Raw genomic sequence first — 72089 nt, 5'->3', positions numbered from 1 at the left:
TTCCTCCAGCTAAAACATGCATGTGAAACCCACAGTATGGTCCACCGTGTTATGGGGAAATGATTTAAAATGCATCTCAGTTTTCGTATCCTGGTCCTCGGGTTCACCATTCCAGATGATTTACTAACAGTCTCCCTGCTTGGAGAGTCAGTGCCTTTAACCTCCTGTTTGGCACAGCTTGCAATTTCTGTGCAAGATGAACAGGAATAGGGAGAACCAATGAGAGACTAGCTGTAGGTGTCTGCACGGGCAAATGTAACGCTCATTTCCCACCAGGAAGAGGAATTTACCAAAGGCTCAGCATGCCCTGCCCGAAACAGATTAGGGCCTGAAGCAATCCTGCGGTTTTGTGCCCAGATCACAAGAAAGCGAGTTGAAGAAAGGAGCTCAGGGGCACTGTAATTCACAAACCTGCAGAGTTATAAATGACAGCTATCCTCCAAAAATATATTGAAGTAAGCCTGCGAAGGGGACTTGAAAGCGGGGCAGAATTTCTGGAAAACGATTGCAGGGGGTAGACTGGAATTGCCCTGAAAGCATAGGAAAAGAGGCAGAACGTCGACAATGATGCACTTGGCCAAAAAGGGCGTATGCGTTTTTTCCTGAATATATTCAGGAAAAAACGCATACGCCCTTTTTGGCCAACCAAGCAAGCCTGTAAAGGAAATCTGCACTACAATGAAGTCTCACTGCCCCCCGGGCAAGAGGGCCATCTGAAAAAAGTGTAAAATCCAGAAAGGTAGGACAGGATATGGAGAACAGGGAGCCTTGTTATGCTGATTGGCAGGATGTAAATTGCCAGCAGCCAGCCTGGAGAAGTGTATGGTGTTTCCTGAAACACATAAGAAACAAAGCAACACAGTCTATGGCACTTCCACTTATGGTCCTATAGCTTACGGAAATTAAAATCAAAAACAGACAGCCACCCCAATATTTGGGACGGCTGTGTTCACAAGAAGCTCGTCTACAGTAACAGGTAAATATCCCAGAAAGCAAAATATGGATAAAGAAGTTGTGGCACGTACGTACAATGCAATATCACTCAGCAATGAAATCTGTGTCATCAGGCCCGTAGCGGCATAGTGAGTGGATGCAGGTACGGTGATTCTACGTGAACTACGTCACACAGAAAAAGAAACATCATAAGATATCACTAATACACGGAATGTAAACTTGACTACACATGAACTGAATTACAAAACAGAACAGGGTCTCAAATTTAGAAAACCAACTAGTGCTTGCTTATGGGGAAAGGTGCCTTGGGGTGCTTCATAAAACCAGAGACTGAAATTAGCACAGATAACTTTCCATAAGCCAAATATGTAATAGAGAAGACCTACTCCTTGCTCAACGAAATGGACCCAACACCACATATTCAACGCCTAGGAATATACCTGACTAGGAAGAATCTTAAAACCCATGGATATATATGTCTCCGTAAGAGAATCAAGGGTGTGTACAGCGGCCGAAAGGCAGCAGTGAAAATCCGATAAATCCCATTATCAAAATAAATTTCGAAAACAAAACACAAAGACAGTGAAATAGAGAGCAATTCTTAAATAATTCACTCAGGGCATGTGATGCAACCGGGATTGACCACATCTACACCCAGAGCTGGTTGAGACATAAGGCTGGACACTTCAGGCTGATAGCATTGGTGAGTTTAGGTGAGCAAATGCACACCCTTTGAAGTCATACTGTATGGTACCTATTCCATGGGTCCCAACTCTTCAGGTTCAAGGGATTCTTCCTCCAGCTAAAACATGCATGTGAAACCCACAGTATGGTCCACCGTGTTATGGGGAAATGATTTAAAATGCATCTCAGTTTTCGTATCCTGGTCCTCGGGTTCACCATTCCAGATGATTTACTAACAGTCTCCCTGCTTGGAGAGTCAGTGCCTTTAACCTCCTCTTTGGCACAGCTTGCAATTTCTGTGCAAGATGAACAGGAATAGGGAGAACCAATGAGAGACTAGCTGTAGGTGTCTGCACGGGCAAATGTAACGCTCATTTCCCACCAGGAAGAGGAATTTACCAAAGGCTCAGCATGCCCTGCCCGAAACAGATTAGGGCCTGAAGCAATCCTGCGGTTTTGTGCCCAGCTCACAAGAAAGCGAGTTGAAGAAAGGAGCTCAGGGGCACTGTAATTCACAAACCTGCAGAGTTATAAATGACAGCTATCCTCCAAAAATATATTGAAGTAAGCCTGCGAAGGGGACTTGAAAGCGGGGCAGAATTTCTGGAAAACCATTGCAGGGGGTAGACTGGAATTGCCCTGAAAGCATAGGAAAAGAGGCAGAACGTCGACAATGATGCACTTGGCCAAAAAGGGCGTATGCGTTTTTTCCTGAATATATTCAGGAAAAAACGCATACGCCCTTTTTGGCCAACCAAGCAAGCCTGTAAAGGAAATCTGCACTACAATGAAGTCTCACTGCCCCCCGGGCAAGAGGGCCATCTGAAAAAAGTGTAAAATCCAGAAAGGTAGGACAGGATATGGAGAACAGGGAGCCTTTTAATGCTGATTGGCAGGATGTAAATTGTGAAGAGCCACCCTGGAGCAGTGTATGGTGTTTCCTGAAACACATAAGAAATAAAGCAACACAGCCTATGGCAATTGCACTTGTGGTCCTATTGCTTAGGGAAATTAAAATCAAAAACAGAGAGCCACCCCAATATTTGGGACGGCTGTGTTCACAAGAAGCTCGTCTACAGTAACAGGTAAATATCCCAGAAAGCAAAATATGGATAAAGAAGTTGTGGCACGTACGTACAATGCAATATCACTCAGCAATGAAATCTGTGTCATCAGGCCCGTAGCGGCATAGTGAGTGGATGCAGGTACGGTGATTCTACGTGAACTACGTCACACAGAAAAAGAAACATCATAAGATATCACTAATACACGGAATGTAAACTTGACTACACATGAACTGAATTACAAAACAGAACAGGGTCTCAAATTTAGAAAACCAACTAGTGCTTGCTTATGGGGAAAGGTGCGTTGGGGTGCTTCATAAAACCAGAGACTGAAATTAGCACAGATAACTTTCCATAAGCCAAATATGTAATAGACAAGACCTACTCCTTGCTCAACGAAATGGACCCAACACCACATATTCAACGCCTAGGAATATACCTGACTAGGAAGAATCTTAAAACCCATGGATATATATGTCTCCGTAAGAGAATCAAGCGTGTGTACAGCGGCATAAACGCAGCAGTGAAAATCCGATAAATCCCATTATCAAAATAAATTTCAAAAAAAAATCATAAAGACAGTGAAATAGAGAGCAATTCTTAAATAATTCACTCAGGGCATGTGATGCAACCGGGATTTAACACATCTACACCCAGAGCTGGTTGAGACATAAGGCTGGACACTTCAGGCTGATAGCATTGGTGAGTTTCGGTGAGCAAATGCAGACCCTTTGAAGTCATACTGCATGGTACCCATTCCATGGGTCCCAACTCTCCAGGTTCAAGGGATTCTTCCTCCAGCTAAAACATGCATGGGAAACCAAGAGTATCGTCCACCATGTGATTGGGAAATGATTTAAAATGCATCTCAGTTTTCGTATCCTGGTCCTCGGGTTCACAATTCCAGATGCTTTACTAACACTCTCCCCGCTTGGAGAGTCAGTGCCTTTAACCTCCTCTTTGGCACAGCTTGCAATTTCTGTGCAAAATGAACAGGAATAGGGAGAACCAATGAGAGACTAGCTGTAGGTGTCTGCACGGGCAAATGTAACGCTCATTGCCCACCAGGAAGAGGAATTAAACAAAGGCTCAGTGTGCCCTGCTGGAAACAGATTAGGGCCTGAAGCAATCCTGCGGTTTTGTGCCCAGCTCACAAGAAAGCGAGTTGAAGAAAGGAGCTCAGGGGCACTGTAATTCACAAACCTGCAGAGTTATAAATGACAGCTTTCCTCCAAAAATATATTGAAGTAAGCCTGCGAAGGGGACTTGAAAGCGGGGCAGAATTTCAGGAAAACGATTGCAGGGGGTAGACTGGAATTGCCCTGAAAGCATAGGAAAAGAGGCAGAACGTCGACAATGATGCACTTGGCCAAAAAGGGCGTATGCGTTTTTTCCTGAATATATTCAGGAAAAAACGCATACGCCCTTTTTGGCCAACCAAGCAAGCCTGTAAATGAAATCTGCACTACAATGAAGTCTCACTGCCCCCCTGGCAAAAGGGCCATCTGAAAAAAGTGTAAAATCCAGAAAGGTAGGACAGGATATGGAGAACAGGGAGCCTTGTTATGCTGATTGGCAGGATGTAAATTGCCAGCAGCCACCCTGGAGAAGTGTATGGTGTTTCCTGAAACACGAAAGAAACAAAGCAACACAGCCTATGGCACTTCCACTTATGGTCCTATAGCTTACGGAAATTAAAATCAAAAACAGACAGCCACCCCAATATTTGAGACGGCTGTGTTCACAAGAAGCTCGTCTACAGTATCAGGTAAATATCCCAGAAAGCAAAAAATGGATAAAGAACTTGTGGCACGTACGTACAATGCAATATCACTCAGCAATGAAATCTGTGTCATCAGGCCCATAGCGGCATAGTGAGTGGATGCAGGTACGGTGATTCTACGTGAACTACGTCACACAGAAAAAGAAACATCATAAGATATCACGAATACACGGAATGTAAACTTGACTACACATGAACTGAATTACAAAATAGAAAAGGGTCTCAAATTTAGAAAACCAACTAGTGCTTGCTTATGGGGAAAGGTGCCTTGGGGTGCTGCATAAAACCAGAGACTGAAATTAGCACAGATAACTTTCCATAAGCCCAATATGTAATAGACAAGACCTACTCCTTGCTCAACGAAATGGACCCAACACCACATATTCAACGCCTAGGAATATACCTGACTAGGAAGAATCTTAAAACCCATGGATATATATGTCTCCGTAAGAGAATCAAGGGTGTGTACAGCGGCCGAAAGGCAGCAGTGAAAATCCGATAAATCCCATTATCAAAATAAATTTCGAAAACAAAACACAAAGACAGTGAAATAGAGAGCAATTCTTAAATAATTCACTCAGGGCATGTGATGCAACCGGGATTGACCACATCTACACCCAGAGCTGGTTGAGACATAAGGCTGGACACTTCAGGCTGATAGCATTGGTGAGTTTAGGTGAGCAAATGCACACCCTTTGAAGTCATACTGTATGGTACCTATTCCATGGGTCCCAACTCTTCAGGTTCAAGGGATTCTTCCTCCAGCTAAAACATGCATGTGAAACCCACAGTATGGTCCACCGTGTTATGGGGAAATGATTTAAAATGCATCTCAGTTTTCGTATCCTGGTCCTCGGGTTCACCATTCCAGATGATTTACTAACAGTCTCCCTGCTTGGAGAGTCAGTGCCTTTAACCTCCTGTTTGGCACAGCTTGCAATTTCTGTGCAAGATGAACAGGAATAGGGAGAACCAATGAGAGACTAGCTGTAGGTGTCTGCACGGGCAAATGTAACGCTCATTTCCCACCAGGAAGAGGAATTTACCAAAGGCTCAGCATGCCCTGCCCGAAACAGATTAGGGCCTGAAGCAATCCTGCGGTTTTGTGCCCAGTTCACAAGAAAGCGAGTTGAAGAAAGGAGCTCAGGGGCACTGTAATTCACAAACCTGCAGAGTTATAAATGACAGCTATCCTCCAAAAATATATTGAAGTAAGCCTGCAAAGGGGACTTGAAAGCGGGGCAGAATTTCTGGAAAACGATTGCAGGGGGTAGACTGGAATTGCCCTGAAAGCATAGGAAAAGAGGCAGAACGTCGACAATGATGCACTTGGCCAAAAAGGGCGTATGCGTTTTTTCCTGAATATATTCAGGAAAAAACGCATACGCCCTTTTTGGCCAACCAAGCAAGCCTGTAAAGGAAATCTGCACTACAATGAAGTCTCACTGCCCCCCGGGCAAGAGGGCCATCTGAAAAAAGTGTAAAATCCAGAAAGGTAGGACAGGATATGGAGAACAGGGAGCCTTGTTATGCTGATTGGCAGGATGTAAATTGCCAGCAGCCAGCCTGGAGAAGTGTATGGTGTTTCCTGAAACACATAAGAAACAAAGCAACACAGTCTATGGCACTTCCACTTATGGTCCTATAGCTTACGGAAATTAAAATCAAAAACAGACAGCCACCCCAATATTTGGGACGGCTGTGTTCACAAGAAGCTCGTCTACAGTAACAGGTAAATATCCCAGAAAGCAAAATATGGATAAAGAAGTTGTGGCACGTACGTACAATGCAATATCACTCAGCAATGAAATCTGTGTCATCAGGCCCGTAGCGGCATAGTGAGTGGATGCAGGTACGGTGATTCTACGTGAACTACGTCACACAGAAAAAGAAACATCATAAGATATCACTAATACACGGAATGTAAACTTGACTACACATGAACTGAATTACAAAACAGAACAGGGTCTCAAATTTAGAAAACCAACTAGTGCTTGCTTATGGGGAAAGGTGCGTTGGGGTGCTTCATAAAACCAGAGACTGAAATTAGCACAGATAACTTTCCATAAGCCAAATATGTAATAGACAAGACCTACTCCTTGCTCAACGAAATGGACCCAACACCACATATTCAACGCCTAGGAATATACCTGACTAGGAAGAATCTTAAAACCCATGGATATATATGTCTCCGTAAGAGAATCAAGCGTGTGTACAGCGGCATAAACGCAGCAGTGAAAATCCGATAAATCCCATTATCAAAATAAATTTCAAAAAAAAATCATAAAGACAGTGAAATAGAGAGCAATTCTTAAATAATTCACTCAGGGCATGTGATGCAACCGGGATTTAACACATCTACACCCAGAGCTGGTTGAGACATAAGGCTGGACACTTCAGGCTGATAGCATTGGTGAGTTTCGGTGAGCAAATGCAGACCCTTTGAAGTCATACTGCATGGTACCCATTCCATGGGTCCCAACTCTCCAGGTTCAAGGGATTCTTCCTCCAGCTAAAACATGCATGGGAAACCAAGAGTATCGTCCACCATGTGATTGGGAAATGATTTAAAATGCATCTCAGTTTTCGTATCCTGGTCCTCGGGTTCACCATTCCAGATGCTTTACTAACACTCTCCCCGCTTGGAGAGTCAGTGCCTTTAACCTCCTCTTTGGCACAGCTTGCAATTTCTGTGCAAAATGAACAGGAATAGGGAGAACCAATGAGAGACTAGCTGTAGGTGTCTGCACGGGCAAATGTAACGCTCATTGCCCACCAGGAAGAGGAATTAAACAAAGGCTCAGTGTGCCCTGCTGGAAACAGATTAGGGCCTGAAGCAATCCTGCAGTTTTGTGCCCAGCTCACAAGAAAGCGAGTTGAAGAAAGGAGCTCAGGGGCACTGTAATTCACAAACCTGCAGAGTTATAAATGACAGCTTTCCTCCAAAAATATATTGAAGTAAGCCTGCGAAGGGGACTTGAAAGCGGGGCAGAATTTCAGGAAAACGATTGCAGGGGGTAGACTGGAATTGCCCTGAAAGCATAGGAAAAGAGGCAGAACGTCGACAATGATGCACTTGGCCAAAAAGGGCGTATGCGTTTTTTCCTGAATATATTCAGGAAAAAACGCATACGCCCTTTTTGGCCAACCAAGCAAGCCTGTAAATGAAATCTGCACTACAATGAAGTCTCACTGCCCCCCTGGCAAAAGGGCCATCTGAAAAAAGTGTAAAATCCAGAAAGGTAGGACAGGATATGGAGAACAGGGAGCCTTGTTATGCTGATTGGCAGGATGTAAATTGCCAGCAGCCACCCTGGAGAAGTGTATGGTGTTTCCTGAAACACGAAAGAAACAAAGCAACACAGCCTATGGCACTTCCACTTATGGTCCTATAGCTTACGGAAATTAAAATCAAAAACAGACAGCCACCCCAATATTTGAGACGGCTGTGTTCACAAGAAGCTCGTCTACAGTATCAGGTAAATATCCCAGAAAGCAAAAAATGGATAAAGAACTTGTGGCACGTACGTACAATGCAATATCACTCAGCAATGAAATCTGTGTCATCAGGCCCATAGCGGCATAGTGAGTGGATGCAGGTACGGTGATTCTACGTGAACTACGTCACACAGAAAAAGAAACATCATAAGATATCACGAATACACGGAATGTAAACTTGACTACACATGAACTGAATTACAAAATAGAAAAGGGTCTCAAATTTAGAAAACCAACTAGTGCTTGCTTATGGGGAAAGGTGCCTTGGGGTGCTGCATAAAACCAGAGACTGAAATTAGCACAGATAACTTTCCATAAGCCCAATATGTAATAGACAAGACCTACTCCTTGCTCAACGAAATGGACCCAACACCACATATTCAACGCCTAGGAATATACCTGACTAGGAAGAATCTTAAAACCCATGGATATATATGTCTCCGTAAGAGAATCAAGGGTGTGTACAGCGGCCGAAAGGCAGCAGTGAAAATCCGATAAATCCCATTATCAAAATAAATTTCGAAAACAAAACACAAAGACAGTGAAATAGAGAGCAATTCTTAAATAATTCACTCAGGGCATGTGATGCAACCGGGATTGACCACATCTACACCCAGAGCTGGTTGAGACATAAGGCTGGACACTTCAGGCTGATAGCATTGGTGAGTTTAGGTGAGCAAATGCACACCCTTTGAAGTCATACTGTATGGTACCTATTCCATGGGTCCCAACTCTTCAGGTTCAAGGGATTCTTCCTCCAGCTAAAACATGCATGTGAAACCCACAGTATGGTCCACCGTGTTATGGGGAAATGATTTAAAATGCATCTCAGTTTTCGTATCCTGGTCCTCGGGTTCACCATTCCAGATGATTTACTAACAGTCTCCCTGCTTGGAGAGTCAGTGCCTTTAACCTCCTGTTTGGCACAGCTTGCAATTTCTGTGCAAGATGAACAGGAATAGGGAGAACCAATGAGAGACTAGCTGTAGGTGTCTGCACGGGCAAATGTAACGCTCATTTCCCACCAGGAAGAGGAATTTACCAAAGGCTCAGCATGCCCTGCCCGAAACAGATTAGGGCCTGAAGCAATCCTGCGGTTTTGTGCCCAGTTCACAAGAAAGCGAGTTGAAGAAAGGAGCTCAGGGGCACTGTAATTCACAAACCTGCAGAGTTATAAATGACAGCTATCCTCCAAAAATATATTGAAGTAAGCCTGCGAAGGGGACTTGAAAGCGGGGCAGAATTTCAGGAAAACGATTGCAGGGGGTAGACTGGAATTGCCCTGAAAGCATAGGAAAAGAGGCAGAACGTCGACAATGATGCACTTGGCCAAAAAGGGCGTATGCGTTTTTTCCTGAATATATTCAGGAAAAAACGCATACGCCCTTTTTGGCCAACCAAGCAAGCCTGTAAAGGAAATCTGCACTACAATGAAGTCTCACTGCCCCCCGGGCAAGAGGGCCATCTGAAAAAAGTGTAAAATCCAGAAAGGTAGGACAGGATATGGAGAACAGGGAGCCTTGTTATGCTGATTGGCAGGATGTAAATTGCCAGCAGCCAGCCTGGAGAAGTGTATGGTGTTTCCTGAAACACATAAGAAACAAAGCAACACAGTCTATGGCACTTCCACTTATGGTCCTATAGCTTACGGAAATTAAAATCAAAAACAGACAGCCACCCCAATATTTGGGACGGCTGTGTTCACAAGAAGCTCGTCTACAGTAACAGGTAAATATCCCAGAAAGCAAAATATGGATAAAGAAGTTGTGGCACGTACGTACAATGCAATATCACTCAGCAATGAAATCTGTGTCATCAGGCCCGTAGCGGCATAGTGAGTGGATGCAGGTACGGTGATTCTACGTGAACTACGTCACACAGGAAAAGAAACATCATAAGATATCACTAATACACGGAATGTAAACTTGACTACACATGAACTGAATTAGAAAACAGAACAGGGTCTCAAATTTAGAAAACCAACTAGTGCTTGCTTATGGGGAAAGGTGCGTTGGGGTGCTTCATAAAACCAGAGACTGAAATTAGCACAGATAACTTTCCATAAGTCAAATATGTAATAGACAAGACCTACTCCTTGCTCAACGAAATGGACCCAACACCACATATTCAACGCCTAGGAATATACCTGACTAGGAAGAATCTTAAAACCCATGGATATATATGTCTCCGTAAGAGAATCAAGCGTGTGTACAGCGGCATAAACGCAGCAGTGAAAATCCGATAAATCCCATTATCAAAATAAATTTCAAAAAAAAATCATAAAGACAGTGAAATAGAGAGCAATTCTTAAATAATTCACTCAGGGCATGTGATGCAACCGGGATTTAACACATCTACACCCAGAGCTGGTTGAGACATAAGGCTGGACACTTCAGGCTGATAGCATTGGTGAGTTTCGGTGAGCAAATGCAGACCCTTTGAAGTCATACTGCATGGTACCCATTCCATGGGTCCCAACTCTCCAGGTTCAAGGGATTCTTCCTCCAGCTAAAACATGCATGGGAAACCAAGAGTATCGTCCACCATGTGATTGGGAAATGATTTAAATGCATCTCAGTTTTCGTATCCTGGTCCTCGGGTTCACCATTCCAGATGCTTTACTAACACTCTCCCCGCTTGGAGAGTCAGTGCCTTTAACCTCCTCTTTGGCACAGCTTGCAATTTCTGTGCAAAATGAACAGGAATAGGGAGAACCAATGAGAGACTAGCTGTAGGTGTCTGCACGGGCAAATGTAACGCTCATTGCCCACCAGGAAGAGGAATTAAACAAAGGCCTCAGTGTGCCCTGCTGGAAACAGATTAGGGCCTGAAGCAATCCTGCGGTTTTGTGCCCAGCTCACAAGAAAGCGAGTTGAAGAAAGGAGCTCAGGGGCACTGTAATTCACAAACCTGCAGAGTTATAAATGACAGCTTTCCTCCAAAAATATATTGAAGTAAGCCTGCGAGGGGACTTGAAAGCGGGGCAGAATTTCAGGAAAACGATTGCAGGGGGTAGACTGGAATTGCCCTGAAAGCATAGGAAAAGAGGCAGAACGTCGACAATGATGCACTTGGCCAAAAAGGGCGTATGCGTTTTTTCCTGAATATTCAGGAAAAACGCATACGCCCTTTTTGGCCAACCAAGCAAGCCTGTATAATGAAATCTGCACTACAATGAAGTCTCACTGCCCCCCTGGCAAAAGGGCCATCTGAAAAAAGTGTAAAATCCAGAAAGGTAGGACAGGATATGGAGAACAGGGAGCCTGTTATGCTGATTGGCAGGATGTAAATTGCCAGCAGCCACCCTGGAGAAGTGTATGGTGTTTCCTGAAACACGAAAGAAACAAAAGCAACACAGCCTATGGCACTTCCACTTATGGTCCTATAGCTTACGGAAATAAAATCAAAAACAGACAGCCACCCCAATATTTGAGACGGCTGTGTTCACAAGAAGCTCGTCTACAGTATCAGGTAAATATCCCAGAAAGCAAAAAATGGATAAAGAACTTGTGGCACGTACGTACAATGCAATATCACTCAGCAATGAAATCTGTGTCATCAGGCCCATAGCGGCATAGTGAGTGGATGCAGGTACGGTGATTCTACGTGAACTACGTCACACAGAAAAAGAAACATCATAAGATATCACGAATACACGGAATGTAAACTTGACTACACATGAACTGAATTACAAAATAGAAAAGGGTCTCAAATTTAGAAAACCAACTAGTGCTTGCTTATGGGGAAAGGTGCCTTGGGGTGCTGCATAAAACCAGAGACTGAAATTAGCACAGATAACTTTCCATAAGCCCAATATGTAATAGACAAGACCTACTCCTTGCTCAACGAAATGGACCCAACACCACATATTCAACGCCTAGGAATATACCTGACTAGGAAGAATCTTAAAACCCATGGATATATATGTCTCCGTAAGAGAATCAAGGGTGTGTACAGCGGCCGAAAGGCAGCAGTGAAAATCCGATAAATCCCATTATCAAAATAAATTTCGAAAACAAAACACAAAGACAGTGAAATAGGGAGCAATTCTTAAATAATTCACTCAGGGCATGTGATGCAACCGGGATTGACCACATCTACACCCAGAGCTGGTTGAGACATAAGGCTGGACACTTCAGGCTGATAGCATTGGTGAGTTTAGGTGAGCAAATGCACACCCTTTGAAGTCATACTGTATGGTACCTATTCCATGGGTCCCAACTCTTCAGGTTCAAGGGATTCTTCCTCCAGCTAAAACATGCATGTGAAACCCACAGTATGGTCCCCCGTGTTATGGGGAAATGATTTAAAATGCATCTCAGTTTTCGTATCCTGGTCCTCGGGTTCACCATTCCAGATGATTTACTAACAGTCTCCCTGCTTGGAGAGTCAGTGCCTTTAAACTCCTGTTTGGCACAGCTTGCAATTTCTGTGCAAGATGAACAGGAATAGGGAGAACCAATGAGAGACTAGCTGTAGGTGTCTGCACGGGCAAATGTAACGCTCATTTCCCACCAGGAAGAGGAATTTACCAAAGGATCAGCATGCCCTGCCCGAAACAGATTAGGGCCTGAAGCAATCCTGCGGTTTTGTGCCCAGTTCACAAGAAAGCGAGTTGAAGAAAGGAGCTCAGGGGCACTGTAATTCACAAACCTGCAGAGTTATAAATGACAGCTATCCTCCAAAAATATATTGAAGTAAGCCTGCGAAGGGGACTTGAAAGCGGGGCAGAATTTCAGGAAAACGATTGCAGGGGGTAGACTGGAATTGCCCTGAAAGCATAGGAAAAGAGGCAGAACGTCGACAATGATGCACTTGGCCAAAAAGGGCGTATGCGTTTTTTCCTGAATATATTCAGGAAAAAACGCATACGCCCTTTTTGGCCAACCAAGCAAGCCTGTAAAGGAAATCTGCACTACAATGAAGTCTCACTGCCCCCCGGGCAAGAGGGCCATCTGAAAAAAGTGTAAAATCCAGAAAGGTAGGACAGGATATGGAGAACAGGGAGCCTTGTTATGCTGATTGGCAGGATGTAAATTGCCAGCAGCCAGCCTGGAGAAGTGTATGGTGTTTCCTGAAACACATAAGAAACAAAGCAACACAGTCTATGGCACTTCCACTTATGGTCCTATAGCTTACGGAAATTAAAATCAAAAACAGACAGCCACCCCAATATTTGGGACGGCTGTGTTCACAAGAAGCTCGTCTACAGTAACAGGTAAATATCCCAGAAAGCAAAATATGGATAAAGAAGTTGTGGCACGTACGTACAATGCAATATCACTCAGCAATGAAATCTGTGTCATCAGGCCCGTAGCGGCATAGTGAGTGGATGCAGGTACGGTGATTCTACGTGAACTACGTCACACAGAAAAAGAAACATCATAAGATATCACGAATACACGGAATGTAAACTTGACTACACATGAACTGAATTACAAAACAGAACAGGGTCTCAAATTTAGAAAACCAACTAGTGCTTGCTTATGGGGAAAGGTGCGTTGGGGTGCTTCATAAAACCAGAGACTGAAATTAGCACAGATAACTTTCCATAAGCCCAATATGTAATAGACAAGACCTACTCCTTGCTCAACGAAATGGACCCAACACCACATATTCAACACCTAGGAATATACCTGACTAGGAAGAATCTTAAAACCCATGGATATATATGTCTCCGTAAGAGAATCAAGCGTGTGTACAGCGGCATAAACGCAGCAGTGAAAATCCGATAAATCCCATTATCAAAATAAATTTCAAATAAAAATCATAAAGACAGTGAAATAGAGAGCAATTCTTAAATAATTCACTCAGGGCATGTGATGCAACCGGGATTTAACACATCTACACCCAGAGCTGGTTGAGACATAAGGCTGGACACTTCAGGCTGATAGCATTGGTGAGTTTCGGTGAGCAAATGCAGACCCTTTGAAGTCATACTGCATGGTACCCATTCCATGGGTCCCAACTCTCCAGGTTCAAGGGATTCTTCCTCCAGCTAAAACATGCATGGGAAACCAAGAGTATCGTCCACCATGTGATTGGGAAATGATTTAAAATGCATCTCAGTTTTCGTATCCTGGTCCTCGGGTTCACCATTCCAGATGCTTTACTAACACTCTCCCCGCTTGGAGAGTCAGTGCCTTTAACCTCCTCTTTGGCACAGCTTGCAATTTCTGTGCAAAATGAACAGGAATAGGGAGAACCAATGAGAGACTAGCTGTAGGTGTCTGCACGGGCAAATGTAATGCTCATTTCCAACCAGGAAGAGGAATTAACCAAAGGCTCAGCGTGCCCTGCCGGAAACAGATTAGGGCCTGAAGCAATCCTGCGGTTTTGTGCCCAGCTCACAAGAAAGCGAGTTGAAGAAAGGAGCTCAGGGGCACTGTAATTCACAAACCTGCAGAGTTATAAATGACAGCTATCCTCCAAAAATATATTGAAGTAAGCCTGCGAAGGGGAGTTGAAAGCGGGGCAGAATTTCAGGAAAACGATTGCAGGGGGTAGACTGGAATTGCCCTGAAAGCATAGGAAAAGAGGCAGAACGTCGACAATGATGCACTTGGCCAAAAAGGGCGTATGCGTTTTTTCCTGAATATATTCAGGAAAAAACGCATACGCCCTTTTTGGCCAACCAAGCAAGCCTGTAAATGAAATCTGCACTACAATGAAGTCTCACTGCCCCCCTGGCAAAAGGGCCATCTGAAAAAAGTGTAAAATCCAGAAAGGTAGGACAGGATATGGAGAACAGGGAGCCTTGTTATGCTGATTGGCAGGATGTAAATTGCCAGCAGCCACCCTGGAGAAGTGTATGGTGTTTCCTGAAACACGAAAGAAACAAAGCAACACAGCCTATGGCACTTCCACTTATGGTCCTATAGCTTACGGAAATTAAAATCAAAAACAGACAGCCACCCCAATATTTGAGACGGCTGTGTTCACAAGAAGCTCGTCTACAGTATCAGGTAAATATCCCAGAAAGCAAAAAATGGATAAAGAACTTGTGGCACGTACGTACAATGCAATATCACTCAGCAATGAAATCTGTGTCATCAGGCCCATAGCGGCATAATGAGTGGATGCAGGTACGGTGATTCTACGTGAACTACGTCACACAGAAAAAGAAACATCATAAGATATCACGAATACACGGAATGTAAACTTGACTACACATGAACTGAATTACAAAATAGAAAAGGGTCTCAAATTTAGAAAACCAACTAGTGCTTGCTTATGGGGAAAGGTGCCTTGGGGTGCTGCATAAAACCAGAGACTGAAATTAGCACAGATAACTTTCCATAAGCCCAATATGTAATAGACAAGACCTACTCCTTGCTCAACGAAATGGACCCAACACCACATATTCAACGCCTAGGAATATACCTGACTAGGAAGAATCTTAAAACCCATGGATATATATGTCTCCGTAAGAGAATCAAGGGTGTGTACAGCGGCCGAAAGGCAGCAGTGAAAATCCGATAAATCCCATTATCAAAATAAATTTCGAAAACAAAACACAAAGACAGTGAAATAGAGAGCAATTCTTAAATAATTCACTCAGGGCATGTGATGCAACCGGGATTGACCACATCTACACCCAGAGCTGGTTGAGACATAAGGCTGGACACTTCAGGCTGATAGCATTGGTGAGTTTAGGTGAGCAAATGCACACCCTTTGAAGTCATACTGTATGGTACCTATTCCATGGGTCCCAACTCTTCAGGTTCAAGGGATTCTTCCTCCAGCTAAAACATGCATGTGAAACCCACAGTATGGTCCACCGTGTTATGGGGAAATGATTTAAAATGCATCTCAGTTTTCGTATCCTGGTCCTCGGGTTCACCATTCCAGATGATTTACTAACAGTCTCCCTGCTTGGAGAGTCAGTGCCTTTAACCTCCTGTTTGGCACAGCTTGCAATTTCTGTGCAAGATGAACAGGAATAGGGAGAACCAATGAGAGACTAGCTGTAGGTGTCTGCACGGGCAAATGTAACGCTCATTTCCCACCAGGAAGAGGAATTTACCAAAGGCTCAGCATGCCCTGCCCGAAACAGATTAGGGCCTGAAGCAATCCTGCGGTTTTGTGCCCAGTTCACAAGAAAGCGAGTTGAAGAAAGGAGCTCAGGGGCACTGTAATTCACAAACCTGCAGAGTTATAAATGAAAGCTATCCTCCAAAAATATATTGAAGTAAGCCTGCGAAGGGGACTTGAAAGCGGGGCAGAATTTCAGGAAAACGATTGCAGGGGGTAGACTGGAATTGCCCTGAAAGCATAGGAAAAGAGGCAGAACGTCGACAATGATGCACTTGGCCAAAAAGGGCGTATGTGTTTTTTCCTGAATATATTCAGGAAAAAACGCATACGCCCTTTTTGGCCAACCAAGCAAGCCTGTAAATGAAATCTGCACTACAATGAAGTCTCACTGCCCCCCGGGCAAGAGGGCCATCTGAAAAAAGTGTAAAATCCAGAAAGGTAGGACAGGATATGGAGAACAGGGAGCCTTGTTATGCTGATTGGCAGGATGTAAATTGCCAGCAGCCAGCCTGGAGAAGTGTATGGTGTTTCCTGAAACACATAAGAAACAAAGCAACACAGTCTATGGCACTTCCACTTATGGTCCTATAGCTTACGGAAATTAAAATCAAAAACAGACAGCCACCCCAATATTTGGGACGGCTGTGTTCACAAGAAGCTCGTCTACAGTAACAGGTAAATATCCCAGAAAGCAAAATATGGATAAAGAAGTTGTGGCACGTACGTACAATGCAATATCACTCAGCAATGAAATCTGTGTCATCAGGCCCGTAGCGGCATAGTGAGTGGATGCAGGTACGGTGATTCTACGTGAACTACGTCACACAGAAAAAGAAACATCATAAGATATCACGAATACACGGAATGTAAACTTGACTACACATGAACTGAATTACAAAACAGAACAGGGTCTCAAATTTAGAAAACCAACTAGTGCTTGCTTATGGGGAAAGGTGCGTTGGGGTGCTTCATAAAACCAGAGACTGAAATTAGCACAGATAACTTTCCATAAGCCAAATATGTAATAGAGAAGACCTACTCCTTGCTCAACGAAATGGACCCAACACCACATATTCAACACCTAGGAATATACCTGACTAGGAAGAATCTTAAAACCCATGGATATATATGTCTCCGTAAGAGAATCAAGCGTGTGTACAGCGGCATAAACGCAGCAGTGAAAATCCGATAAATCCCATTATCAAAATAAATTTCAAAAAAAAATCATAAAGACAGTGAAATAGAGAGCAATTCTTAAATAATTCACTCAGGGCATGTGATGCAACCGGGATTTAACACATCTACACCCAGAGCTGGTTGAGACATAAGGCTGGACACTTCAGGCTGATAGCATTGGTGAGATTCGGTGAGCAAATGCAGACCCTTTGAAGTCATACTGCATGGTACCCATTCCATGGGTCCCAACTCTCCAGGTTCAAGGGATTCTTCCTCCAGCTAAAACATGCATGGGAAACCAAGAGTATCGTCCACCATGTGATTGGGAAATGATTTAAAATGCATCTCAGTTTTCGTATCCTGGTCCTCGGGTTCACCATTCCAGATGCTTTACTAACACTCTCCCCGCTTGGAGAGTCAGTGCCTTTAACCTCCTCTTTGGCACAGCTTGCAATTTCTGTGCAAAATGAACAGGAATAGGGAGAACCAATGAGAGACTAGCTGTAGGTGTCTGCACGGGCAAATGTAACGCTCATTGCCCACCAGGAAGAGGAATTAAACAAAGGCTCAGTGTGCCCTGCTGGAAACAGATTAGGGCCTGAAGCAATCCTGCGGTTTTGTGCCCAGCTCACAAGAAAGCGAGTTGAAGAAAGGAGCTCAGGGGCACTGTAATTCACAAACCTGCAGAGTTATAAATGACAGCTTTCCTCCAAAAATATATTGAAGTAAGCCTGCGAAGGGGACTTGAAAGCGGGGCAGAATTTTAGGAAAACGATTGCAGGGGGTAGACTGGAATTGCCCTGAAAGCATAGGAAAAGAGGCAGAACGTCGACAATGATGCACTTGGCCAAAAAGGGCGTATGCGTTTTTTCCTGAATATATTCAGGAAAAAACGCATACGCCCTTTTTGGCCAACCAAGCAAGCCTGTAAATGAAATCTGCACTACAATGAAGTCTCACTGCCCCCCTGGCAAAAGGGCCATCTGAAAAAAGTGTAAAATCCAGAAAGGTAGGACAGGATATGGAGAACAGGGAGCCTTGTTATGCTGATTGGCAGGATGTAAATTGCCAGCAGCCACCCTGGAGAAGTGTATGGTGTTTCCTGAAACACGAAAGAAACAAAGCAACACAGCCTATGGCACTTCCACTTATGGTCCTATAGCTTACGGAAATTAAAATCAAAAACAGACAGCCACCCCAATATTTGAGACGGCTGTGTTCACAAGAAGCTCGTCTACAGTATCAGGTAAATATCCCAGAAAGCAAAAAATGGATAAAGAACTTGTGGCACGTACGTACAATGCAATATCACTCAGCAATGAAATCTGTGTCATCAGGCCCATAGCGGCATAATGAGTGGATGCAGGTACGGTGATTCTACGTGAACTACGTCACACAGAAAAAGAAACATCATAAGATATCACGAATACACGGAATGTAAACTTGACTACACATGAACTGAATTACAAAATAGAAAAGGGTCTCAAATTTAGAAAACCAACTAGTGCTTGCTTATGGGGAAAGGTGCCTTGGGGTGCTGCATAAAACCAGAGACTGAAATTAGCACAGATAACTTTCCATAAGCCCAATATGTAATAGACAAGACCTACTCCTTGCTCAACGAAATGGACCCAACACCACATATTCAACGCCTAGGAATATACCTGACTAGGAAGAATCTTAAAACCCATGGATATATATGTCTCCGTAAGAGAATCAAGGGTGTGTACAGCGGCCGAAAGGCAGCAGTGAAAATCCGATAAATCCCATTATCAAAATAAATTTCGAAAACAAAACACAAAGACAGTGAAATAGAGAGCAATTCTTAAATAATTCACTCAGGGCATGTGATGCAACCGGGATTGACCACATCTACACCCAGAGCTGGTTGAGACATAAGGCTGGACACTTCAGGCTGATAGCATTGGTGAGTTTAGGTGAGCAAATGCACACCCTTTGAAGTCATACTGTATGGTACCTATTCCATGGGTCCCAACTCTTCAGGTTCAAGGGATTCTTCCTCCAGCTAAAACATGCATGTGAAACCCACAGTATGGTCCACCGTGTTATGGGGAAATGATTTAAAATGCATCTCAGGTTTCGTATCCTGGTCCTCGGGTTCACCATTCCAGATGATTTACTAACAGTCTCCCTGCTTGGAGAGTCAGTGCCTTTAACCTCCTGTTTGGCACAGCTTGCAATTTCTGTGCAAGATGAACAGGAATAGGGAGAACCAATGAGAGACTAGCTGTAGGTGTCTGCACGGGCAAATGTAACGCTCATTTCCCACCAGGAAGAGGAATTTACCAAAGGCTCAGCATGCCCTGCCCGAAACAGATTAGGGCCTGAAGCAATCCTGCGGTTTTGTGCCCAGTTCACAAGAAAGCGAGTTGAAGAAAGGAGCTCAGGGGCACTGTAATTCACAAACCTGCAGAGTTATAAATGACAGCTATCCTCCAAAAATATATTGAAGTAAGCCTGCGAAGGGGACTTGAAAGCGGGGCAGAATTTCAGGAAAACGATTGCAGGGGGTAGACTGGAATTGCCCTGAAAGCATAGGAAAAGAGGCAGAACGTCGACAATGATGCACTTGGCCAAAAAGGGCGTATGCGTTTTTTCCTGAATATATTCAGGAAAAAACGCATACGCCCTTTTTGGCCAACCAAGCAAGCCTGTAAAGGAAATCTGCACTACAATGAAGTCTCACTGCCCCCCGGGCAAGAGGGCCATCTGAAAAAAGTGAAAAATCCAGAAAGGTAGGACAGGATATGGAGAACAGGGAGCCTTGTTATGCTGATTGGCAGGATGTAAATTGCCAGCAGCCAGCCTGGAGAAGTGTATGGTGTTTCCTGAAACACATAAGAAACAAAGCAACACAGTCTATGGCACTTCCACTTATGGTCCTATAGCTTACGGAAATTAAAATCAAAAACAGACAGCCACCCCAATATTTGAGACGGCTGTGTTCACAAGAAGCTCGTCTACAGTATCAGGTAAATATCCCAGAAAGCAAAAAATGGATAAAGAACTTGTGGCACGTACGTACAATGCAATATCACTCAGCAATGAAATCTGTGTCATCAGGCCCATAGCGGCATAGTGAGTGGATGCAGGTACGGTGATTCTACGTGAACTACGTCACACAGAAAAAGAAACATCATAAGATATCACGAATACACGGAATGTAAACTTGACTACACATGAACTGAATTACAAAATAGAAAAGGGTCTCAAATTTAGAAAACCAACTAGTGCTTGCTTATGGGGAAAGGTGCCTTGGGGTGCTGCATAAAACCAGAGACTGAAATTAGCACAGATAACTTTCCATAAGCCCAATATGTAATAGACAAGACCTACTCCTTGCTCAACGAAATGGACCCAACACCACATATTCAACGCCTAGGAATATACCTGACTAGGAAGAATCTTAAAACCCATGGATATATATGTCTCCGTAAGAGAATCAAGGGTGTGTACAGCGGCCGAAAGGCAGCAGTGAAAATCCGATAAATCCCATTATCAAAATAAATTTCGAAAACAAAACACAAAGACAGTGAAATAGAGAGCAATTCTTAAATAATTCACTCAGGGCATGTGATGCAACCGGGATTGACCACATCTACACCCAGAGCTGGTTGAGACATAAGGCTGGACACTTCAGGCTGATAGCATTGGTGAGTTTAGGTGAGCAAATGCACACCCTTTGAAGTCATACTGTATGGTACCTATTCCATGGGTCCCAACTCTTCAGGTTCAAGGGATTCTTCCTCCAGCTAAAACATGCATGTGAAACCCACAGTATGGTCCACCGTGTTATGGGGAAATGATTTAAAATGCATCTCAGGTTTCGTATCCTGGTCCTCGGGTTCACCATTCCAGATGATTTACTAACAGTCTCCCTGCTTGGAGAGTCAGTGCCTTTAACCTCCTGTTTGGCACAGCTTGCAATTTCTGTGCAAGATGAACAGGAATAGGGAGAACCAATGAGAGACTAGCTGTAGGTGTCTGCACGGGCAAATGTAACGCTCATTTCCCACCAGGAAGAGGAATTTACCAAAGGCTCAGCATGCCCTGCCCGAAACAGATTAGGGCCTGAAGCAATCCTGCGGTTTTGTGCCCAGTTCACAAGAAAGCGAGTTGAAGAAAGGAGCTCAGGGGCACTGTAATTCACAAACCTGCAGAGTTATAAATGACAGCTATCCTCCAAAAATATATTGAAGTAAGCCTGCGAAGGGGACTTGAAAGCGGGGCAGAATTTCAGGAAAACGATTGCAGGGGGTAGACTGGAATTGCCCTGAAAGCATAGGAAAAGAGGCAGAACGTCGACAATGATGCACTTGGCCAAAAAGGGCGTATGCGTTTTTTCCTGAATATATTCAGGAAAAAACGCATACACACTTTTTGGCCAACCAAGCAAGCCTGTAAAGGAAATCTGCACTACAATGAAGTCTCACTGCCCCCCGGGCAAGAGGGCCATCTGAAAAAAGTGTAAAATCCAAAAAGGTAGGACAGGATATGGAGAACAGGGAGCCTTGTTATGCTGGTTGGCAGGATGTAAATTGCCAGCAGCCAGCCTGGAGAAGTGTATGGTGTTTCCTGAAACACATAAGAAACAAAGCAACACAGTCTATGGCACTTCCACTTATGGTCCTATAGCTTACGGAAATTAAAATCAAAAACAGACAGCCACCCCAATATTTGGGACGGCTGTGTTCACAAGAAGCTCGTCTACAGTAACAGGTAAATATCCCAGAAAGCAAAATATGGATAAAGAAGTTGTGGCACGTACGTACAATGCAATATCACTCAGCAATGAAATCTGTGTCATCAGGCCCGTAGCGGCATAGTGAGTGGATGCAGGTACGGTGATTCTACGTGAACTACGTCACACAGAAAAAGAAACATCATAAGATATCACTAATACACGGAATGTAAACTTGACTACACATGAACTGAATTACAAAACAGAACAGGGTCTCAAATTTAGAAAACCAACTAGTGCTTGCTTATGGGGAAAGGTGCGTTGGGGTGCTTCATAAAACCAGAGACTGAAATTAGCACAGATAACTTTCCATAAGCCAAATATGTAATAGACAAGACCTACTCCTTGCTCAACGAAATGGACCCAACACCACATATTCAACGCCTAGGAATATACCTGACTAGGAAGAATCTTAAAACCCATGGATATATATGTCTCCGTAAGAGAATCAAGCGTGTGTACAGCGGCATAAACGCAGCAGTGAAAATCCGATAAATCCCATTATCAAAATAAATTTCAAAAAAAAATCATAAAGACAGTGAAATAGAGAGCAATTCTTAAATAATTCACTCAGGGCATGTGATGCAACCGGGATTTAACACATCTACACCCAGAGCTGGTTGAGACATAAGGCTGGACACTTCAGGCTGATAGCATTGGTGAGTTTCGGTGAGCAAATGCAGACCCTTTGAAGTCATACTGCATGGTACCCATTCCATGGGTCCCAACTCTCCAGGTTCAAGGGATTCTTCCTCCAGCTAAAACATGCATGGGAAACCAAGAGTATCGTCCACCATGTGATTGGGAAATGATTTAAAATGCATCTCAGTTTTCGTATCCTGGTCCTCGGGTTCACCATTCCAGATGCTTTACTAACACTCTCCCCGCTTGGAGAGTCAGTGCCTTTAACCTCCTCTTTGGCACAGCTTGCAATTTCTGTGCAAAATGAACAGGAATAGGGAGAACCAATGAGAGACTAGCTGTAGGTGTCTGCACGGGCAAATGTAACGCTCATTTCCCACCAGGAAGAGGAATTAACCAAAGGCTCAGCGTGCCCTGCCGGAAACAGATTAGGGCCTGAAGCAATCCTGCGGTTTTGTGCCCAGCTCACAAGAAAGCGAGTTGAAGAAAGGAGCTCAGGGGCACTGTAATTCACAAACCTGCAGAGTTATAAATGACAGCTATCCTCCAAAAATATATTGAAGTAAGCCTGCGAAGGGGAGTTGAAAGCGGGGCAGAATTTCAGGAAAACGATTGCAGGGGGTAGACTGGAATTGCCCTGAAAGCATAGGAAAAGAGGCAGAACGTCGACAATGATGCACTTGGCCAAAAAGGGCGTATGTGTTTTTTCCTGAATATATTCAGGAAAAAACGCATACGCCCTTTTTGGCCAACCAAGCAAGCCTGTAAATGAAATCTGCACTACAATGAAGTCTCACTGCCCCCCTGGCAAAAGGGCCATCTGAAAAAAGTGTAAAATCCAGAAAGGTAGGACAGGATATGGAGAACAGGGAGCCTTGTTATGCTGATTGGCAGGATGTAAATTGCCAGCAGCCACCCTGGAGAAGTGTATGGTGTTTCCTGAAACACGAAAGAAACAAAGCAACACAGCCTATGGCACTTCCACTTATGGTCCTATAGCTTACGGAAATTAAAATCAAAAACAGACAGCCACCCCAATATTTGAGACGGCTGTGTTCACAAGAAGCTCGTCTACAGTATCAGGTAAATATCCCAGAAAGCAAAAAATGGATAAAGAACTTGTTGCACGTACGTACAATGCAATATCACTCAGCAATGAAATCTGTGTCATCAGGCCCATAGCGGCATAGTGAGTGGATGCAGGTACGGTGATTCTACGTGAACTACGTCACACAGAAAAAGAAACATCATAAGATATCACGAATACACGGAATGTAAACTTGACTACACATGAACTGAATTACAAAACAGAACAGGGTCTCAAATTTAGAAAACCAACTAGTGCTTGCTTATGGGGAAAGGTGCCTTGGGGTGCTGCATAAAACCAGAGACTGAAATTAGCACAGATAACTTTCCATAAGCCCAATATGTAATAGACAAGACCTACTCCTTGCTCAACGAAATGGACCCAACACCACATATTCAACGCCTAGGAATATACCTGACTAGGAAGAATCTTAAAACCCATGGATATATATGTCTCCGTAAGAGAATCAAGGGTGTGTACAGCGGCCGAAAGGCAGCAGTGAAAATCCGATAAATCCCATTATCAAAATAAATTTCGAAAACAAAACACAAAGACAGTGAAATAGAGAGCAATTCTTAAATAATTCACTCAGGGCATGTGATGCAACCGGGATTGACCACATCTACACCCAGAGCTGGTTGAGACATAAGGCTGGACACTTCAGGCTGATAGCATTGGTGAGTTTAGGTGAGCAAATGCACACCCTTTGAAGTCATACTGTATGGTACCTATTCCATGGGTCCCAACTCTTCAGGTTCAAGGGATTCTTCCTCCAGCTAAAACATGCATGTGAAACCCACAGTATGGTCCACCGTGTTATGGGGAAATGATTTAAAATGCATCTCAGTTTTCGTATCCTGGTCCTCGGGTTCACCATTCCAGATGATTTACTAACAGTCTCCCTGCTTGGAGAGTCAGTGCCTTTAACCTCCTGTTTGGCACAGCTTGCAATTTCTGTGCAAGATGAACAGGAATAGGGAGAACCAATGAGAGACTAGCTGTAGGTGTCTGCACGGGCAAATGTAACGCTCATTTCCCACCAGGAAGAGGAATTTACCAAAGGCTCAGCATGCCCTGCCCGAAACAGATTAGGGCCTGAAGCAATCCTGCGGTTTTGTGCCCAGTTCACAAGAAAGCGAGTTGAAGAAAGGAGCTCAGGGGCACTGTAATTCACAAACCTGCAGAGTTATAAATGACAGCTATCCTCCAAAAATATATTGAAGTAAGCCTGCGAAGGGGACTTGAAAGCGGGGCAGAATTTCAGGAAAACGATTGCAGGGGGTAGACTGGAATTGCCCTGAAAGCATAGGAAAAGAGGCAGAACGTCGACAATGATGCACTTGGCCAAAAAGGGCGTATGCGTTTTTTCCTGAATATATTCAGGAAAAAACGCATACGCCCTTTTTGGCCAACCAAGCAAGCCTGTAAAGGAAATCTGCACTACAATGAAGTCTCACTGCCCCCCGGGCAAGAGGGCCATCTGAAAAAAGTGTAAAATCCAGAAAGGTAGGACAGGATATGGAGAACAGGGAGCCTTGTTATGCTGATTGGCAGGATGTAAATTGCCAGCAGCCAGCCTGGAGAAGTGTATGGTGTTTCCTGAAACACATAAGAAACAAAGCAACACAGTCTATGGCACTTCCACTTATGGTCCTATAGCTTACGGAAATTAAAATCAAAAACAGACAGCCACCCCAATATTTGGGACGGCTGTGTTCACAAGAAGCTCGTCTACAGTAACAGGTAAATATCCCAGAAAGCAAAATATGGATAAAGAAGTTGTGGCACGTACGTACAATGCAATATCACTCAGCAATGAAATCTGTGTCATCAGGCCCGTAGCGGCATAGTGAGTGGATGCAGGTACGGTGATTCTACGTGAACTACGTCACACAGAAAAAGAAACATCATAAGATATCACTAATACACGGAATGTAAACTTGACTACACTTGAACTGAATTACAAAACAGAACAGGGTCTCAAATTTAGAAAACCAACTAGTGCTTGCTTATGGGGAAAGGTGCGTTGGGGTGCTTCATAAAACCAGAGACTGAAATTAGCACAGATAACTTTCCATAAGCCAAATATGTAATAGACAAGACCTACTCCTTGCTCAACGAAATGGACCCAACACCACATATTCAACGCCTAGGAATATACCTGACTAGGAAGAATCTTAAAACCCATGGATATATATGTCTCCGTAAGAGAATCAAGCGTGTGTACAGCGGCATAAACGCAGCAGTGAAAATCCGATAAATCCCATTATCAAAATAAATTTCAAAAAAAAATCATAAAGACAGTGAAATAGAGAGCAATTCTTAAATAATTCACTCAGGGCATGTGATGCAACCGGGATTTAACACATCTACACCCAGAGCTGGTTGAGACATAAGGCTGGACACTTCAGGCTGATAGCATTGGTGAGTTTCGGTGAGCAAATGCAGACCCTTTGAAGTCATACTGCATGGTACCCATTCCATGGATCCCAACTCTCCAGGTTCAAGGGATTCTTCCTCCAGCTAAAACATGCATGGGAAACCAAGAGTATCGTCCACCATGTGATTGGGAAATGATTTAAAATGCATCTCAGTTTTCGTATCCTGGTCCTCGGGTTCACCATTCCAGATGCTTTACTAACACTCTCCCCGCTTGGAGAGTCAGTGCCTTTAACCTCCTCTTTGGCACAGCTTGCAATTTCTGTGCAAAATGAACAGGAATAGGGAGAACCAATGAGAGACTAGCTGTAGGTGTCTGCACGGGCAAATGTAACGCTCATTGCCCACCAGGAAGAGGAATTAAACAAAGGCTCAGCGTGCCCTGCCGGAAACAGATTAGGGCCTGAAGCAATCCTGCGGTTTTGTGCCCAGCTCACAAGAAAGCGAGTTGAAGAAAGGAGCTCAGGGGCACTGTAATTCACAAACCTGCAGAGTTATAAATGACAGCTATCCTCCAAAAATATATTGAAGTAAGCCTGCGAAGGGGACTTGAAAGCGGGGCAGAATTTCAGGAAAACGATTGCAGGGGGTAGACTGGAATTGCCCTGAAAGCATAGGAAAAGAGGCAGAACGTCGACAATGATGCACTTGGCCAAAAAGGGCGTATGCGTTTTTTCCTGAATATATTCAGGAAAAAACGCATACGCCCTTTTTGGCCAACCAAGCAAGCCTGTAAATGAAATCTGCACTACAATGAAGTCTCACTGCCCCCCTGGCAAAAGGGCCATCTGAAAAAAGTGTAAAATCCAGAAAGGTAGGACAGGATATGGAGAACAGGGAGCCTTGTTATGCTGATTGGCAGGATGTAAATTGCCAGCAGCCACCCTGGAGAAGTGTATGGTGTTTCCTGAAACACGAAAGAAACAAAGCAACACAGCCTATGACACTTCCACTTATGGTCCTATAGCTTACGGAAATTAAAATCAAAAACAGACAGCCACCCCAATATTTGAGACGGCTGTGTTCACAAGAAGCTCGTCTACAGTATCAGGTAAATATCCCAGAAAGCAAAAAATGGATAAAGAACTTGTGGCACGTACGTACAATGCAATATCACTCAGCAATGAAATCTGTGTCATCAGGCCCATAGCGGCATAGTGAGTGGATGCAGGTACGGTGATTCTACGTGAACTACGTCACACAGAAAAAGAAACATCATAAGATATCACGAATACACGGAATGTAAACTTGACTACACATGAACTGAATTACAAAACAGAACAGGGTCTCAAATTTAGAAAACCAACTAGTGCTTGCTTATGGGGAAAGGTGCCTTGGGGTGCTGCATAAAACCAGAGACTGAAATTAGCACAGATAACTTTCCATAAGCCCAATATGTAATAGACAAGACCTACTCCTTGCTCAACGAAATGGACCCAACACCACATATTCAACGCCTAGGAATATACCTGACTAGGAAGAATCTTAAAACCCATGGATATATATGTCTCCGTAAGAGAATCAAGGGTGTGTACAGCGGCCGAAAGGCAGCAGTGAAAATCCGATAAATCCCATTATCAAAATAAATTTCGAAAACAAAACACAAAGACAGTGAAATAGAGAGCAATTCCCCTATCCCTAACCCTAACCCTAACCCAAACCCTTACCCGAAGCCTTACCCTAACCCGTCCCCTAATCCTAACCGGTAGGCTAACACTAACACGTACCCTAACACGTACGCGCACCCTAAACCGTTGTCGTACCCTAACCTGTCGCCTAAACCGTCACCGTCCCCTAAACCTAACCCTAACCCTAACTCGAACCCTTACCCGAAGCCTTACCCTAACCGGCCCCTAATCCTAACCCGTACGCTAACACTAAACCGTACCCTAACACGTACGCTCACCCTAAACATTTGTCGTACCCTAACCTGTCCCCTAAACCGTCCCCGTCCCCTAACCCTAACACTAACACTAACCCTAACCCTTACCCAAAGCCTTACCCTAACCCGTCCCCTAATCCTAAATCGTACGCTAACCATAACCAGTACCCTAATATGTACGCTCACCTTAAACCGTTGTCGTACCCTAACCTGTCCCCTAAACCGTCCCCGTCCCCTAACCCTAACCCTAACCCTAACCCTAACCCTTACCCGAAGCCTTACACTAACCCGTCCCCTATTCCTAAACCTTACGCTAACACTAACCAGTACCCTAACACGTATGCTCACCCTAAACCATTGTCGTACCCTAACCTGTCCCCTAAACCGTCCCCATCACCTAACACTAACCCTAACCCTAACCCTAACCCTTACCCGAAGCCTTACACTAACCCATCCCCTAATCCTAACCCGTACGCTAACCCTAACCCGTACCCTAACACGTACGCTCACCCTAAACCGTTGTCGTACCCTAACCTGTACCCTAAACCATCCCCGTCCCCTATCCCTAACCCAAACCTTAACCCAAACCCTTACCCGAAGCCTTACCCTAACCCGTCCCCTAATCCTAACCGGTAGGCTAACACTAACACGTACCCTAACACGTACGCTCACCCTAAAACGTTGTCGTACCGTAACCTGTCCCCTAAACCGTCCCCATCCCCTAACCCTAACCCTAACCCTAACCCTAACACTAACCCTTACCCGAAGCCTTACACTAACGCGTCCCATAAGCCTAACCCGTACGCTAACAGTAACCCATACCCTAACACGTACGCTCACCCTAAACCGTTGTCGTACACTAACCTGTCCCCTAAACCGTCCCCATTCCCTAACCCTGACCCTAACCCTAACCCTAACCCTAACCCTTACCCGAAGTCTTACACTAACCCGTCACCTAATCCTAACCCGTACGCTAACAGTAACCCGTACCCTAACACGTACGCTCACTCTAAACCGTTGTCGTACCCTAACCTGTTCCCTAAACCGTCCCTGTCCCCTAACCCTAACCCTAACCCTTACCCGAACCCGTACCCTAACCCATCACCTAATCCTAACCCGTACGCTAACACTAACCCATACCCTAACACGTACGCTCACCCTAAACTGTTGTCGTACCCTAACCTGTCACCTAAACCGTCCCCGTCCCCTAACCCTAACCCTAACCCTAACCCTAACACTTACCCGAAGCCTTACCCTAACCCGCCCCCTAATCCTAACCCATACGATAACACTAACCCGTACCCTAACACGTACGCTCACCCTAAACCGTTATCGTACCCTAACCTGTGCCCTAAACCATCACCGTCCCCTAACCCTAACCCTAACCCTAACCCGAACCCTTATCCGAAGCCTTACACTAACCCGTCCCCTAATCCTAACCCGTACGCTAACACTAACCCGTACCCTCACACGTACGCTCAGCCTAAACCTTTGTCGTACCCTAACCTGTCCCCTAAACCGTCCCTGTCCCCTAACCCTAACACTAACCCTAACCCTAAACCTAACCCTTACTCGAAGCCTTACCCTAACCCGTCCCGTAATCCTAACCCTTACGCTAACACTAACCGTACCCTAACACGCACACTCACCCTAAACAGTTGTCGTACCCTGACCTGTCCCCTAAACCGTCGCCGTCCCCTAACCCTAACCCTAATCCTAACCCTAACCCTTACCTGAAGCCTTACCCTAACCCGTCCCTTAATCCTAACCCGTACGCTAACACTAACCTGTACCCTAACACGTACGCTCACCCTAAAACTTTGTCGTACCCTAACCTGTCCCCTAAACCATCCCCGTCCCCTAACCCTAACCCTGATCCTAACCCTAACCCTAACACTTACCCGAAGCCTTACCCTAAACCGTCCCCTAAACCTAACCCGTAACCTAACACTAACCCGTACCCTAACACGTACGCTCACCCTAAACCGTTGTCGTACCCGAACCTGTCCCCTAAACCGTCCCCATCCGCTAACCCTAACATTAACCCTAGCCCTAACCCTAACCCTTACCCGAAGCCTTACACTAACCCATCCCCTAATCCTAACCCTTATGCTAACCCTAACCCATACCCTAACACGTACGCTCACCCTAAACCATTGTCGTACCCTAACCTGTACCCTAAACCATCCCCGTCCCCTATCCCTAACCCTAACCCTAACCCTAACCCTTACCCGAAGCCTTACCCTAACCCGTCCCCTAATCCTAACCGGTACGCTAACACTAACACGTACCCTAACACGTACGCTCACCCTAAAACGTTGTCATAACATAACCTGTCCCCTAAACCGTCCCCGTCCCCTAACCCTAACCCTCACCCTAACCCTAACCCTAACCCTTACCCGAAGCCTTACTCTAACCCGTCCCCTAATCCTAAACCGTACGCTAACACTAACCCGTAGCCTATCACGTACGCTCACCCTAAACCGTTGTCGTACCCTAACCTGTCCCCTAAACCGTCCCGGTCCCCTAACCCTAACCCTAACCCTAACCCTAATCCTTACCTGAAGACTTACGCTAACTCGTCCCGTAAACCTAACCTGTACGCTAACACTAACCCATAACCTAACACGTACGCTCACCCTAAAGCGTTGTCGTACCCTAACATGTACCCTAAACCGTCCCCGTCCCCTAACCCTAACCCTAAACCTAACCCTAACGCTAACCCTTACCCGAAGCCTTACCCTAACCCGTCCCCTAATCCTAACCCGTACGCGAACAATAACCCGTACCCTAACACGTACACTCACCCTAAACAGTTGTTGTACCGTAACCTGTCCCCTAAACCGTCCTCGTCCCCTAACCCTAACCCTAACCCTAACCCTAACCCTAACCCTTACCTGAAGCCTTTACCTAACCCATCACTTAATCCTAACCCGTACGCTAACACTAACCCGTACCCTAACACGTACGCTCACCCTAAACCGTTGTCGTACCCTAACCTGTCCCCTAAACCATCCCCGTCCCCTAACCCTAACCCTAATCCTAACCATAACCCTAACCCTTATCCGAAGCCTTACCCTAAACCGTCCCCTAAACCTAACCCGTACGATAACACTAACCCATACCCTAACACTTACGCTCACCCTAAACCGTTGTCGTACCCGAACCTGTCCCCTAAACCGTCCCCGTCCCCTAACCCTAACCCTAACCCTAACCCTAACCCTTACCCGAAGCCTTACCCTAACCCGTCCCCTATTCCTAACCCGTACGATAACACTAACGAGTACCCTAACACGTACGCTCACCCTAAACCGTTGTCGTACCCTAACCTGTCGCCTAAACCGTCAACGTCCCCTAAACCTAACCCTAACCATAACCCTAACCCGAACCCTTACCCGAAGCCTTACCCTAACCGGCCCCTAATCCTAACCCGTACGCTAACACTAACCCGTACCCTAACACGTACGCTCACCCTAAACATTTGTCGTACCCTAGCCTGTCCCCTAAAGCGTTTCCGTCCCCTAACCCTAACACTAACCCTAACCCAAACCCTTACCCAAAGCCTTACCCTAACCCGTCCCTTAATCCTAAATCGTACGCTAAAACGAACCAGTACCCTGACACTTACGCTCACCCTAAACCGCTGTGGTACCCTAACCTCTCCCTTAAACCGTCCCCATCCCCTAACCCTAACCCTAAACCTAACCCTAACCCTTACCCGAAGCCTTACCCTAACCCGTCCCCTAATCCTAACCCGTACGCTAACAGTAGCCCGTACCCTAACACGTACGCTCACTCTAAACCGTTGTCGTACCCTAACCTGTTCCCTAAACCGTCCCTGTCCCATAACCCTAACCCTAAACCTAACCCTAACCCTAACCCTTACCCGAAGCCTTACCCTAACCCGTTCCCTAATCCTAACCCGTATGCTAACTCTAACACGTACCCTAACACGTACGCTCACCCTAAACCGTTGTCGTACCCTAACCTGTCCCCTATACCGTCCCCATTCCCTAACCCTAACCTTAACCCTAACCATAACCCTAACCCTTACCCGAAGCCTTACACTCACCCGTCCCCTAATCCTAAACCGTACGCTAACACTAACCCGTACCCTAACACGTAGGCTCAGCCTAAACCTTTGTCGTACACTAACCTGTCCCCTAAACCGTCCCCGTCCCCTAACCCTAACACTAACCCTAAACCTAACCCTTACCTGAAGCCTTACCCTAACCCGTCCCGTAATCCTAACCCGTACGCTAACACTAACCCGTACCCTAACACGTACACTCACCATAAACAGTTGTCGTACCCTAACCTGTCCCCTAAACCGTCCCCGTCCCCTAACCCTAACCCTAACCCTAACCCTAACCCTTACCCGAAGCCTTACCCTAACACGTCCCATAAGCCTAACCCGTACGCTAACACTAACCCGTAGCGTAACACGTACGCTCACCCTAAACCGTTGTCGTACACTAACCTGTCCCCTAAACCGTCCCCGTCCCCGTCCCCTAAACCTATCCCTAAACCTAACCCTAACCCTTACCTGAAGCCTTACCCTAACCCGTCCCCTAATCCTAACCCGTACGCTAACACTAAACCGTACCCTAACACATACGCACACCCTAAACCGTTGTCGTACACTAACCTGTCCCCTAAACCGTCCCCGTCTCCTAACTCTAACCGTAACCCTAACACTAACCCTGACCCTTATCCGAAGCCTTACCCTAATCCGTCCTCTAATCCTAACCCGTACGCTAACACTAAGCCGTACCCTAACACGTACACTCACCCTAAACCGTTGTCGTACACTAACATGTCCCCTAAATCGTCCCCGTCCCCTAACGCTAACCCTAAACCTAACCCTTACCCGAAGCCTTACCCTAACCCGTGCCCTAATCCTAACCCATTCGCTAACACTAACCCGTAGCCTAACACGTACGCTCACCCTAAACCGTTGTCGTACCCTAACCTATCCCCTAAACCGTCCCCGTTCCCTAAGACTAACCCTAACCCTAACCCTAATCCTTACCTGAGGCCTTACGCTAACTCGTCCCGTAATCCTAACCCGTACGCTAACAGTAACCCGTACACTAACACGTATGCATACCCTAAACCGTTGTCTTACCCTAACATGTCCCCTAAACCGTCCCCATCCCCTAACCCTAAAACTAAACCTAACCCTAACGCTAACCCTTACCCGAAGCCTTACCCTAACCCGTCCCCTAATCCTCACCCGTACGCTAATAATAACCCATACCCTAACACGTACGCTCACCCTAAACTGTTGTCGTACCCTAAACTGTCCCCTAAACCGTTGCCGTCCCCTAACACTAACCCTAACCCTAACCCTAACCCTTACCTGAAGCCTTAACCTAACCCGTCCCTTAATCCTAACCCGTACGCTAACACTAACCCATACCCTAACACGTACGCTCACCCTAAACCGTTGTCGTACCCTAACCTGTCCCCTAAAACATCCCCGTCCCCTAACACTAACCCTAATCCTAACCCTAACCCTAACCCTTATCCGAAGCCTTACCCTAAACCGTCCCCTAAACCTAACCCGTACGCTAACACTAACCCGTACCCTAACATGTACGCTCACCCTAAACCGTTGTCATAAACGAACCTGTCCCCTAAACCGTTCCCGTCCCCTAACCCTAACCCTAACCCTAACCCTAACCCTTACCCGAAGCCTTACACTAACCCGTCCCCTATTCCTAACCCGTACGCTCACCCTAAACCGTTGTCGTACCCTAACCTGTCCCCTAAACCGTCACCGTCCCCTAACCCTAACCCTAACCCTAACACTAACCGAACACTTACCCGAAGCCTTACACTAACCCGTCCCCTAATCCTAACTCGTACGCTAACACTAACACGTACCCTAACATGTACGCTCACCCTAAACCGTTGTCGTACCCTAACCTGTCCCCTAAACCGTCCCCATTCCCTAACCCTAACCCTAAACCTAACAAAAACCCTAAACCTTACCCAAAGCCTTACACTCACCCGTCCCCTAATCCTAACGCGTACGCTAACACTAACCTGTACCCTCACACGTACGCTCACCCTAAACCGTTGTCGTACCCTAACCTGTACCCTAAACCGTCCCCGTCCCCTAACACTAACCCTAAACCTAACCCTAACACTTACCCGAAGCCTTACTCTAACCCGTCCCGTAATCCTAACCCGCACGCTAACACTAACCCGTGCCCTAACACGTACACTCACCCTAAACAGTTGTCGTACCCTAACCTGTCCCCTAAACCGTCGCCGTCCCCTAACCCTAACCCTAACCCTAACCCTAACCCTTACCTGAAGCCTTAACTTAACCCGTCCCTTAATCCTAACCCGTACGCTAACACTAACCCGTACCCTAAAACGTACGCTCACCCTAAACCGTTGTCGTACCCTAACCTGTCCCCTAAACCATCCCCATCCCCTAACCCTAACCCTAATCCTAACCCTAACCGTTATCCGAAGCCTTACCCTAAACCGTCCCCTAAACCTAACCCGTACGCTAACACTAACCCGTACCCTAACACGTACGCTCACCCTAAACATTTGTCGTACCCTAACCTGTCCCCTAAACTGTCCCCGTCCCCTAACCCTAACACTAACCCTAACCCTAACCCTTACCCAAAGCCTTACCTTAACCCGTCCCCGAATCCTAAATCGTACGCTAACACGAACCCGTACGCTAACACTTACGCTCACCCTAATCCGTTGTCATAACCTAACCTCTCCCTTAAACCGTCCCCATACCCTAACCCTAAACCTAACCCTTAACCTAACCCTAACCCTTACCCGAAGCCTTACCCTAACCCGTCCCCTAATCCTAACACGTACAATAACAGTAACCCGTACCCTAACACGTACGCTCACTCTAAACCGTTGTCGTACGCTAACCTGTTCCCTAAACCGTCCCTGTCCCCTAACCCTAACCCTAACCCTAACCCTAAACCTAACCCTTACCCGAGGCCTTACCCTAACCCATCCCCTAATCCTAACCGGTACGCTAACACTAACCCATACCCTTACACATACGCTCACCCTAAACTGTTATCGTACCCTAACATGTCCCCTAAACCGTCCCCGTCAGCTAACCCTAACCCTAACCCTAACCATAAACCTTACCCGAAGCCTTACCCTAACCCGTTCCCTAATCCTAACCCGTATGCTAACTCTAACCCGTACCCTAACACGTACGCTCACCCTAAACCATTGTTGTAACCTAACCTGTCCCCTAAACCATCCCCGTCCCCTAACCCTAACCCTAATCCTAACCCTAACCCTAACCCTTACCCGAAGCCTTACCCTAAACCGTCCCCTAAACCTAACCCGTACGCTAACACTAACCCGTACCCTAACACGTACGCTCACTCTAAACCGTTGTCGTACCCGAACCTGTCCCCTAAACCGTCCCCGTTCCCTAACCCTAACCCTAACCCTAACCCTTACCTGAAGCCTTACCCTAACCCGTCCCCTAATCCTAAACCATACGCTAACACTAACCAGTACCCTAACAAGTACGCTCACCCTAAACCATTGTCGTACCCTAACCTGTCCCCTAAACCGTCACCGTCCCATAACCCTAACCCTAACCCTAACCCGAACCCTTACCAGAAGCCTTACCCTAACCCGTCCCCTAATCTTAACCCGTACGCTAACACTAACCAGTACCCTAACACGTACGCTCACCCTAAACATTTGTCGTACCCTAACCTGTCCCCTAAACCGTCCCCGTCCCCTAACCCTAACCCTAACCCTAACCCTAAACCTTTCCCGAAGCCTTACCCTAACCCGTCCCCTAATCCTAACCCGTATGCTAACTCTAACCCGTACCCTAACACGTACGCTCACCCTAAACCGTTGTCGTACCCTAACCTGTCCCCTAAACCGTCCCCATTCCCTAACCCTAACCCTAACCCTAACCATAATCCTAATCCTTACCCGAAGCCTTACCCTAACCCGTCCCCTAATCCTAACCCGTACGCTAACACTAACCCGTACCTTAACACGTACGCTCACCCTAAACCGTTGTCGTACCCTAACCTGTCCCCTAAACCGTCCCCGACCCCTAACCCTAACCCTAACCCAAACCCTAACCCTAACCCTTACCCGAAGCCTTACCCTAACCCGTCCCCTAATCCTAACCCGTACGCTAACACTAACTCGTACCCTAACACGTACGCTCACCCTAAATCGTTGTCCTACCGTAACCTGTCCCCTAAACCGTCACCGTCCCCTAACCCTAACCCTAACCCTAACCCTAACCCGAACCCTTACCCGAAGCCTTACCCTAACCCGTCCCCTAATCCTAACCCATACGCTAACACGAACCCATTCCCTAACACCTACGCTCACCGTAAACCTTTGTCGTACCCTAACCTGTCCCCTCAACCGTCCCCGTCCCCTAACCCTAACACTAACCCTAACCCTAACCCTAACCCTTACCCGAAGCCTTACCCTAATCCGTCCCCTAATCCTAACGCGTACGCTAAAAGTAACCCGTACCCTAACACGTATGCTCACCCTAAACCATTGTCGTACCCTAACCTGTTCCCTAAACTGTCCCTGTCACCTAACCCTAACCCTAACCCTAACCCTAACCCTAACCCTTACCCGAAGCCTTACCCTAACCCATCCCCTAATCCTAAACCGTACGCTAACACTAACCCATACCCTAACACGAACGCTCACCCTAAACCATTGTTGTACCCTTACCTGTCCCCTAAATCGTCCCCGTCCTCTAACTCTAACCCTAACCCTAACCCTAAACCTTACCCGAAGCCTTATCCTAACCCGTCCCCTAATCCTTACCCGAACGCTAACACTAATCCATACCCTAACACGTACGCTCACCCAAAACCGTTGTCGTACCCTAATCTGTCCCCTAAACCGTCCCCGTCCCCTAACCCTAACCCTAACCCTAACCCTAACCCTAACCCTTAAACGAAGCTTTACCCTAACCCGTACCCTAATCCTAACCCGTACGCTAACACTAAAGAGTACCCTAACACATACGCACACCCTAAAACTTTGTCGTACACTAACCTGTCCCCCAAACCGTCCCCGTCTCCTAACCCTAACCCTAATCCTAACCCTAACCCTTACCCGAAGCCTTACCATAACCCGTGTTCTAATCCTAACCCGTACGCTAACACTAACCCGTACCCTAACACGCACGCTCACCCTAAAACGTTGTCGTACCCTAACCTGTCCCCTAAACCGTCCCCGTCCCCTAACCCTAACCCTAACACTATCCCTTACCCGAAGCCTTACCCTAACCCGGCCCCTAATCCTAACCCGTACGCTAACACTAACCCGTACCCTAACACGTACGCTCACCCTAAACCGATGTCGTACCCTAACCTGTCCCCTAAACCGTCACCATCCCCTAACCCTAACCCTAACCCTAACACTAACACTAACCCGTACCCTTACGCAAAGCCTTACCCAAACCGTCCCCTAATCCTAACCCGTACACTAATACTAACCCGTACCCTAACACGTATGCTCACCTTAAACCTTTGTCATACCCTAACCTGTCCCCTAAACCGTCCCCGTCCCCTAACCCTAACACTAACCCTATCCCTAACCCTTACCCGAAGCCTTACACTAACCCGTCCCCTAATCCTAAACCGTACGCTAACATTAAACCGTACCCTAACACTTACGCTCACCCTAAACCGTTGTCGTACCCTAACCTCTCCCTTAAACCTTCCCCATCCCCTAACCCTAACACTAACCCTAAACCTAACCCTAACCCTTACCCGAAGCCTTACCCTAACCCGTCCCCTAATCCTAACCCTTACACTAACAGTAACCCATACCCGAACACGTACGCTCACCCTAAACCATTGTCGTACCCTAACCTGTCCCCTAAACCGTCCCCTAACCCTAACCCTAACCCTAACCCTAACCCTAACCCTAACCCTTACCCGAAGCCTTACCCTAACCCGTCCCCTAATCCTAACCCGTATGCTAACTCTAACCCTTACACTAACACGTACGCTCATCCTAAACCGTTGTCGTACCCTAACCTATCCCCTAAACCGTCGCCGTTCCCTAACCCTAACCCTAACCCTAACGCTAACCCTTACCCGAAGCCTTACCCTAACCCGTCCCCTAATCCTAATCAGTACGCTAACACTAACCCGTACCCTAACACGTACGCTCACCCTAAAACGTTGTCGTACCCTAACCTGTCCCCTAAACCGTCCCCGTCCCCGTCCCCTAACCCTAACCCTAACCCTATACCTAAACCTTACCTGAAGCCTTACCCTAACCCGTCCCCTAATCCTAACCCATACGATAACACTAACCCGTACCCTAACACGTACGCTCACCCTAAACTGTTGTCGTACCCTAACCTGTCCCCTAAACCGTCCCCGTGGCCTAACCCTATCCCTAACCCTAAACCTTACCCGAAGCCTTACCCTAACCCGTCCCCTAATCCTAACCCGTACGATAACACTAAACCGTACTCTAACACTTAGGCTCACCCTAAACCGTCCCCGTCCCCTAACCCTAACCCTAACCCTAACCCTAACCCTTACCCGAACCTTACCCTAACCCGTCACCTAATCCTAAACCGTACGCTAACTCTAACCCGTACCCTAACACGTACGCTCACCCTAAACCGTTGTCGTACCCTAACATGTCCCCTAAACCATCCCCGTCCCCTAACCCTAACCCTAAACCTAACCCTTACCCTAAGCCTTACCCTAACCCGTCCCCAATCCTAACCCGTACGCTAACAATAACCCATACCCTAACACGTACGCTCACCCTAAACAGTTGTCGTACCCTAACCTGTCCCCTAAACCGTCCCCATCCCCTAACCCTAACCCTAACACTTACCCGAAGCCTTACCCTAACCCGTCCGCTAATCCTAACCCGTACGCTAACACTAACACGTACCCTAACACGTACGCTCACGCTAAACTGTTGTCGTACCCTAACCTGTCCCCTAAACCGTCCCCGTACCCTAACCCTAACCCTAACCCTAACCCTTACCCGAAGCCTTACCCTAACCCGTCCCCTAATCCTAACCCGTACGCTAACACTAAACCGTACTCTACCACGCACGCTCACCCTAAACCGTTGTCGTACCCTAACCTGTCCCCTAAACCATCCCCGTCCCCGTCCCCTAACCCTAACCCTAACCCTAACCCTTACCCGAAGCCTTACTCTAACCCGTCCCCTAATCCTAACCCGTACGCTAACAATAACCCGTACCCTAACACGTACGCTCACCCTAAACCGTTGTCGGACCCTAACCTGTCCCCTAAACCGTCCCCGTCCCCGTCCCCTAACCCTAACCCTAACCTTAACACTTACCCGAAGCCTTACCCTAACCCGTCCCTTAATCCTAACCCGTACAATAACACTAACCCGTACCCTAACACGTACGCTCACCCTAAAGCGTTGTCGTACCCTAACCTGTCCCCTAAACCGTCCCCGTCCCCTAACCCTAACCCTAAACCTGACTATAACCCTAACCCTTACCTGAAGCTTTACCCTAACCCGTCCCGTAATCCTAAACTGTACGCTAACACTAACCCATACCCTAACATGTACGCTCACCCTAAACCGTTGTCGTACACGAACCTGTCCCCTAAATCGTCCACGTCCCCTAACCCTAACCCTAACCCTAACCCTAAACCCTACCCGAAGCCTTACCCTAAACCGTCCCCTAATCCTAATCCGTACGCTAACACTAACCCGTACCCTAACACGTACGCTCACGCTAAACCATTGTCGTACACGAACCTGTCCCCTATACCGTCCCCATCCCCGTCCCCTAAACCTAACCCTCACCCTAACCCTAACCCTTACCCGAAGCCTTACCCTAACCTGTCCCCTAATCCTAACACGTAGGCTAACACTAACCCGAACCCTAACACCTATACTCACCCTAAACCGATGTCGTACCCTAACCTGTCCCCTAAACCGTCACCATCCCCTAACCCTAACCCTAACCCTAACACTAACACTAACCCGTACCCTTACGCAAAGCCTTACCCAAACCGTCCCCTAATCCTAACCCGTACACTAATACTAACCCGTACCCTAACACGTATGCTCACCTTAAACCTTTGTCATACCCTAACCTGTCCCCTAAACCGTCCCCGTCCCCTAACCCTAACACTAACCCTATCCCTAACCCTTACCCGAAGCCTTACACTAACCCGTCCCCTAATCCTAAACCGTACGCTAACATTAAACCGTACCCTAACACTTACGCTCACCCTAAACCGTTGTCGTACCCTAACCTCTCCCTTAAACCTTCCCCATCCCCTAACCCTAACACTAACCCTAAACCTAACCCTAACCCTTACCCGAAGCCTTACCCTAACCAGTCCCCTAATCCTAACCCTTACACTAACAGTAACCCATACCCGAACACGTACGCTCACCCTAAACCATTGTCGTACCCTAACCTGTCCCCTAAACCGTCCCCTAACCCTAACCCTAACCCTAACCCTAACCCTAACCCTAACCCTTACCCGAAGCCTTACCCTAACCCGTCCCCTAATCCTAACCCGTATGCTAACTCTAACCCTTACACTAACACGTACGCTCATCCTAAACCGTTGTCGTACCCTAACCTATCCCCTAAACCGTCGCCGTTCCCTAACCCTAACCCTAACCCTAACGCTAACCCTTACCCGAAGCCTTACCCTAACCCGTCCCCTAATCCTAATCAGTACGCTAACACTAACCCGTACCCTAACACGTACGCTCACCCTAAAACGTTGTCGTACCCTAACCTGTCCCCTAAACCGTCCCCGTCCCCGTCCCCTAACCCTAACCCTAACCCTATACCTAAACCTTACCTGAAGCCTTACCCTAACCCGTCCCCTAATCCTAACCCATACGATAACACTAACCCGTACCCTAACACGTACGCTCACCCTAAACTGTTGTCGTACCCTAACCTGTCCCCTAAACCGTCCCCGTGGCCTAACCCTATATCTAACCCTAAACCTTACCCGAAGCCTTACCCTAACCCGTCCCCTAATCCTAACCCGTACGATAACACTAAACCGTACTCTAACACTTAGGCTCACCCTAAACCGTCCCCGTCCCCTAACCCTAACCCTAACCCTAACCCTAACCCTTACCCGAACCTTACCCTAACCCGTCACCTAATCCTAAACCGTACGCTAACTCTAACCCGTACCCTAACACGTACGCTCACCCTAAACCGTTGTCGTACCCTAACATGTCCCCTAAACCATCCCCGTCCCCTAACCCTAACCCTAAACCTAACCCTTACCCTAAGCCTTACCCTAACCCGTCCCCAATCCTAACCCGTACGCTAACAATAACCCATACCCTAACACGTACGCTCACCCTAAACAGTTGTCGTACCCTAACCTGTCCCCTAAACCGTCCCCATCCCCTAACCCTAACCCTAACACTTACCCGAAGCCTTACCCTAACCCGTCCGCTAATCCTAACCCGTACGCTAACACTAACACGTACCCTAACACGTACGCTCACGCTAAACTGTTGTCGTACCCTAACCTGTCCCCTAAACCGTCCCCGTACCCTAACCCTAACCCTAACCCTAACCCTTACCCGAAGCCTTACCCTAACCCGTCCCCTAATCCTAACCCGTACGCTAACACTAAACCGTACTCTACCACGCACGCTCACCCTAAACCGTTGTCGTACCCTAACCTGTCCCCTAAACCATCCCCGTCCCCGTCCCCTAACCCTAACCCTAACCCTAACCCTTACCCGAAGCCTTACTCTAACCCGTCCCCTAATCCTAACCCGTACGCTAACAATAACCCGTACCCTAACACGTACGCTCACCCTAAACCGTTGTCGGACCCTAACCTGTCCCCTAAACCGTCCCCGTCCCCGTCCCCTAACCCTAACCCTAACCTTAACACTTACCCGAAGCCTTACCCTAACCCGTCCCCTAATCCTAACCCGTACAATAACACTAACCCGTACCCTAACACGTACGCTCACCCTAAAGCGTTGTCGTACCCTAACCTGTCCCCTAAACCGTCCCCGTCCCCTAACCCTAACCCTAAACCTGACTATAACCCTAACCCTTACCTGAAGCTTTACCCTAACCCGTCCCGTAATCCTAAACTGTACGCTAACACTAACCCGTACCCTAACATGTACGCTCACCCTAAACCGTTGTCGTACACGAACCTGTCCCCTAAATCGTCCACGTCCCCTAACCCTAACCCTAACCCTAACCCTAAACCCTACCCGAAGCCTTACCCTAAACCGTCCCCTAATCCTAATCCGTACGCTAACACTAACCCGTACCCTAACACGTACGCTCACGCTAAACCATTGTCGTACACGAACCTGTCCCCTATACCGTCCCCATCCCCGTCCCCTAAACCTAACCCTCACCCTAACCCTAACCCTTACCCGAAGCCTTACCCTAACCTGTCCCCTAATCCTAACACGTAGGCTAACACTAACCCGAACCCTAACACCTATACTCACCCTAAAACGTTGTCGTACCCTAACCTGTCCCCTAAACCGTCCCCGTCCCCTAACCCTAACCCTAACCCTAACACTTACCCGAAGCCTTAGCCTAACCCATCCCCTAATCCTAACCTGTACGCTAACACTAACCCGTACTCTTACACGTACGCTCACCCTAAACCGTTGTCATATCCTAACCTGTCCCCTAAACCGTCCCCGTCTCCTAACCCTAACCCTAACCCTAACCCTAACCCTAACCCTTACCCGAAGCCTTACCCTAACCCGTCCTCTAATCCTAACCCCTACGCTAACACTAACCCGTACCCTAACACGTACGCTCACCCTAAACCGTTGTCGTATCCTAACCTGTCCCCTAAACCAACCCCATCCCCTAACCCTAAACCTAACCCTAACCCTAACCCTTACCCGAAGCCTTACCCTAACCCGTCCCCTAATCCTAACCCATACGATAACACTAACCCATGCCCTAACACGTACGCTCACCCTAAACCGTTGTCATACCCTAACCTGTCCCCTAAACCGTCCCCGTCCCCTAACCCAAACCCCAAACCTAACACTAAACCTTACCCGAAGCCTTACCCTAACCCGTCCCCTAATCCTAAGACGTACGCTAACACTAACCCGTACCCTAACACGTACGCTCACCCTAAACCGTTGTCGTACCCTAACCTGTCCCCTAAACCGTCCCCGTCCCCTAACCCTAACCCTAACCCTTTCCCGAAGCCTTACCCTAACCCGTCCCCTAATCCTAACCCGTACGCTAACACTAAATCGTACCCTAACACATACGCACACCCTAAATCGTTGTCGTACCCTAAACTGTCCCCTAAACCGTCCCCGTCACCTAACCCTAACCCTAAACCTAACCCTAACCCTAACCCTTACCCGAAGCCTTACACTAACCCATCCCCTAATCCTAACCCGTACGCTAACCCTAACCCATACCCTAACACGTATGCTCATCCTAAACCGTTCTCGTACCCTAACCTGTACCCTAAACCATCCCCGTCCCCTATCCCTAACCCTAACCCTAACCCTAACCCTTACCCGAAGCCTTACCCTAACCCGTCCCCTAATCCTAACCCGTACGCTAACACTGACAATTACCCTAACACGTACGCTCACCCTAAAACGTTGTCGTATCCTAACCTGTCCACTAAACCGTCCCCGTCCCCTAACCCTAACCCTAACCCTAACCATAAACCTAACCCTAACCCTTACCCGAAGCCTTACCCTAACCCGTGCCCTAATCCTAACCCGTACGCTAACACTAACCCGTACCCTAACACGTACGCTCACCCTAAACCGTTGTCGTACACTAACCTGTCCCCTAAACCATCCCCGTTCCCTAACCCTAACCCTAACCCTAACTCTAACCCTAACCCTAACACTTACCCGAAGCCTTACCCTAACCCGTCCCCTAATCCTAACCCGTATGCTAACACTAACACGTACCCTAACACGTACGCTTACCCTAAACCGTTGTCGTACCCTAACCTGTTCCCTAAACCATCCCCGTCCCCTAACCCTAACCCTAACCATAACCCTAAACCTTACCCGCAGCCTTACACTTACCCGTCCCCTAATCCTAACCCGTACGATAACAGTAACCCGTACCCTAACACGTACACTCACCCTAAACAGTTGTTGTACCCTAACATGTCCCCTAAACCGTCGCCGTCCCCTAACCCTAACCCTAACCCTAACTCTAACCCTAACCCTTACCCGAAGCCTTACCCTAACCCGTCCCTTAATCCTAACCCATACGCTAACGCTAACCCATACCCTAACACGTACGCTCACCCTAAACCGTTGTCGTACCCTAACCTGTCCCCTAAACCGTCCCCGTCCCCTAACCCTAACCCTAACACTAACCCTAAACCTTACCTGAAGCCTTACTCTAACCCGTCCCCTAATCCTAACACGTAGGCTAACACTAACACGTACGCTCACCCTAAACCGTTGTCGTACACTAACCTGTCCCCTAAACCGTCCCCGTCCCCTAACCCTAACCCTAACCCTAACCCTTACCCGAAACCTTACCCTAAACCGTCCAATAATCCTAACCCGTATGCTAACACTAAACCATACCCTAACACGTACGCTCACCCTAAACCGTTGTTGTACCCTAACATGTCCCCTAAACAGTCCCTGTCCCCTAACCCTATCCCTATCCCTAACCCTTACCCGAAGCCTTACCCTTCCCCGTCCCCTAATCCTAATCCGTACGCTAACACTAACTGGTACCCTAACACGTACGCTCACCCTAAACCGTTTTCATACCCTAACCTGTCCCCTAAACCGTCCCCGTCCCCTAACACTAACCCTAACCCTAACCCTAACCCTAACACTTACCCAAAGCCATACCCTAACCCGTCACCTAATCCTAACCCGTAGGCTAACACTAACCCGTACCCTAACACGTACGCTCACCCTAAACCGTTGACGTACCCTAAACTGTCCCCTAAATCGTCCCCGTCCCCTAACCCTAACCCTTACCCGAAGCCTTACCCTAACCCGTCCCCTAATCCTAACCCGTACGCTAACCCTAAACCTAACCCTAACCCTTACCCGTAGCTTTACACTAACTCGTCCCCTAATCCTAACCCGTACGCTAACACTAAACCGAACCCTAACACGTACGCTCACACTAAACTATAGTCGTACCCTAACCTTTCCCCTAAACCTTCCCCGTCCCCTAACCCTAACCCTAACCCTAACCCTAACACTTACCCGAAGCCTTACCCTAACCCGTTCCCTAATCCTAACCCATAGGCTAACACTAACACATACCCTAACACGTACTCTCACCCTAAACAGTTGTCGTACCCTAACCTGTCCCCTAAACCGTCGCCGTCCCCGTCCCCTAACCCTAACCCTAACCCTAACACTTACCCGAAGCCTTACCCTTACCCGTCCCCTAATCCTAACCCGTACGCTAACACTAAACCGTACCCTAACACGTACGCTCACCCTAAACCGTTGTCGTACCCTAACCTGTCCCCTAAACCGTCCCTGTTCCCTAACCCTAACCCTAACCCTAACCCTTACCCAAAGCCTTACACTAACCCGTCCCCTAATCCTAACTCGTACGCTAACACTAACCCGTACCCTAGCACGTACGCTCACCCTAAACCGTTGTGGTACCCTCATCTGTCCCCTAAACCGTCCCAGTCCCCTAACCCTAACCCTAACTCTAACCCTAACCTTAACCCTTACCCGAAGCCTTACCCTTACCCGTCCCCTAATCCTATCCCGTACGCTAACACTAAACCGTACCCTAACACGTACGCTCAACCTACACCGTTGTCGTACCCTAACCTGTCCCCTAAACCGTCCCCGTCCCCGTCCCCTAACCCTAACCCTAAACCTTACTGTAAGTGTTACACTAAACCGTCCACTAATCCTAACCCGTACGCTAACACTAACCCGTACCCTAACACATACGCTCACCCTAAACCGTTGTCGTACCCTAACCTGTCCCCTAAACCGTCTCCATCCCCTAACCCTAACCCTAACCCTAACCCTAACCCTAACCCTTACCCGAAGCCTTACACTAAACCGTCCCCTAATCGTAAACCGTACGCTAACACTAACCCGTACCCTAACACGTACGCTAACCCTAAACCGTTGTCGTACACTAACATGTCCCCTAAACCGTCCCCGTCCCCTAACCCTAACCCTAACCCTAACCCTTACCCGAAGCCTTACCCTTACCCGTCCCCTAATCCTAACCCGTACACTAACACTAAACCGTACCCTAACACGTACGCTCACCCTAAACCGTTGTCATACCCTAACCTGTCCCCTAAATCGTCCGAGTCCCCTAACGCTAACCCTAACCCTAAACCAAACCCTTACCCGAAACCTTACCCTCACACTTCCCCAATCCTAACCCGTACGCTAACACTAACCCGTACCCTAACGCGTACGCTCACCCTAAACCGTTGTCATACCCTAACCTGTTCCCTAAATCATCCCCGTCCCCGTCCCCTAACCCTAACCCTAACCGTAAACCTTACCCGAAGCCTTACCCTAACCCGTCCCCTAATCCTAACCCGTAGGCTAACACTCACCCGTACCCTAACACGTACGCTCACCCTAAACCATTGTCGTACCCGAACCTGTCCCCTAAATCGTCCCCATCCCCTAACACTAACCCTAACGCTAACCCTAACCCTAAACCTTACCTGAAGCCTTACCCTAACGCGTCCCCTAATCCTAACCCGTACGCTAACCCTAACACTAACCCTAAACCTTACCCGAAACCTTACCATAAACCGTCCCCTATTCCTAACATGTACGCCCTCACTAAACCGTACCCTAACACATACGCTCACCCTAAACCATTGTCGAACCCTAACCTGTCCCCTAAACCGTCCCCGTCCCTGTCCCCTAACCCAAACCCTAACCATAACCCTAACACTTACCCGAAGCCTTACCCTAACCCGTCCCCTAATCCTAACCCGTACGCTAACACTAACCCATACCCTAACATGTACGCTCACCCTAAACCGTTGTCGAACACTAACCTGTCCCCTAAACCGGCCCCTAACCCTAACCCAACCCTAACCCTATCCCTAACCCTAACCCTTACCCGAAGCCTTACCCTAACCCGTCCCCTAATGCTAACTCGTACGCTAACACTGACCCGTACCCTAACACATACGCTCACCCTAAACCGTTGTCGTACCCTAACCTGTCCCCTAAACCGTCCCCGTCCCCTAACCCTAACACTAACCCTAAACCTTACCAGAAGCCTTACCCTAACCCGTCCCCTAATACTAACCCGTACGCTAACACTAACCCGTACCCTAACACGTACGCTCACCCTAAACCGTTGTGGTACCCTAACCTGTCCCCTAAACCGTCCCTGTCCCCTAACCGTAACCCTAACCGTAACCCTAACACTAACCCTTACCCGAAGCCTTACCCTAACCCGTCCCCTAATCCTAACCCGTACCCTAAGATTAACCGGTACCCTAATACGTACACTCACCCTAAACCGTTGTCGTACACTAACCTGTCCACTAAACCTTCCCCGTCCAGGTCCCCTAAGCCTAACCCTAACCCTAAACCTAACCCTTACCCGAAGCCTTACACTAACCCGTCCCCTAATTCTAACCCGTATGCTAACACTAACCCGTACACTAACACATACGCTCACCCTAAACTGTTGTCGTACCCTAACCTGTCCCCTAAACCGTCCCCGTCCCCTAACCCTAACCCTAATCCTAACCCTAACCCTTACCCGAAGTCTTACCCTAAACCCTCCCCTAATCCTAACCCGTACGCTAACACTAACCCGTACCCTAACACGTACGCTCACAATAAACATTTGTCGTACCCTCACCTGTCCCCTAAACCATCCCCGTCCCCTAACCCTAACCCTAACCATAACCCTAACCCTAACCCTTACCCGAAGCCTTACCCCAACCCGTCCCCTCATCGTATCCCGTACGCTAACACTAACCCGTACCCTAACACCTACGCTCACCCTAAATGTTGTCATACCCTAACCTGTCCCCTAAACCGTCCCCGTCCCCTAACCCTAAACCTAACCCTAACCCTAACCCTTTCCTGAAGCCTTACCCTAACCCGTCCCCTAATCCTAAACCGTACCCTAACACTAACCGGTAACCTAACACGTATGCTCACCCTAAACCGTTGTCGTACCCTAACCTGTCCCGTAAACCGTCACTGTCCCCTAACCCTAACCCTAACCTTAACCCTAACACTAACCCGAAGCCTTACCCTAACCCGTCCCCTAATACTAACTCGTACGCTAACACTAACCCATACCCTAACACGTACGCTCACCCTAAACCGTTGTCGTACCCTAACCTGTCCCCTAAACCGTCCCCGTCCGATAACACTAACCCTAACCATAACCCTAACCCTATCCCTTACCCGAAGCCTTACACTAACCCGTCCCATAATCCTAAACCGTACGCTAACCCTAACTCGTACCCTAACATGTACGCTCACCGTAAACCGTTGTCGTACTCTAAACTGTCCCCTAAACCGTCACCGTCCCCGTCCCGTAACCCTAACTTTAACCCTAAACCTAACCCTTACCCGAAGCCTTACACTAACCCATCCCCTAATCGTAAGCCGTACGCTAACACTAAACCATACCCTAACACGTACGCTCACCCTAAATCGTTGTCGTACCCTAACCTGTCCCCTAAACCGTCCCCATCCCCTAACCCTAACCCTAACCCTAACCCTTACCCGAAGCCTTACACTAACCCGTCCCATAATCCTAACCCTTAGGCTAACACTAACCCGTACCCTAACACGTACGCTCACCCTAAACCGTTGTCGCACACTAACGTGTCCCCTAAACCGTCCCCATCCCCGTCCCCTAAGCCTAACACTAACCCTAACCCTAACCCTTACCCGAAGCCTTACCCTAACCCGTCCCCTAATCCTAACCCGTACGCTAACACTAACCCGTACCCTAACACGTACGCTCACCCAAAACCGTTGTCGTACCCTAACCTCTCCCCTAAACCGTCCCCGTCCCCTAACCCTAACCATAACCTTAACCCTAACACTTACCCCAAGCCTTACCCTAACCCATCCCCTAACACTAACCCGTACGCTAACACTAACCCGTACCCTAACACGTACGCTCACCCTAAACCGTTGTCGTACCCTAACCTCTCCCCTACACCGTCCCCGTCCCCTAACCCTAACCCTAACCCAATCCCTAACCCTAACCCTTACCCCAGGCCTTAATCTAAGCTGTCCCCTAATCCTAAACCGTACGCTAACACTAACCCCTTCCCTTACACGTACGCTCACCCTAAACCGTTGTCGTACCCTAACCTGTCCCCTAAACCGTCCCAGTCCCCGTCCCCTAACCCTAACCCTAACCCTTACCCGAAGCCTTACACAAAACCGTCCCCTAAACCTAACCCGTACGCTAACACTAACCCATACCCTAACACATACGCTCACCCTAAACCGTTGTCGTACAATAACCTGTCCCTTATACCGTCCCCGTCCCCTTACCCTAACCCTAACCCTAACCCTAACACTAACCCTTACCTGAAGCCTTACCCTAACCCGTCCCCTAATCCTAACCCGTACGCTAACACTAACCCGTACACTAACACGTACGCTCACCCTAAACCGTTGTCGTACCCTAACCTGTACCCTAAACCGTCACCGCCCCCGTCCCGTAATCCTAACTCTAACCCTAAACCTAACCCTTACCCGAAGCCTTACCCTAACCCGTCCCCTAATTCTAACCCGTACGCTAACACTAAACCGTACCCTAACACATAGGCTCACCCTAAACCGTTGTCGTACAATAACCTGTCCCGTAAACCGTCCCCGTCCCCTAACCCTAACCCTAACCCTAACCCTAACACCTACCCGAAGCCTTACCCTAAACTGTCCCCTAATCCTAACCCTTACGCTAACACTAACCTGTCCCCTAACACCTACGCTCACCCTAAACCGTTGTCGTACCCTAACCTGTCCCATAAACCGTCCCCGTACCCTAACCCTAACCCTAAACTTACCCGAAGCCTTAACCTAACCCGTCCCCTAATCCAAACCCTTAGGCTAACACTAACCCGTACCCAAACACGTACGCTCACCCTAAACCGTTGTCGCACCCTAACCTGTCCCCAAACCGTCCCCATCCATGGCCCCTAACCCTAAAACTAACCCTAACCCTAACCCTTACCCGAAGCCTTACCCTATACCGTCCCCTAATCCTAACCCGTATGCTAACACTAACCCGTACCCTAACACGTACGCTCACCCTAAACCGCTGTCGTACACTAACCTGTCCCCTAAACCGTCCCCGTCCCCTAACCCTAACCCTAACCCTAACACTTACCCGAAGCCTTACCCTAACCCGTCCCCTAATCCTAACTCGTACGCTAACACTAACCCATACCCTAACACATACGCTCACCCTAAACCGTTGTCATACCCTAACCTGTCCCCTAAACCGTCCCCGTCACCTAACACTAACCCTAACCCTTACCCTAAACCTAACCCTTACCCGAAGCCTTACCCTAACACGTCCCCTAATCTTAACACGTACGCTAACAGTAACCCGTACCCTAACACGTACGCTCACCCTAAACCGTTGTCGTACGCTAACCTCTCCCCTAAACCGTCCCCGTCCCCTAACCCTAACCCTAACCCTAACCCTAACCGTAACCCTTACCCGAAGCCTTACCATAACCCATCTCCTAATACTAACCCGTACGCTAACACTAACCCGTACCCTAAAACGTACGCTCACCATAAACGGTTGTCGAACCCTAACCTGTCCTCTAAACCGTCCCCATACCCTAACCCTAACCCTAACCCTAACCGTAACCTTACCTGAAGCCTTACCCTAACCTGTCCCCTATTCCAAACCCGTAGGCTAACACTAACCCGTACCCTAACACGTACGCTCACCCTAAACCGTTGCCGTACCCTAACCTTTCCTCTAAACCGTCCCCGTCCCCTATCCCTAAACCTGACCCTAACTCTAATCCTTACCCGAAGCCTTACCCTAACCCGTCCCCTAAACCTAAACCGTACGCTAACACTAACCCGTAACATAACACGTACGCTCACCCTAAAACGTTGTCGTACCCTAACCAGTCCCCTAAACCATCCCCGTCCCCTAAAACTAACCCTAACCCTAACCCTTACCCGAAGCCTTACACTAAACCGTCCCCTAATCCTAACCCGTACGTTAACACTAACTGGTACCGTAACACGTACGCTCACCCTAAACATTTGTCGTAACATAACCTGTCTCCTAAACCGTCCCCTTCCCTAACCCTAAACCTAAACCTAATACTAACTGGTCCCCTAAACAGTCCTCGTCCCCGTCCCCTAACCCTAAGCCTAACCCTAACGCTAACCCTTACCCAAAGCCTTACCCTAACCCGTCCCCTAATCCTAACCTGTACGCTAACACTAACCCGTACCCTAACATGTACGTTTACCCTAAACCATTGTCGTACACTAACCTGTCCCCTAAACCGTCCCCGTCCCCTAACCCTAACCCTAACCCTAATCCTAACCAGTCCCCTAAACTGTCCCCGTCCCTGTCCCATAACCCTAAGACTAAACCTAACGCTAACACTTACCCGAAGCCTTACACTAACCCGTACCATAATCCTAAACCGTACGCTAACACTAACCCATTCCCTAACACGTACGCTCACCCTAACACTTTGTCATACTCTAACCTGTACGCTAAACCGTCCCCTTCACCTAATCCTAACCCTAACCATAACCCTAACCATAACCCTTACCCGAAGCCTCACCCAAACCCGTCTCCTAATCCTAAGCCGTACGCTAACACTAACCCGTACCCTAACACGTACGCTCACCCTAAACCGTTGTCGTATCCTAAACTTTCCCCTAAACCGTCCCCGTCCCCTAACCCTAACACTAACCATTTCCCTAACCCTAACCCTTACCCGAAGCCTTACCCTGACCGGTCACCTAATACGAACCCGAACGCAAAAACTAACCCGTAGCCTAACACGTACGCTCACCCTAAACCGTTGTCGTCCCCTAACCTCTCCCCTAAACCGTCCCCGTCCCCTAATCCTAACCCTAACCCTAACCCTAACACTTACCCGAAGCCATACCCTAACCCGTCCCCTAATCCTAACCCGTACCCTAACACGTACACTCACCCTAAACCATTGTCGTACCCTAAACTCTGACCTACACCGTCCCCGTCCCCGTCCCCTAACCCTAACCCTAACCCTAAGCCTAACCCTTACCCGAATCCTTACCATAACCCGTCCCCTACTCCTAACCCGTACGATAACACTAACCCATACCCAACACGTACGATCACCCTAAACCGTTGTCGTACCCTAACCTGTCCCTAAACCTTCCCCGTCCCCTAACCCTGACCCTAACCCTAATCCTAAACCTGAACCTTACCCGAAACCTTACCCTAACCCGTCCCCTAATCCTAACACGTACGCTAACACTAACCCGTACCCTAACACGTACGCTCACCCTAAAACTTTGTCGTACACTAACCTGTCCCTTAAACCGTCCCCATCCGCTAACCCTAACCCTAACCCTAAGCCTAAATCTTACCCGAAGCCTTACCCTAACCCGTCACATAATCCTAACCCGTATGCTAACACTAACCCATACCCTAACAGGTACACTCACCCTAAACTGTTTTCATACCCTAACCTGTCCCCTAAACCGTCCCCGTCCCCCAACCCTAACCATAACCCTAACCCTAAGACTTACTCGAAGCCTTACCCTAACCCGTCCCCTAATTCTAACCGGTACGCTAACACTAACCCTTACCCTAACATGTACAATCACCCTAAACCTTTGTCGTACCCTAACCTGTCCCCTAAACCGTCCCCATCCCCTAACCCTAACACTAACCCTAACCCTAACCCTTAACCGAAGTCTTCCCCTAACCCGTCCCCTAATCCTAACCCGTACGTTAACACTAACCCGTACCCTAACATGTACAATCACCCTACACCGTTTTCGTACCCTAACCTGTCACCTAAACCGTCCCCGTCCACTAACTCTAACCCTAACCCTAACCCTAACCCTTACCCGAAGCCTTACCCTAACCCATCCCCTAATCCTAACCCATACGCTAACACTAACCCGTACCCTAACACGTACGCTCACCCTAAACCGTTGTCTACCCTATCCTGTCCCCTAAACCGTCCCTGTCCCCTAACCGTAACCCTAAGCCTAAACTTTACCCGAAGCCTTACCCTAACCCGTCCCCTAATCCTAACCCGTACGCTAACACCTACGCTCACCCTAAACCGTTGTTGTACCCTAACCTGTCCCCTAAACCGTCCCCATCCCCTAACCCTAACCCTAACCCTAACCCTAAACCTTACCGGAAGCCTTAACCTAACCCATCCCCTAATCCTAACCCATACGCTAACACTAACACATACCCTAACACGTATGCTCACCCTAAACCGTTGTCGTACCCTAACCTCTCCCCTAAACCATCCCCGTCCCCTAACCCTAACAATAACCCTAAATCTAAACCTTACCCAAAGCCTTACCTAAACCCGTCCCATAATCCTAACCCGTACGCTAACACTAATCCATACCCTAACACGTACACTCACCCTAAATCTTTGTCCTACAATAACCTGTCCCTTAAACCGTCCCCATCCGCTAACCCTAACCCTAACCCTAAACCTAACCCTTACCCGAAGCCTTACCCTAACCCGTCCCCTAATCCTAACCCTTACGCTAACACTAACCCATACCATAACACGTACGCTCACCCTAAACCGTTTTCGTACCCTAACCTGTCCCCTAAACCGTCCCCGTCCCACAACCCTAACCCTAACCCTAAGCCTTACCCGAAGCCTTAAACTAACCTGTCCCCTAATCCTAACCGGTACGCTAACACTAACCCGTACCCTAACACGTACGCTCACCCTAAACGGTTGCGGTACCCTAAACTGTCACCTAAACCGTCCCCGTCCGTCCCCTATTCCTAACCCTATCCCTAACCCTAACACTTACCCGAAGCCTTACCCTAAACCGTCCCCTAATCCTAATCCGTACGTTAACACTAAACCTTACCCTAACATGTACAATCACCCTAAACCGTTGTCATACCCTAAACTGTCCCTTAAACCGTCCCCATCCCCTAACCCTAACACTAACCCTAACCCTAACCCTAACAATTAACCGAAGACTTCCCCTAACCCATCCCGTAATCCTAACCCGGACCCTAACACTAACCCGTACCCTAACACGAATGCTCAACCTAAACCGTTTTCGTACCCCAACCTGTCCCCTAAAGAATCCCAATCCCCTAACCCTAACCCTAACCCTTACCCTTACCCGAATCCTTACCCAAACCCGGCCCCTAATCCTAACTCGTACGCTAAAACTAAACCGTACCCTAACACGTACGCTCACCCTAAAACGTTGTCGTACCCTAAACTGTAACCTAAACCATCCCCGTCCCCTAACCCTAACCCTAACCCTAACCGGTCCCCTAAACCGTACCCGTCACCGTCCCCTGACCCTAACCCTAACGCTAACCCTTACCCGAAGCCTTACACTAACCCGTCCCCTAATCCTGACCCGTACGCTAACACTAACCCGTACCCTAACACGTACGCTCACCCTAAACCGTTGTCGTATCCTAAACTTTCCCTTAAACCATCCCCGTCCCCTAACCCTAACACTAACCCTATCCCTAAACCTAACCCTTACCAGAAGCCTTACGCGAACCCGTCCCCTAATACTAAGCCGTACGCTAACACTAAACAGTACCCTAACACGTACACTCACCCTAAACCGTTGTCGTATCCTAACCTTTCCCCTAAACCGTCCCCGTCCCCTAACCCTAACACTAACCCTTTCCCTAACCCTAACCCTTACCCGAAGCCTTACCCTGACCGGTCACCTAATACGAACCCGTACGCTAACACTAACCCGTAGCCTAACACGTACGCTCACCCTAAACCGTTGCCGTACCCTAACCTGTCCCCTAAACCGTCCCCGTCCCCTAACCCTAACCGTCAACCTAACCCTAAACATTACCTGAAGCCTTACCCTAACCCGTCCCCTAATCCTAACCCGTACGCTAACACTAAACCGTAACCTAACACCTACACTCACCCTAAAACGTTGTCGTATCCTAACCTGTCCCCTAAACCCTCCCCGTCCCCTAACCATAACACTAAACCTAACCCTAAACCTTACCTGAAGCCTTACCCAAACCCGTCCCCTAATCCTAACCCGTACGCTAACACTAAACGGTACCCTAACACCTACACTCACCCTAAAACGTTGTCGTATCCTAACCTGTCCCCTAAACCGTCCCCGTCCCCTAACCCTAACCCTAACACTAACCCTAACCCTTACCCGTAGCCCTAACCTAACCCATAGGCTAACAGTAAACCGTAGCCTAACACGTACGATCACCCTAAACATTTGTCGTACCATAACCTGTCCCCTAAACTGTCCCCGTCCCCGTCACCTAATCCTAACACTAACCCTAAACCTAACACTTACCCGAAGCCATACCCTAACCCGTCCCCTAATCCTAACCCGTACCCTAACACGTACGCTCACCCTAAACCATTGTCGTACCCTAAATTGTGACCTACACCGTCCCCGTCCCCGTCCCCTAACCCTAACCCTAACCCTAAGCCTAACCCTTACCCGAATCCTTACCATAACCCGTCCCCTACTCCTAACACGTACGATAACACTAACCCGTACCCAACACGTACGATCACCCTAAACCGTTGTCGTACCCTAACCTGTCCCCTAAACCTTCCCCATCCCCTAACCCTAACCCTAACCCTAATCCTAAACCTGAACCTTACCCGAAACCTACCCTAACCCGTCCCCTAATCCTAACACGTACGCTAACACTAACCCGTACCCTAACACGTACGCTCACCCTAACACTTTGTCGTACACTAACCTGTCCCTTAAACCGTCCCCATCCGCTAACCCTAACCCTAACCCTAACCCTAACCCTAAAACTTACCCGAAGCCTTACCCTAACCCGTCACATAATCCTAACCCGTATGCTAACACTAACCCATACCCTAACAGGTACGCTCACCCTAAACTGTTTTCATACCCTAACCTGTCCCCTAAACCGTCCCCGTCCCCCAACCCTAACCCTAACCCTAACCCTAAGACTTCCTCAAAGCCTTACCCTAACCCGTCCCCTAATCCTAACCGGTACGCTAACACTAACCCTTACCCTAACATGTACAATCACCCTAAACCTTTGTCGTACCCTAACCTGTCCCCTAAACCGTCCCCATCGCCTAAACCTAACACTAACCTAACCCTAACCCTTAACCGAAGTCTTCCCCTAACCCGTCCCCTAATCCTAACCCGTACGTTAACACTAACCCGTACCCTAACATGTACAATCACCCTACACCATTTTCTTACCCTAACCTGTCCCCTAAACCGTCCCCGTCCCCTAACCCTAACCCTAACCCTAACCCTAACCCTTACCCGAAGCCTTACCCTAACCCGTCCCCTAATCCTAACCCGTACGCTAACACTAACCAGTACCCTAACACGTACGCTCACCCTAAACCGTTGTCGTACCCTATCCTGTCCCCTAAACCGTCCCCGTCCCCTAACCGTAACCCTAAGCCTAAACTTTACCCAAAGCCTTACGCTAACCCGTCCCCTAATCCTAACCCGTACGCTAACACCTACGCTCACCCTAAACCGTTGTTGTACCCTAACCTGTCCCCTAAACCGTCCCCATCCCCTAACCCTAACCCTAACCCTAACCCTAAACCTTACCGGAAGCCTTACCCTAACCCATCCCCTAATCCTAACCCGTACGCTAACACTAACACATACCCTAACACGTATGCTCACCCTAAACCGTTGTCGTACCCTAACCTTTCCCCTAAACCATCCCCGTCCCCTAACCCTAACCCTAACCCTAATCCTAAACCTGAACCTTACCCGAAACCTTACCCTAACCCGTCCCCTAATCCTAACACGTACGCTAACACTAACCCGTACCCTAACACGTACGCTCACCCTAAAACTTTGTCGTACACTAACCTGTCCCTTAAACCGTCCCCATCCGCTAACCCTAACCCTAACCCTAACCCTAAAACTTACCCGAAGCCTTACCCTAACCCGTCACATAATCCTAACCCGTATGCTAACACTAATTCATACCCTAACAGGTACGCTCACCCTAAACTGTTTTCATACCCTAACCTGTCCCCTAAAACGTCCCCGTCCCCCAACACTAACCCTAACCCTAAGCCTTACCCGAAGCCTTAAACTAACCTGTCCCCTAATTCTAACCGGTACGCTAACACTAACCCGTACCCTAACACGTACGCTCACCCTAAACGGTTGTGGTACCCTAAACTGTCACCTAAACCGTCCCCGTCCGTCCCCTATCCCTAACCCTAACCCTAACCCTAACACTTACCCGAAGCCTTACCCTAAACCGTCCCCTAATCCTAACCCGTATGTTAACACTAAACCTTACCCTAACATGTACAATCAACCTAAATCGTTGTCGTACCCTAACCTGTCCCTTAAACCGTCCCCATCCCCTAACCCTAACACTAACCCTAACCCTAACCCTAACAATTAACCGAAGACTTCCCCTAACCCATCCCGTAATCCTAACCCGGACCCTAACACTAACCCGTACCCTAACACGAATGCTCAACCTAAACCGTTTTCGTACCCCAACCTGTCCCCTAAAGAATCCCCATCCCCTAACCCTAACCCTAACCCTTACCCTTACACAAATCCTTACCCAAACCCGGCCCCTAATCCTAACTCGTACGCTAAAACTAAACCGTACCCTAACACGTACGCTCACCCTAAAACGTTGTCGTACCCTAAGCTGTCACCTAAACCATCCCCGTCCCCAAACCCTAACCCTAACCCTAACCGGTCCCCTAAACCGTCCCCGTCCCCGTCCCCTGACCCTAACCCTAACGCTAACCCTTACCCGAAGCCTTACCCTAACCCGTCCCCTAATCCTAACCCGTACGCTAACACTAACCCGTACGCTAACACGTACGCTCACCCTAAACCGTTGTCGTATCCTAACCTTTCCCTTAAACCATCCCCGTCCCCTAACCCTAACATTAACCCTATCCCTAAACCTAAACCTTACCAGAAGCCTTACCCTAACCCATCCCCTAATACTAAGCCGTACGCTAACACTAAACAGTACCCTAACACGTACACTCACCCTAAAACGTTGTCGTACCCTAACCTGTCCCCTAAACCGTCCCAGTCCACTAACCCTAACCCTAAACCTAACACTAACCCTAACCCTTACCCGAAGCCTTACCCTAACCCGTCCCCTAATCCTAACCCATACGCTAACACTAACCCGTACCCTAACACTTACGCTCACAGTAAACCATTGTCGTACCCTAACCTGTCCCCTAAACTGTCCCCGTCCCATAACCCTAACCCTAACCCAAACCCTAACCCTTACCCGAAGCCTTACACTAACCCATCCCCTAATCCTTACCCGTACGCTAACACTAACCCATACCTTAACACGCACGCTCACCCTAAAACGTTGTCGTACCCTAACATGTCCCCTAAACCGTCCCTGTCCCCTAACCCTAACCCTAACACTAACCCTAAACCTAACCCTTACCCGAAGCCTTACCCTAAACCATCCCCTAATCCTAACCCGTACGCTAACACTAACCCATACCCTAACACGTACGCCGACCCTAAACCGTTGTCGTACCCTAACCTGTCCCCTAAACTGTCCCCATCCCTTAATCCTAACCCTAAACCTTATCCGAAGGCTTACCCTAACCAGTCCCCTAATCCTAACCCGTACGCTAACACTAACCCGTACCGTAACACGTACGCTAACCCTAAACCGTTGTCGTACCCTAACCTGTCCCCTAAACCGTCCCCATCCCCTAACCATAACCATAATCCTAACCCTTACCCGAAGCCTTACCCTAACCCGTCCCCTAATCCTAACCCGTACGCTAACACTAACCCGTACCCTAATGTAGGCTCACCCTACACTGTTTTCGTACACTAACCTGTCCCCTAAACAGTCCCCGTCCCCTAATCCTAACCCTAACCCTAACCCTAACCGTAAACCTAAACCTTACCCGAAGCCTTACACTAACCCGTCCCCAAATCCTAACCCGTACGCTAACACTAACCCGTACCCTAACACATACACTCACCCTAAACCATTGTCGTATCCTAACCTATCCCCTAAACCGTCCCCATCCCCTAACCCTAACCGTATCCCTAACACTAACCATTATGCGAAGCCTTACCCTAACCCGTCACCTAATCCTAACCCGTACGCTAACACTAACCCGTACCCTAAAACGTACACTCACCCTAAACCGTTGCCGTACCCTAACCTGTCTCCTAAACCGTCCCCGTCCCCTAAACCTAACCCTAACCCTAACCCTAACCCTTACCTGAAGCCTTACACTAAACTGTCACCTAATCCTAACCCGTACGCTAACACTAACCCGTACCCTAACAGGTACCCACACCCTAAACCGTGGTCGTACCCTAACTTGTCACCTAAACTGTCCTCGTCCCCTAACCCTAACCCTAACCCTAACCCTAACCCTAACACTTACCCGAAGCCTTATCCTAACCCATCCCCTAATCCTAACCCGTACATTAACACTAAACCTTACCCTAACATGTACAATCACCCTAAACCGTTGTCGTACCCTAACCTGTCCCCTAAACCGTCCCCATCCCCTAACCCTAACAATAACCCTAACCCTAACCCTAACATTTAACCGAAGCCTTCCTATAACACGTCCCGTAATCCTAACCCGTACCCTAACACTAACCCGTACCCTAACACGTATGCTCAACCTAAACCGTTTTCGTACCCCAACCTGTCCCCTAAACAGTCCCCATCCCCGAACCCTAACCCTAACCCTAACCCTTACCCTTACCCGAATCCTTACCCAAACACGTCCCCTAATCCTAACTCGTACGCTAAAACTAAACCATACCCTAACACGTACGCTCACCCTAAACCGTTGTCCTACCCTAACCTGTAACCTAAACCGTCCCCATCCCCTAACCCTAACCCTAACCCTAACCGGTCCCCTAAACCGTCCCCGTCCCTGTCCCCTGACCCTAACCCTAACGCTAACCCTTACCCGAAACCTTACACTAACCCGTCCCCTAATCCTAACCCGTAAGCTAACACTAACCCGTACCCTAACACGTACGCTTACCCTAAAACATTGTCGTACCCTAACCTGTCCCCTAAACCGTCCCTGTCCCCTATCCCTAACCCTAACCATAACAATAACCCTTACCCGAAGCCTTAACGTAACCCGTCCCCTAATCCTAACCCGTACGCTAACACTAACCCATACCTTAACACGTACGCTCACCCTAAACCGTTTTCGTAACCTAACGTGTCCCCTAAACCGTCCCCGTCCCCTAATACTAACCCTAACTATAACCCAACCCTAACCCTTACCCGAAGCCTTACCCTAACACATTCCCTAATCCTAACCCGTACGCTAACACTAACCCGTACCCTAACACGTACGCTCACCCTAAACCGTTGTCGTACCCTAACATGTCCCATAAACCGTCCCCGTCCCCTAACCCTAAACCTATCCCTAACCCTAACCCTTACCCGAAGCCTTACCCTAACCCGTCCCCTAACCCTAACCCCAACCCTAACCCTAACCCTTACCCGCAGCCTTACCCTAACCCGTGCCCTAAACCTAACCCGTACACTAACACTAACCAGTACCCTAACACGTACGCTTAACCTAAACCCTTGTCGTACACTAACCTGTCCCCTAAACTGTCCCCGTCCTCTAATCCTAACCCTAACCCTAAACCTAACCCTAGCCCTTACCCTAAGCCTTAGGCTAACCCATCCCCTAATCCTAAACCGTACGATAACAGTAACCTGTACCCTAACACGTACGCTCACCCTAAATCGTTGTCATAACCTAACCTGTCCCCTAAACCGTTGCCGTCCCCTAACCCTAACCCTAACCCTAACCCTAACCATAACCCTTACCCGAAGCCTTACCCTAACCCGTCCCCTAATCCTAACCTGTATGCTAACACTAACCCGTACCCTAACACGTACGCTCACCCTAAAACATTGTCGTACCCTAACCTGTCCACTAAAACATCCACGTCCCCTAAACCTAAACCTAACCCTAACCCTAACCCTAAACCTAACACTAACCCTTACGCGAAGCCTTACACTAACCCGTCCCCTAATCCTAACCCGTACGCTAACACTAACCCGTTCCCTAACATGTACGCTCACCCTAAAGAGTTGTCGAACTCTAACCGGTCCCCTAAACCGTCACCATCCCCTAACCCTAACCCTAACCCTAACCCTAACCTATACCATAAACCGTCCCCGTGCCCGTCCCCTAACCCTAACCCTAACCCTAAACTTAACCCTTACCCGAAGCCTTACCCTAACCCGTCCCCTAATGCTAACCCGTACGCTAACACTAACCCGTACCCTAACATGTACACTCACCCTATGCCGTTGTCGTACCCTAACCTGTCCCCTAAACCGTCCCCTTCCCCTAACCCTAACCCTAACCCTAAACCTAACCCTTACGCGAAGCCTTACCGTAACCCGTCCCCAAATCCTAACCCGTATGCTAACTCTAACCCGTACCCTGACACGTACGCTCACCCTAAACCGTTGTCGTAACCGAACCTGTCCCCTAAACCGTCCCCGTCCCCTAATCTTAACCCTATCCTTAACCCTAAACCTTACTCGAAGCCTTACCCTAACCCGACCCTTAATCCTAACCCGTAGGCTATCACTAACCCATACCCTAACACGTACACTCACCCTAAATATTTGTCGTACCCTAACCTGTCCCCTCAACCGTCCCCATCCCCTAACCCTAACCCTAACCCTTACCCGAAACCTTACCGTAACCCGTCCCCTAATTCTAAACAGTACGCTAACACTAACCCATACCCTAACACGTACGCTCACCCTAAACCGTTGTCGTAACCTAACCTGTCCCCTAAACCATCCCTGTCCCCTAACCCTAACCCTAACCTTAACTCTAACCCTAACCCTTACCCGAAGCCTTACCCTAACCCGTCCCCTATTCCTAACCCGTACGCTAACACTAACCCATACCCTAACACGTACGCTAACCCTAAACCGTTGTCATACCCTAACCTGTCCCCTAAACCGTCACCGTCCCCTAAACCTAACCTTAACCCTAACCCTAACCCTTACCCAAAGCCTTACCCTAACCCGTCCTCTAATCCTAACCCCTATGCTAACAATAACCCATACCCTAACACGTACGCTCACCCTAAACCATTGTCGTACCCTATCCTGTCCCCTAAACCGTCCCGATCCCTTAACCCTAACCCTAACACTAACCCTATCCCTAACCCTTACCCGAAGCCTTACACTAACCCGTCCCCTAATCCTAACCCGTACGCTAACACTAACCCGTACCCTAACACATACGCTCACCCTAAATCATTGTCGTACCCTAACCTGTCCCCTAAACCGTCCCCGTACCCTAACCCTAACCCTAACCCTTACATGAAGCTTTACCCTAACCCGTCCCCTAATCCTAACCCGTACGCTAACACTAACCCGTACCCTAACACGTACGCTCACCCTAAACCGTGGTCGTACCCTAACCTGTCCCCTACACTCTCCCCGTCCCCTAACCCTAACCCTAACCCTAACCCTGACCCTTACCTGAAGCCTTACCCTAACCCGTCCCCTAATCCTAACCTGTACGCTAACACTAACCCGTACCATACCACGTACGCTCACCCTTAACCGTTGTCGTACCCTAACCTGTCCCCTAAACTGTCCCTGTCCCCTAACTCTAACCCTAACCCTTACCCGAAGACTTACCCTAACCCGTCCCCTAATGCTAACCCGTATGTTAACACTAACCCGTACCCTAACACGTACGCTCACCCTAAACCGTTGTCTTACCTAACCCGTCCCCTAAACCGTCCCCGTCCCATAACCCTAACCCTAACCCTTACCCGAAGCCTTACCCTAACCGGTCCCCTAATCCTAACCCGTACACTAACACTAACCTGTACCCTAACATGTACGCTCACCCTAAACCGTTGTCCTACCCTAACCTGTCCCCTAAACCCTCCCCGTCCCCTAACCCTAACCCTAACCCTAACCCTAACCCTTACCCGAAGCCTTACCCTAACACGTCCCCTATACCTAATCCGTACGTTAACACTAACCCGTACCCTAACACCTACGCTCACCCTAAACCGCTGTGGTATCCTAACCTTTTCCCTAAACCGTCCCCGTCCCATAATGCTAAACCTAAATCTTTACAGATGCCTGTCCCTAAACCGTCCCCAAATCCTAACCCATACGCTAACACTAAACTGTACCCTAATATGTAGGCTCACCCTAAATCGCTGTCGTACCCTAATCTGTAGCCTAAACCGTCCCTTTCCCCAACCCTATCCCTCACCCTAACACTTACACGAAGCCTTACTCTAACCTGTCCCCTAATCCTAACCCAAATGCTAACACTGACCAGTACCCTAACATGTACGCTCACCCTAAAGCATTGTCGTACCCTAACCTGTACCCTAACACGTCCTCATCCACTAACCCTAACTCTAACACTTACCTGAAGCCTTACCCTAACACATCCCCTAATCCTAAACCGTGTGCTAACACTAACCCATACCCTAACTCGTACGATCACACTAAACCGTTGTCGTACACTAACCTGTACTCTAAACCTTCCCTGTCCCCTAACCCTAACCCTAATCCTTACCGGAAAAGTTACCCTAACCCGTCCCCTAATCCTAACCCGTATGCTAACATTTACACCTACCCTAACTTGTATGCTCAATGAAAACCGTTGTCATACACTAACCTGTACCTAAACAGTCCCTGTCCCATAACCCTAACCCTAACCCTTATCCGAAGCCTTACCCTAACCCGTCACCTAAGCCTAACTGGTACGCTAACACTAACACATACCCTAACATGTACACTCACCCTAAACCATTGTCTTCCCCAAACCTGTACCTTAAATCGTCCCTGGCCCTGTCCCCTAACATTAACCATAACCCTAACCCTTACCCGAAGCCTTATCCTAACCCGTCCCCTAATCCTAATCCGTACGCCAACACTAACCCATACCCTTACACCTACGCTCACCTTAAATCGTTGTCGTACACTAAATTGTACCCTAAACCGTTCCCATTCCCTAACCTAATCCCTAACCCTAACCATAAACCTAATCATTACCCGAAGCCTTAGTCTAAACTGTCCCCTAATCCTAAACCGTATGCTAGCACTAACACATACCCTAACATGTACACTCAACCTAAACTGCTGTCGTATTCTAACCTATACCCTAAACCGTTCCCATCCCCTAACCCTAACCCTAACCCGACGTCTTACCCTATCCCTTCCACTAATCATGGACCATACACTAACACTAAACCTTACCCTAACATGTATTCTCACACTAACACATTGTGGTACCCTAACCTGTACCTTGAACCGTCTCCATCTCCTAACCCTAACCCTAACCCTAACCCTTACCCTAAGCATTACCCTAACCAGTCCCCTAATTCTAACCCATATGCTAACACTAACCTGTGCCCTAACATGTATGCTCACCCTAAACTGTTGTCGTACCCTAACCTGTACCCTAAACCGTCCCTGTCCCTGTTCCCTAACACTAACACATACCCGAATCATGTCTCTAAACCTTACACTAATCCTAACCCTTATGGTAGCACTAACATGTACCCTAAAACATACGCTCACCCTAAACTTTTGTCATTCCCTAACCTGTATCCTAAATGGTCCCAGTCCCCTAACAATAACCCTAAACCTAAACCTAAACCTAACCCTTACGTGAAGCTTTACCCTAACCCGTCCCTTAATCCTAACCCGTATGCTAATACTAACCCATAACCTAACACGTACGCTCACCCTAAATCATTGTCATACCCTAACCTGTACCATAAATCGTCGTTGTCCCCAACCTCAAACCGTTTCCCGAAACCTTATACTAACCCTTCCCCTAATCCTAACCCGTAAACTAACACTAACATGTACCCTAACACTTACGCTCACCCTATACCGTTGTCGTACCTTAAATTGTACCCTAAACTGTCCCCATCCCCTAACCCTAACCCTAACCCGAACCCTTACCCAAAGCCTTACGCTAACCCATCGGTAATCCTAACCCGTACGCTATCACTAACCTGTATCCTAACATGTACACTCACACTAAACAATTGTCGTACCCTATCCTGTACCCTAAAACGTCCCCATCCCCTAAACCTAAACTTAAGCCTTAGCCGAAGCCTTACCCTAACACCTCCCGTAATCCTAACCCGTTTGCAAACACTAACCCATACCTTAACACGTGTAGTCAACCTAAACTGTTGTCATACACTAAACTGTACCCTAAACCGTCCCCGTCCCCCAACCCGAACCCTAAATCTTACCCTTACCCGAAGTCTTACCTTAACCCGTCCCATAATCCGAAACTGTACGCTAACGCTAACCCATACCCTATCACGTACACTCACCCTAAACCGTTGTCATACCCTAACCTGTAACAAAAACCGTCCCCATCCCCTAACCTTAACCCTAACTCTTATCCGAAACCTTACCCTAACACGTCCTCTAATCTTAACCCATACGCTAACACTAACCCATAGCCTAAAATGTACGCTCAACCAAAACTCTTGTTTTACCCTACACTGTACCCTAAACCGTCCCCATCCCCTAACCCTAACACTTTCCCTAAACCTTACAGTAACCCGTCCCCTAATCTAAACCCGTACGCTAACACTAACTCTTACTCTAACTGCTATGCTCACCCTAAACCTTTGTCTTACACTAACCTGTACTCTAAACCGTCCCTGTCTCCATCCCCTAACCCTAACCCTAACCCTACCCCTAACCCTTACCTGAAGCCTTACCCTAACCCATCCCCTAATCCTAAACTGTACGCTAACCCTAACCAATACCCTAACACATACGCAGACCCTAAACCATTGTCCTACCATGATCTGAACCGTAAACCATCCCTGTGCCCTAACCCTAACTCTAAACCTAACCCTTTCCCAAAGCATTACACTAACCCGTCCACTAATCCTAACCCATACACTAACATGAACCCATCCCCTAACATATATGTTCTACTTAATTAGTTGTCGTACCCCAACCGGTATCCTAAACCTTCCCCATACCCTAACCCTAAACTTAACACTAACCCTTACCCGAAGCCTTACCCTAACACGTCATCTAACCCTAAACCGTACGCTAACACTAATACGTACCCTAACTGTTACGCTCACCCAAAAATGTTGTCGTACCTAACCTGTACACTAAACCATTCCCGTCCCCTAACCCAAATGCTAAAACTAACCCTTACACTAAACCTTACCCTAACCCTTCCCCTAACCCTAACCCGTACACTAACACTATCCCGTACTCTAATACATACGCTCACCCTAAACCTTACCCGTCCCCTGAGCCTAACCCTAAACCTAACCCTTACCCAAAGCCGAACCCTAACGCATCCCCTATTCCTAACCAGTTCACTTACACTAAACCATACCCAAACACGTACGCTCCCCTAAACCATTGTCGTACCCTAACATGTACCCTAAACCATCCCCTTCCCCTAACCCTACCCCTAACACTTATGCGAAGACTTACCCTAACCTGTCCCCTATTCCTAGCCCATACGGTGACACTAACCATTACCGTAACACGTATGCTCACCCTAAACCGTTTTCGTACCCTAACCTTTACCCGAATCCGTCCCTGTCCATTAACCCTAACCCTAAACCTTACGTGAAGCCTTACCTTAACCTGTCTCCTAATGTTAATCCATACACTAACACTAATCCGTACCCTCACACCTATGCTCACCCTAAGTTGTTGTAGTAATATAACCTGTACCTTAAACCATCCCCATCCCCAAACCCTAACCCTAACCCCAACCCAGAGCACTTCCTCTTATGGTTCTTTACCTTAGGGAAATGAAATCAAAAAGACACATCTATGCCAAAGTTTGGGATGGCTCCTTTTACAAGAACCTCGTCTATGATACAAGTTAAATATCCCAGAAAGTGAAATTTGGATAAAGAATTAGTGGTACTTACCTACAACTGAATATCACTCAGCAATGAAATCTATGTCTTCAGGTCCAAAGCAACATAATGAGTGGATTCAGGTATGATGATTCTAAGTGAAATAAGTCACACAGAAAAAGAAACATCATAAGATGTCACTAATACACGGAACTTAATCTTGGCTACACATGAACTGAATTACAAAACAGAACAGGGTCTCAAATTTAGAAAACCTACTTATGCTTGCTTAATGGGAAAGGTGGGTTGGGCTGCTGCATAAAACCAGAGACTGAAATTAGCACACATACCGTTCCTAAAACAAATATGTAATAGAATAGACCTACTCCTTGCTCAACGAAATGGACTTGACACCCCATATTCAAGACCTAGGAATATACCTGACTAATAAGAATCTAAAAACCTATGGATTTATATGTCCCCGTAAGAGAATCAAGCGTGTGTACAGCAGCATAAACGCAGCAGTGAAAATCATCTAAATCCCATTATCAATATAAATTTCAAGAAAAACCACAATAACAGAGAAATACAGAACAATTCTTAAATATTTCAATCAGGGCTAGTGATGCAACCTGGATTCAGCACATCTACACCTAGAGCTGGGTGAGACATAAGGCAGAACACTTGGGCTCATTGGTTTGTTGAGGTTCGGTGAGCAAAAGCAGACCCTTTGAAGTCATACTGCATGGTACCTATTCCATGAGTCCCAACTGTCCAGGTTAAATGGATTCTTCTTTCAGCTAAAAAATGCACGGGGAGCCCAGAATATTGTCCACTGTGTGATCTAGAAACGTTTTTAAAGGCATCTCAAATTTCATTCCCTTGTACTCGGGCTCGGCATTCCAGATGCTTTACTAACACTCACCCAACTAGGTGAGTCGGTGCCTTTAACCTCCTGTTTGGCCCAGTTTGCAATTTCTGCGGAAGATGAACAGGAATAGGGAGAACCAATGAGAAAGTAGCTGTAGATGTTTGGAAGGGCAAATTTAAGTCTCATTTCCCAACAGGAAGATGAATTAACCAAATGCTCAGCATAAACTGCCAGAACCAGATTAGGGTCTGAAGCTATCTTGCGGGTTTGCAGTCAGCTCACAAGAAAGCGAGTTGGAGAAAGGAGCTCAGGGGCACTGTAATTCACAAACCTGCACAGTTATAAGTGACAGCAATCATCCAAAATTATATTGAAGTAAGACTGCGAAGAGGACTTGAAAGTGAGGCAGAATTGCAGGAAACCAAATTGGGAGGAAGACTGGAGTTGCATTTAAAACATAGGAAAACAGGCAGAACGAGGACAATGATGCACTTGGCCAAAAAGTGCGTATGCGTTTTTTCCTGAATATATATATTCAGGAAAAAACGCATACGCACTTTTTGGCCAACCAAGCAAGCCTGTAAAGGAAATCTGCACTACAATGAAATCTCACTGCCCCCCCCACCCGGGCAAAAGGGCCATCTGAAAAAAGTGTAAAATCCAGAAAGGTAGGACAGGATATGGAGAACAGGGAGCCTTGTTATGCTGAATGGCAGGATGTAAATTGCCAACAGCCACCCTGGAGAAGTGTATGGTGTTTCCTGAAACACGTAAGAAATAAAGCAACACAGCCTATGGCAATTGCACTTATGGTCTTATTGCTTAGGGAAATTAAAATCAAAAACAGAGAGCCACCCCAAAGTTTGGGACGGCTGTGTTCCCAAGAAGCTCGTCTACAGTACCAGGTAAATATCCCAGAAAGCAAAAAATGGTTAAAGAAGTTGTGGCACATACGTGCAATGCAATATCACTCAGCAATGAAATCTGTGTCATCAGGCCCGTAGCGGCATAGTGAGTGGATGCAGGTACGGTGACTCTACGTGAACTACCTCACACAGAAAAAGAAACATCATAAGATATCACTAATACACGGAATGTAAACTTGACTACACATGAACTGAATTACAAAACAGAACAGGGTCGCAAATTTAGAAAACCAACTAGTGCTTGCTTATGGGGAAAGGTGCCTTGGGGTGCTGCATAAAACCAGAGAATGAAATTAGCACAGATAACATTCCATAAGCCAAATATGTAATAGACAAGACCTACTCGTTGCTCAATGAAATGGACTCAACACCACTTATTCAACGCCTAGGAATATACCTGACTAGGAAGAATCTTAAAACCCATGGATTTATATGTCTCCGTAAGATAATCAATCGTGTGTACAGCGGCCGAAACGCAGCAGTGAAAATCCGATAAATACCATTATGAAAATAAATTTCAAAAACAAAATACAAAGAGAGTGAAATAGAGAGCAATTCTTAAATAATTCACTCAGGGCATGTGATGCAACCGGGATTTAACACATCTACACCAAGAGCTGGTTGAGACATAAGGGTGGACACTTCAGGCTGATAGCATTGGTGAGTTTCGGTGAGCAAATGCAGACCCTTTGAAGTCATACTGCATGGTACCTATTCCATGAGTCCCAACTCTCCAGGTTCAAGGGATACTTCCTCTAGCTAAAACATGCATGGGAAACCCACAGTATGGTCCACCGTGTGATTGGGAAACGATTTAAAATGCATCTCAGTTTTCGTATCCTGGTCCTCGGGTTCAACATTCCAGATGCTTTACTAACACTCTCCCTGCTTGGAGAGTCAGTGCCTTTAACCTCCTGTTTGGCACAGCTTGCAATTTCTGTGCAAGATGAACAGGAATAGGGAGAACCAATGAGAGACTAGCTATAGGTGTCTGCACGGGAAAATGTAACGCTCAATTCCCACCAGGAAGAGGAATTAACCAAAGGCTCAGCGTGCCCTGCCGGAAACAGATTAGGGCCTGAAGTAATCCTGCGGTTTTGTGCCCAGCTCACAAGAAAGCGAGTTGAAGAAAGGAGCTCAGCGGCACTGTAATTCACAAACATGCAGAGTTATAAATGACAGCTATCCTCCAAAAATATATTGAAGTAAGCCTGCGAAGGGGACTTGAAAGCGGGGCAGAATTTCAGGAAAACGATTGCAGGGGCTAGACTGGATTTGCCCTGAAAGCATAGGAAAAAAGGCAGAACATCGACAATGATGCACTTGGCCAACAAGGGCGTATGCGTTTTTGCCTGAACATATTCAGGAAAAAACGCATACGCCCTTTTTGGAAAAACAAGCAAGCCTGTAAAGGAAATCTGCACTACAATGAAGTCTCAATGCCCCCCTGGCAAAAGGGCCAACTGAAAAAAGTGTAAAATCCAGAAAGGTAGGACAGGATATGGAGAACAGGGAGCCTTGTTATGCTGATTGGCAGGATGTAAATTGCTAGCAGCCACCCTGGAGAAGTGTATGGTGTTTCCTGAAACACGTAAGAAACAAAGCAACACAGCCTATGGCACTTCCACTTATGGTCCTATAGCTTACGGAAATTAAAATAAAAAACAGACAGCCACACCAATATTTCGGACGGCTGTGTTCACAAGAAGCTCGTCTACAGTATCAGGTAAATATCCCAGAAAGCAAAAAATGGATAAAGAAGTTGTGGCACGTACGTTAAATGCAATATCACTCAGCAATGAAATCTGTGTCATCAGGCCAGTAGCGGCATAGTGAGTGGATGCAGGTACGGTGATTCTACGTGAACTACGTCACACAGAAAAAGAAACATCATAAGATATCACTAATACACGGAATGTAACGTTGACTACACATGAACTGAATTACAAAACAGAACAGGGTCTCAAATTTAGAAAACCAACTAGTGCTTGCTTATGGGGAAAGGTGCGTTGGGGTGCTGCATAAAACCAGAGACTGAAATTAGCACAGATAACTTTCCATAAGCCAAATACGTAATAGACAGGACCTACTCCTTGCTCAACGAAATGGACCCAACACCACATATTCAACGCCTAGGAATATACCTGACTAGGAAGAATCTTAAAACCCATGGATATATATGTCTCCGTAAGAGAATCAAGCGTGTGTACAGCGGCCGAAACACAGCAGTGAAAATCCGATAAATCCCATTATCCAAATAAAATTCGAAAACAAAACACAAAGACAGTGAAATAGAGAGCAATTCTTAAATAATTCACTCAGGGCATGTGATGCAACCCGGATTGACCACATCTACACCCAGAGCTGGTTGAGACATAAGGCTGGACACTTCAGGCTGATAGCATTGGTGAGTGTCGGTGAGCAAATGCAGACCCTTTGAAGTCATACTGCATGGTACCCATTCCGTGGGTCCCAACTCTCCAGGTTTAAGGGATTCTTCCTGCAGCTAAAACATGCATGGAAAACCCAGAGTATCGTCCACCGTGTGATTGGGAAACGATTTAAAATGCATCTCAGTTTTCGTATCCTGGTCCTCGGGTTCACCATTCCAGATGCTTTACTAACACTCTCCCCGCTTGGAGAGTCAGTGCCTTTAACCTCCTCTTTGGCACAGCTTGCAATTTCTGTGCAAGATGAACAGGAATAGGGAGAACTTATGAGAGACTAGCTGTAGGTGTCTGCACGGGCAAATGTAACGCTCATTTCCCACCAGGAAGAGGAATTAACCAAAGGCTCAGCGTGCCCTGCTGGAAACAGCTTAGTGCCTGAAGCAATCCTGCGGTTTTGTGCCCAGCTCACAGGAAAGCGAGTTGAAGAAAGGAGTTCAGGGGCACTGTAATTCACAAACCTGCAGAGTTATAAATGACAGCTATCTTCCAAAAGTATATTGAAGTAAGCCTGCGAAGGGGACTTGAAAGCGGGGCAGAATTTCAGGAAAACGATTGCAGGGGGTAGACTGGAATTGCCCTGAAAGCATAGGAAAAGAGGCACAACGTCGACAATGATGCACTTGGCCAAAAAGTGCGTATGCGTTTTTTTCCTGAATATATTCAGGAAAAAAACGCATACGCCCTTTTTGGCCAACCAAGCAAGCCTGTAAATGAAATTTGCACTACAATGAAATCTCA

This window comes from Phocoena phocoena, chromosome 19 (genome assembly GCF_963924675.1).
Source record: "Phocoena phocoena chromosome 19, mPhoPho1.1, whole genome shotgun sequence".
Taxonomy (NCBI): Eukaryota; Metazoa; Chordata; class Mammalia; order Artiodactyla; family Phocoenidae; genus Phocoena; species Phocoena phocoena.
This window is presented reverse-complemented; position numbering follows the sequence as displayed.